Source organism: Amblyomma americanum, chromosome 3 (assembly GCF_052857255.1).
Source record: "Amblyomma americanum isolate KBUSLIRL-KWMA chromosome 3, ASM5285725v1, whole genome shotgun sequence".
Classification (NCBI taxonomy): domain Eukaryota; kingdom Metazoa; phylum Arthropoda; class Arachnida; order Ixodida; family Ixodidae; genus Amblyomma; species Amblyomma americanum.
The window spans coordinates 178,753,782-178,808,737 of NC_135499.1; the positions used below are offsets into that span (position 1 = coordinate 178,753,782).

Here is a 54,956-nt window from a genome sequence, read left to right on the forward strand (position 1 = left end):
GCGACACATTTGGCTCTTTGCTGCTATGCTGTTTGTTTGAAAGCAAAAGATGCATTATTGAAAAAAAAAGTGCATTTAAAAATGCAATTTTTTTTGCCGCCACACGATTTAAACTCGCGACATCAAGGCCAAAAAGGGCTCCCGTGAACCCCACAAGAAAGCGAATGGCAGCGCTGCCTAGGTTCAGAAATACGCCGACAAAAAAATCTGTGTTTAAATCATCGTTTGCTAGTGAAAACGGCCAATGGCAGCGACATGTATAGTTCCGCTGTTTGCAGTGCACGGGAAAACTTCTATGTCTTCACGGTCCCTTACCCTTATGGCTCTGGGCAAAATGCTGCGTAGTAGGCGCTCATGAGAGAGCACTACTTCACCCTCGTCCAGGTGTGAACGAGAGACTCCTACTGATGAACCAGCAATTTCGTCATGCGAGAGCAGCAGTAGCTTAAGGAGGCACACCAAGGCCCTGCACGCACACCTGCGGATGGCAGAAAGAGGAACCACACTCCAGAACTAGGCCACGGGAACCGCATTCTGCTTTGACAAAGGGAAGCGCAGCGGCACCTCTACCCCTTCTGTCTCGCTCCACTATTATAGGTGGAGCAGCCAACTTTTGACAGACGCTTCCCTCAATGGCTTTCCTGAATGGCAACTAGAGGAACCATGCCTCAACAGCCGTCTCCATGTTGGCGGAACATGGAGTCATGTCTCAACAGCCGCTTCTTCACTTGATGTTGGTGGAGGAAGCACAACACAACGGTGGATATAAGGGGAAGGTGAGTCACTCACCTCCCGTAAATCCACGCTTAGTGGTGTTGCACTTGGGTGCACTTGTTTGCACCTGGAGTAAAGTGATTCTGCGTGCACTGCTCAGCATTCCATGCACAGCCATAGAGGGGCCTGGGATCCCGCAGTGGTTAGTTGAACGAAGCGCACCTTTTTCAGTCAAGCAGCCAAAATACAGCACAGGAAAATGATGCATTTATTCCATGAAATCGATGACAAAAGAAACTGTACATGTAGGACTCTGAACAACTACAGCGGATATGAGAGCATGACGTCCTGTCGTGCAAGCTCCAGCAACATGGGGTCGTCGAAGAACTTGTTGATGCTGACATCTTCACTTAGTCCCTGTAGTGGAATAATGGGCATTTGTATCACAGCAAACAAAGCAAGAAAAATAGTTTGTACTATTAAGAAAAAAGTTTGCAAGACCAAGGCAAGAAATAACTATTGCATGCTATTTAAAACCTAATGCTTTACACAGCCATGACGTGCAAGCTTACAATGAATGAAACAACAGAACTTGTACAGAGTGCATATGTGAGTGCTACTATGCCAGGACACAAAAAACCTTGCCAGCTGGCAGGTAGCCTTTATTTCATGGTACAGTCACTTCCACCTTTGCACCATTAAAGTACCATTCACTTCACCTTAGATACCACACCATTTAAGCCAAAACATCATCAGATCTTGCCATTCCTATTGCTGATCGTCACAACAACAACAACAACAATAACAAAAAGACCTGATCCAAAAAGCCTAGGCAAGGCTCACCTTCCTTCTTCGCGTCTTGATCATGAATTCCCTGGCAAGGTGAGGAGCTGGCTGAGGCTCAAGTGGCCGAATTACTATACTTTTGTCCAAAGGATCACCAGGCACAATCTGGGAAGAAAAAGAAAACAACTTCAGAAACAATGCCTTGCACAAAAGGCCCCGGGTCTTGTAGTGTGAAGTAGTCTGTAACCGTTGTCGTCCTAACATCCCTGTGGTTTCATTGAGACAGCTTCGCAACAGCATGGCTCTCACTGATGTTTTGCAGGGCTTTATAATGTATTACAATGAGGGGTCCCCTTCCTTAGTCATTTGATATGCTTCGGAGGAATGACAGCCGAAAATACTGTGACTCTCGAAGATATGCAAAATTCCTGGATGTGCTGAAATATTGACAGCGTTTGATGCATTCTTTATGAACAAAAAAAAAGTAATGGAAGAAAAAATCTCAGTAATGAAAGGCGCTTGTGAAGTGCCGAATGGGAGTCAAAAAGATAATACAATGTAAGCTCAGAAGTCCAAGATAAAGGATCCCTCTCACCTGCCAGTGGTGGAACATAGAGAGGCAGAATGCCTGGCCCTGGGTGTGTGTCCTGAGGTCAGTCTCAAACCCAAATGAGTCAATGGCCGGAATGAATGCCTTAATGGTGTACAGGGGGGACCCGGGGACCGGTGCATCCTGTGTCACGTGACCTCTGCAAGTCACACAAACAAACAAATGAAGGGCACGGGGTTAGACTGAACTCCACAGAGCGAGGTAAATTATATGGCCATTACCTCGCTATAAAATGGTGGGTCTATCCTTCGCAAACAAAAACGCATATCCCAGTCCGTGTGCTGGGATCTTTATTACTGAGAGCTATACATACTAGCTGAAAAAAAAAAATGCTTTCCTACTAACTCATCAGATGCTATCTCAGTGGCAATATAAATGGCCCCATTTCGATGTCATTAAGGCTGTTTTATGCAACAAGGTCAAAACTGATTTAATACTAACTGATGTCGTTACTTATAAGCCCCAGTAAACTGTTTATGCAATCAATGGCATGCAGTTGGACATGCAATGTCACATGCACAAGTAACATGACTGCTAAGATAATACGACCGATAATGACTCAACACAATACTAGGCTAGGTCACGGTATTCCCGTGAAGCATTTTTTTAATACCACACATCCATGCGCTTAGAAACAGGGGTGCCAGCTCTTTTGTAAATCTACCGAGCATTCTGCAAATGATCCTTTCGCGGTTACTGCTGCTTCCAGTCAAGAAATGCAATTTGCATGAAGCTTATAATGACCACAGCTTTAACACAACTACAAAGAAGAGCCAGGAACAGTGAAAACGAAGGAATGAAGCACTATGCAGTGCCCAAGCAATGTGCAGGGTGAGTGGGGAAAGCAACAAAGCGGCAAAAACCGATTTATAAGGCAAAGCTGCGTAATTCAGTGAGGATAAGTTCGTTCTTGCTGTAATGAGAAGAAGAACTCAGAATGAAGCGCATCACTAAGGTGTGAGAACAAAATGGCATACAAGATATGTCACTAAGGCACATAATGAGTCAAGACAACTGAAAGCGGGAATTAAGGCCTGCCCAGATTAGAAATTTTGCAGTGAAGTGTATGAACTGAAGATGCCAAGACAAGCAGCAAGTTGAGACTTCCTGGCTAACATGAGAGTAATAAATGGTATGCAGAGCTCCTGCATGACAAATGATTTTTGGATGTGGAATCAATGTGCACATGGGAGGGATAAAAAATAAAATGCGAAGGCAGTGCCTCGTGCCAAACTGCAATGTGAAGTATTGACTGCTTAAAACACAGAAAGCACAGAGTGCAGAAAAGGAAGTGCTGAGATGAAATATAGAACTTAGACCTTGAGACTAAGCTTCAAGGCCAGGCATTAATTTTTTTTCAGCCATAGTAAGAAAGCAGAGAACGTCAGCATTAAGATAAAAGTGCAAAGATGAGGCCTCAAAGCTAGATCTTTCAAACACAGACATCCTGAAGCACAGGCGAGGAGCACAGACAGCAAGCAATAGAAAGCATACTTCGATGTGCAGCAAAGACTGTTGGCAATGGAATAGTGCAGAGAGGGTAGGGTGGCTGTGGCTTTTTTTAATTTGAATCTGATTTTGTTGCCTTGAAACCATATAAAGTGCTTTCTCAACTTATGCATATGCATAGGGAGCGCCACTGTCATGGCAGCCTTACATGCTGCATGCTGCGTAAGCATGACACATTCATAGTGAAGGTAGTGCGAAAAATGAGGATGCTATGCATCCGATTCAACTCGCCCAGCTTTCCATCTTACTGGTAGGATGACAGCCCAATAACGATAAAGCGTCATATAAGGTTACACTTTAAAACACTAACGCTGCATGTGGTGCACACAGATGCAGTGTCCCCATATTGTACGTGTAAAATTAAGGCAGACACACACCTTCTACGAGCAAGAACTGTGTAGACGGCTGAGACACAGTCTGCTGGGGCTTGCACTTCCACAAAGTAGTATGGCTCCATGAGACGTGGAGTAGCCATCAAGAATGCAGAATAGGCCACACGACGAGCAGTGGGGATGATCTGGCCTCCACCGCGATGGATGGGCTCGTTTGCTATCACAGCGTCCAGGATCTTGAACTTGCAGTTACGAATAGCTATAAAAAGAGCATTGGCCTATTAATACCCTGAATTCCAAGAAATAATTATAAACACAGCTGTAGATCTAACAAAACCCATTAACAAGCCCGTAAGCTAAACATTTTGCTGACCCCGGTTAGTCTGTCAACGTTTCCAACAGACTCCAAAATTTTCAGAAAGATTATTCTTTACCGCCCGAAATGTGGACAACAGCAAGCGATCAACTTTATCCTTTTGCTATACTAACGTGCATGCCAAGACACCTATCAAAACATCTACCATTCTGTCTAGCAGCGCTTTCAAATATAGCCAGCATATCTGACTTCATGCAAATACTTGTAGGCCACTCCAAAAAAGATTTTAGAAGTCACGTGCACAATTGTGTGCTATGCCGCTGACATCGCACAGCAAAGGGAATTTGTGTATTTTTCTTCCATTGAAATAAAGCCACTGCTGCTAGGGTCAAGCCCAGGTCCTTGGGATCGGCAACCGAACACCAAAGACACAGCCACCGCAATACAGGATACATGTTTTTCCTCACTGAAAAGAACCACTTTAAGGCAATTTCTAATGCATCCTCCAGATACAGAAAAAGCCTTCATAATGTCACTTGCAGTGTGATTTTTGTTTCAAACTAATCAGTGCCTTCAAAAAGAGTTGCACGCACTATAAGTAAGCAGCAAGTGTGAATGGACACTATTTGTTCAAGCAACAGGAAAGAAGGAAACTATCAAACAGGTGTTCAGACACAAAAGTACAAACTCACGTTCTTCACAGAGAGGTCCTTCACGAGTGGCCCACTGGAATCCTTGGACAATGCTGTCCTTTACCATGCTGAGCAGCCCTTTGTCCACCTTGGGAAGGCAGACAGGAGAGGCTCAAAGATTACAGCGCAACAACGTTACCATAAAGGTCACTCTCGATAATTCGAGCTCAAAGGAGACTGAAAAATTTTGTTTAAGAATGTGGAGTTCAAGCTGAGTGGAGCCTTTTTATAACTTCATCTTGACGGGACCACAGCATCAGTTCAAATTAAGCCAGTTAGAATTAATGACATCCTACAGTAATACTAATAAAGGTGGTAAAAAAACAAAACTGAGCACTCTGGCAACATTAACATTAAAAAATGAACAACTGTATCGTCACATTAAGTGCCTTGCCTATATATAAGAAACCACATGAAAAAAAATGCATGTCATACAGATGCAGCTTTGAACCAGTTTTGCAGAGATTTGCACTAGAGCTACGCAAATGGCGTACACAAGCTGAACCACAAAAAGATGTGCAAACACTGCATAATGTTCGGTTTCGTGCTCCATGTTGATATTACGGTTTCAGCATTGTACTCATGCTACTGATCCCATACAAAGGCAAAAAATTACACGCCAGACTAGAAAACTAGATGTGAATGCACTACTACCAGAAAAGTGATAGAAAAAAAATAGGCAATTTTGATGCAGAAAAACTCTTAAGGCCTGCATCTGTACACACTGAGAAATGTAAATTTGTAGAGGAAATGCAGTCTACATGATCCAGGTAACTGAATTCTGGATAAGTAAAATGTAGTGCAGTATGACACCAACACACATTTGCCTCTCGTTTTTTGGAAGCCGAAACCTTGGGCAAGTTTGATTTTCAGGACTTTTGAGTGGGACCCTCATGCATCTCAACTCATTGCTTGATTTTTGAGATGCCACTCACACTAATTGGAGCATTGCCATCAATTGCCAAGCTGCCATTTTGTTTGTACTGTAAGCCCTCTTCAGTTTGAATTGGAAACAGCTTGAACACTTCTTCGAAAAAAAAATCTGTACTAGTTGCACTTGCGCATTACCACTGCAGCATGTCCTTCACCATGAGAATTTGAACAGCAACCTTTATCAGCAAATGTGTACACAAGTCACGGAGAAGGAGGTTACTATAAAAAGAAAACTGCAGCCACTGTTCCACTTTGTATGGATGTCTCAGTTGTGTTGTTAAGGGACAAAGGTGGTGAAAGTGGAGAGAGGGAAAGAAAAGCAGACAAGTTCCACACATGGCCTAGGGTGTGTATGGTTGAAAAAGAATTGATGTACATTGTTGGGTTTAATGTCCCAAAGCAACAAACGGGCCATGAGGAAGGGTTCCGGATTAATTTAGACCACCTGGGATTCTTTAACATGCCTTGCCATCACACAGCCCACAGGCACTTTTTGCATTTCACCTCCATCCAAAAGTAGCAGCTGTGGTCGGGACAAGCCTGACCCACATGTCCTCACGTCAATGATGTCGCAACACACTACCCGACTACACATGGCAGGCAAGTACGTGGCCTTGGGAGGAGGGAGGAGGGGACACCCATATCCAGTTCCCCTGCTACTAAAATTTGCCCCCCCCCCCCCCCCCTGGCGGCAGTGATTCGCATGAGAGCCATGCGCTATTCCAAGTCTGCAAGCAGAACAAAATGGCAGTGCTCTTTGAAGTGAGGACTGTTACTTACGGCATAAAGCTTTGTGGTTTATTTTTCACTGGCATATCACACTGCCTCGCATCGCACCTCTTATCTGGGCCACAAAGTGTGAGCAGGTCTCCGGCTATAGCTGAATGCCAGCCTTCATATATTGCAACATATTTTGTACATGCATGAAGAAAGTATACATTCATCCATTTCGCCAAAAAAGTGTCAAATCGAAATATCCAGAGAACCCAACTAGAAATATGGCACCACGATGCCAGGCCAGAGCACTCGGATGCTTGCAAAAAATGATAGTTACCTCAGAGGGCAAGGTGTCATCCACAAGAATGTTGGGGCCTGTTGCGTCAGGTCCAAACGCCCAGATGGATCGAGCTGCGAGCAGATCCCAGTCATACTTGGTCTGGAAGAACTCTCCCAGGCGCTTCCGGTTCCATGTAATCTGCACCACCTCATTCTCAATGTCCTCGGCCAGACCTTTCTCCAGCGGCTCAGCAATCATGGTGATCTTGTTCCTGGGAAGAAAGCAAAGGACTGCTCTTCAATCTGAATGCATATGGCCCCAGCCATCCTTTATTTTTCAGTGAGAATGACATGCATTTGTTTCCGGGGATAACCTAAGCACTTTTATGAACTTCAAAGGGACATTATACAGTAAGAGCTCGTTAATTCGAACTCGGTTAATTCGAACTGACGCCCGGGTCCCGGCAGAGCCCTGTGTATTTCATTGAGGAAAAACTCCCAATAATTTCAACAAGGAGGCATCCACTACGGTTCATTCGAACTAGGAGCCCCTTGCTGACACCATTCCTGTAGATAGAAGTTGACCCATAGCAAGTACAACGAGCTGCGAATTTTTTTAGAGACGTCAAATAATGGAAAGAAAAAAAAAGCCGAGCACACCAGGCTGGCGGAGCCCGCGCTCCTGTGCATGCCGAAGCAGCTTTTCGTTGCTGAAGCACTCTCCCGCACCGCCGATGCTTCGGCGCAAGCTGTACCAGGTTTTCTTTGTGCCGCGGCGGTCGCTGGGTTGCGATCATATGGTGTACACAACGCAGTATGGCAGTTCGCATGCCAGTGTGATGCGTTTTGTTGGTGCCGCGAGCTACATGGACAGCAGTGTGGAGACGGAGCCCTTGAGTGACGCCGATATAATTGAGACTACATGCTGTCAGCAGAGCCGACAGTGATCAGTCTGACTGCGGCGATGAGCCTATGCCACTGCCAAGAGCATGTGAAGTAGCATCGGCGCTCGATGTTGCAGCACACTACTTCTCTGCCGATGAGAACTTCGAAGCTGCGTTGGAGCTCTTGAACAAACTGCAGATGATGCTGATGGAGTCTCGGCAGAAGAAATGCAAGCGAATGCGCACCACTGATTACTTTTAATTTTGACAACCCTACCCCGTAAATAAACATGTTTTGGAGTATAAATAGCATCCTATATTCCAGCACTAAAGCTCATTGCTCACGCAAATGCCTTCTTGTACTTGCTTCTGGCGCATAATTGGCTGATCAATTTATTTCATTTGCCAATAGAACCGCATGAATTTAATTCTTGGAATCGCCCGCCACAAACATGCAGTAACGCCTAGCTCGCGATAACTGGTCTAGGTGTGACTGCTTTGGATTTTGCCCGCACAGCGGGGCGCACTGACCGCTCATTCTAGCGCCCATTCAATAATTCGAACTTCGCTTAATTTGAACAATTTTCCGGCCCGTTCAAGTTCGAATTAATGAGGTTTTACTGCAGTCAATTTCAGATTAGACCACATGCTAAGAAGGTCTATGAGATTCTCCTTAGACCACCTCGAACTTCTGTTTGTTCACAGAATTCCAAAATTAAGAAGGCTCCAGAATGTTATTTCTACTTAAATGGAGCGTTAATAGACGCATGTCGGTTTTGCCACGTTGGAATGAACATGCTGCCGAAACGAGCAAGAAGCCAGTGCCATTAACTAAGCCAACATAACCAAGCCAAACATAGACGGTTTCAATACGAAATAAACAGTCACCCAAAACTCACCCACCACAGGTGTTTATTAGGCATGTGCAAATAGTGAATTTCAGTTCGAAGCAAATGCAAAGCAAATAGTTATTTTGTTTGAATAGTTTGAAGCGAAATGAGTATTTTCGAATCAAAGTGAATAGTCTGCGACTTCAAAAATAATGGTGAAAAAAAGAGGAAATTAATTAGAGCTCAATAGCATATGTCAGAAGACATGGTTTCCAGAATTCACTAAAGCAACTGAATTAAATATAAAACAAAATAACAAAAATCGATTTCAAACTTGCTAGACACAAGTTCAAGCAGCAGCAAGCCAAAGTGCACTAAGCATTATATTCTGAATCCCTTACCATGCGATTCTTTGCATGCTCCTAATTAAATACACAGGTCGATGACAGATTTATTGGATGCTGAAATTTCGGACTTATACTCCAGACTTGCCTGGCACAAAGTCACGCATCCCACAGAGTGCAGCGTATAACTGTGGGTGAAATTTCAGACGTGTTGCATCTGACGTGAAATTTCTCTGACGTCATTAGCACAGCACAGAGTCATGCAACTGCACTGCGCTCGCATGAACGTGCGCTGAAACATAGCACAGACACCACACATGCACCAGAAGCAGCACACGGGATGGTGCCCACCGCAGTGCCTGGCACGGGTCAGCACGAGGCACGAGGAGATGCGAGCACACCCTCTTGCACAATCAGGTGTGCCATAGCGCAAATGCCACACGGTGCAGCCATCCAAGGAGAGCAGTATTGTGTCAAATTGTAATTTTTCAGGATTTACCCTTTAGATTGTTGTGATGGCAGCTACTTTGTCTGATGCTTTGATGTCTATTTCCTGTGTACTCCTGGAACTTGAGCTTAAGGGTATAACAAATGATGATGATGAATAAATCCAACTTACTTCTTGTTCGGTGTTTCTGCAAAACACTTGAGTGATGAAGTTTCCACGACAGTCTCGCAGAAGCAGACAACTGGGTCAGCAACCTTGATGTCTAAAAGTAGAAGCAGGAAGTAGGAGAGTTACCAGAGTACAGACAATATATACTTAAAAAAGTACATTAACGATGTACCACTACAGTATTTACCAGTGAAATTAAGTAATAAAAAGGGTAACGTGCCACATATTTCAGTAATACAGTTGAGCCCACTTATAACGATACTGGTTTTAACAATATATCGGTTACAACAATGAAAAGCTGCTGCATCGTCCACTTTTGTATGTTTTCTATGGTAAAATAATCCGCTTACTAGAAGTCTGGCTCCTGAGTGCTCGTGCCAAAAGGTAGTGGAATGTGAAATCCTTGAAAAGAAAAAAAAAGAAAGAAATTCCAGCCGCTGCCCCCTCCCCGTCGCGCGCTCATACAATAGAACCTGTTTTCCGGACTTCTCCGCATCACCAGCCTCGTGCGCCTCACTACCGCTGCCCTTCCACCCCTCCGAACACAAATGGGCTGCGCCCATAGCTCTATGCCGCGCCACCCTCCGAAACACGAACAGACCTCGCCAATGCACCGAAAGCGCTGATCTACTCGCTCACCCCTCATTCCACGCAGTTCTGCCGACGGATTTGGTTGTTTGTGTTAGTTGATTGCGTTGAAGTCGTTCCTGGCCACGTGGTTTCTCCGTCTCATTTGAATCACCGCCGAAACAGAAGATGGCTGATGCGCCCGCTGATTATCGGACGACGTTGCCAGTGAAAAGAAAGCACACGACTATCGATTTGGAGACTAAGTGCAGTATCGTGAAGGACTACAAAGACGGTAAGAAAGTTTGTGACTTGGTTAAGATGTAGGCACTATCGCAACCGATGGTGTCGACGATCATCCACTTCGCTGAAAAGTTCGACAAACAAAAGTGCTCGTTTGGCAGTGGGCGCAAACACGCTCGACAAGGTGCCTATAAGGAGGTGGAGGAGGCCCTCTACGAGTGGTTTCATGGTGCCCGTGCCCAGAACTTGCCTACCACTGGGCCGATTCTGGCCACAAAGGCGAAGCAGTTTGCCCTGCTAATTAACAATGTGAACTTCCAGCCAGGCGGCGGCTAGATACAGCGTTTCAAAGAGAGGCCATGGAGAAGGATGTCAGCAAGCTTCACGTGAGGCAAGCAACGCTGATGGACATGGGGTTTTCTCGTGCAAGCCAGTGAGACGTACATTGCAAGATGCTTGTGGCGATTTCACCCCAGCGTTTCTTCGGGATTTCTCAAGCTGAGAGGCAGCCGCGGCAACCTTCTCGTATTTTTTACAAGGCCCCTTTCGGGGCCACCAAAACGATGCCACGGCAGAGCTCGCATGTCACTTGCAGTCCGTGACCCCTCTTTGCAGTTGTTATGCTTTTTTTCATGTAACCCGTTTATAACAATCATCGGTTGTAACAATGAAATTTTTGTGGCACTTGAATATGGTTATAAGTGGACACGACTGTGTCCACAACCTCACAACTGTTCCGTGCTATGAACATTTCATATCTAAAAAAAACAGGCAACGCATTTTCAGGCAGAAATTGCTGAACATTTAGCACACTACAATAGGAGCCCTAGATTCTGCAGAAGTGAAATCTGCAGGAAAAGCAAAGCAGCATACCGATTTCCGAATACATCTTTCTCAGGTCGTGCATCACACAGTCGAGGTACAGCTCTCCTGTTCCAAAGATGACATGCTCTCCAGATTCTTCCACCTGCAAACAAAATAAATGCCAGGTTTAGAACAAAACAAAACCTTAGTTTAGCAGCAGAAGCACCCGCAAGTCAAGAAAAACCAGCACAAGAACAGGACTAAACAGAAAAAGTGCAAATGCAGAAGATGGAAGGCCCCGAGTGCCACTTTTTAAACAAAGCTCACTTGCCTTTGTGTTCACGAGAGGGTAAGACTTGTTGACTTTTCGCAAACCGTCCAGCATTTTGGGCAGCTCAGAAGGGTTCACAGGCTCCACAGCAATCTTGATGACAGAGTGTGTGCAGAAGCGAAGGGGATGAAAGATGAAGAGTTCCTCCTGGACACCAACGTCCACTATGGTTGATGTCTTCACTACGGGCTGGTCAATGCCCTCCATAAGCACCCAATTGCCTGCTGGAACTCGGTTCACTTCAACTTTGTATCTAAACAGATGCCAGACAGAACATGGAGCAGTGAAGACGTTTGTGCCATCAGTGCGCTGGCTGAGCTAAGGTCAAGCATGATGCTTCACTTCATAGAAAGAACTGGTGCTTTTGCAATGTGTGGAAAACATGAATTTGTGAAGAATCAGAGCAGTTCTTTAAAAATGCAAAACTCGGTAAGCTGACTGCAAGACAGCTGGCAACACATTCTTGTCAAAACTGCAGTCTAAGGCTTGTTCTACATTAATATCAACTTAAGAAACAAGCATCAAGGTGAGACACTGCTCTGTCCAAGGTAAGTTAACTAAAATGACACATCTGAAACTCGTACTACTGCTCTGAAAACACGAAATGCTGCAAGCCTACTATGAAAGACTGAAGTACATTTCTCTACCTCAGGGTGCTTGAAAATCCAAATCTCAGCCTCATCACATAGGATGATGCACACAATAACTCTTTCTGATTATTGTGTGAAGTAATTGTGATGAAATGATAACATAGTGGCTTAAAAAATCATCTTCATCCCCCTTTAAACCAAGGATGGGGAAACCGCAAAAAGTGTATCTAAGCTAAAGCATGATGCGGGTGCTGCTGATGTGTTATGCCTCGAATGAGTCTTATTAATAAATTCCACACAAGTCTGTTAGAATCCTGTAAACTCAGGTGCAGTGGGCAGTAAAAACCTTCTGCTATGCTACAAAAAGTATGGTCTTCAAGAATTAGTTCTCGAGTCTCATTTCGCAAGCGTGCAGCATATCAACGCTTGATACATTATATATATGGAACCTAATTTTCGATTCACTGTTCATGTGTACAATTTATAAATTAAATTGCAAGGAATGTGTACTGCATGCAAACGTCAAGGATTCCAAGAGCATATGACCATGAAAGTCAGGGCTAATGCTGCTTATGCCATGTTGCCCTTCTGGCTGGAATGTGATGGGAGTTTTGTGGTGAAGAAATGGGGCAGGCAATAACAGCCCTGAAGAAAGTGGACAAACACAAGCCAAGCTACAATAGTACCACAACCATACTACAAATTTTATGAAGCCATCCAAAGAGTGCAGCAAGGACATGCTGCCCAGCACTAAATTCATCGAGCAGTACAGGTTCTTACCTTGACTCATGGACCCAGAGTCGGCCAACTGCTAATACACGGGAGTCCTCTTCATCTGTAGACGTATAGTTCTCACCAAGAATGCGCACATCTTGGTTGGCATGGAGTGTGCCACTCATCACACGTCCAAACACATGGAAGCTTGTCGCATCCTGGGTTGAATACTGCTTTGTTGTGTGCACAATAAGGGGGCCCTAGTGACAAAAAGAAAGAAAAGTAGGCACTCTCATCACGTTCATGACTTCACAATAACGAACTACACCCGTCCTGGCTACAAATGTCAAAAAGGAAGAGAGTGACACAAGCGATGCTACTGCTTAAAGCCGTGTCCTCTGACCGCCTTCAAGCTGTCACAAAGTACAGCAGTAGCTACCAGTGTTACTGCGCAAAGGGTTCAACCGTTCCGCTTTTCAAGAAAGCCGCACAAAAGGTCCTGAGATAAGGCCATTGGTTTTCATTGGTCAAAGTTACCCATTATCAAGAAAATGCGATCCATAGAGGTGCGGACGCTCAGTACCTGACCATCGTAGGTTGCGTTTTCGTGATGACAGTAACTTTCAAAGAAGAAAACTAAAGCTCTACCAAGTGCAGCAAAAAGAAATTTTGCATACTTAACGAAATATGCACTAGCCACAAAAGTGCCAAATATGCCTGCATTTCATCAATTAGACCGAAAGCTACTGAGCCTCTAATATGCATCATTTTTGTCATTCTTTGTCTTTTCAGATCTCCAGTTCTAAATAACTATCCACTGGAGCCACCAAAAGTGGTCACTATTTACCGATATTAACATATCATTTAAACACTACAGAAGCATCTTTCTTTTTGCTGCAGAAGTTTTTTCAAGAAACTGCATGTCAACAGGCCAGTCGAACAAAATAATAGCTTTATGCAGGCCTTTTTTTAAAATAAAGTTTAATATCCAAAAGCGACTCAGGCTACGAGGGACGCCATAGTGAAGGGCTTCGGATAATTTCGAGCACCTGGTGTTCTTCAACATGCACTGACATCACACAGTGCACGGGCCTCTACACTTCACCTTCATCAAAATGCGATCGCTGCGGCCAGGATCAAACCCACGTCCTTCGGACCAGCAGCTAAGCACAATAAAAACACTGAGCCACCGCAGCGGCTTACAGTTCATTTTTTGCTCACTCTACTTGCGCCAACAATACAGTAGAATCTCGATAAACGGAAGTTCGTTAAACGGAATCAACGCTTATATGGAACAAATGCCTCGCAGTTGGTTGGTTTCGTATTAAGGCAATGTAAAAAGAATCTCGTTAATCGGAGCTCGAATTTTCCGACCACCGTATAACGGAACTGAAAATAGACTCGAAACCGCAACTTGACGTGCATGTGCAGCCCCATCGCGGTACGCATCACTATCCCCCCCCCCCCCCCCCTTCTTCCCAGTTTCTGTCTATGGACGTTTCCGGTTTTTCTCGCATTCTGCAACCACGTCGCTTGCTTTCTGTCACAGTGTGCTTGCAGTTGTGTTCAGCTAGGCTTAGGCGGCTTAAGCCTTAGATCCGCCGTTCAGCGTTGTCTGGGACATTTCGTCGCGAAGTCAGCATCCGATGGCAGCACAGAAGCGACCTCACAATGCCCTTACGTTGGAAAGGAAGATGCAGATAATCAACGACTTGGAGAGTGGTCGCTTTACAAAAATAGCGCTTGCGACGAAGTACGCCGTCCCCAAGAGCAGCCTCACAAGGATACTTCAGGACAAGGATAAGCTGCGGCAGGCTTTCGAGACGTCACGCTTTGGTCCTCAAAGAAAACGACTGCGGGTGGCCAACCACGAAGCTCTGGAGAAGTGCCTAGTGGTTTGGCTGCGGAGAGCCCGCAGTGAAAACATTCCGATCAGTGGGCACAAGAATTTGTTCTGCAGCTCGGCATTGACGGTTTCTCATGCAGCGAACGGTGGTTGACGACATTTAAAGATTGGAATGGCATAGTGTGTCGTGCCATTTCAGGGGAGGCTGCCGCTGCAGACATGACGGCATGCGGGGATTGGCGAGCAAGACGGCTACTCAAAATTCTGCAGGAGTACGATCCAGAGAACATCTACAGTGTAGATGAGACAGCACTGTTCTTCAAATTACTACCCTCAAAATCCTTGTCATTCAAAGGAGAGAAATGCACCGGGGGGAAGCTGAGTAAGGACAGGTTCACTCTCCTGATCGGGACCAACATGATGGGAAGCGACAAACTGAAGCCGCTAGTGATCGGGAAATCGAAGCGCCCTCACTGCTTCAAAAATGTTGCAACCTTGCCCGTTTCTTATCAGGCCAACAGCAAGGCGTGGATGACGCAGTCCATTTTCAGGGAATGGATTTATCGCGAGAGAAGAGGAAAGTTTTATTCCTCATCGACAACTGCCCTGGACACGGAACTGTGCCGGGTCTGAAGTCCATACAGTTGGAATTTCTGCCAGCGAACACCACAGCGCAGCTCCAGCCTATGGATCAGGGTGAAATCTAAATGCTCCAGTCGCGCTTCCGCAAAAACCTTCTCTGGAGGATGCTGTTATGCATGGACAAGGGGAAGGACTACAGGGTCGATGTACTGCACACCGTTTACCTCCTTGATGATGCTTGGCGGCAGGCGAGTGCAACGACTATTGCCAGCTGTTTTCAGACATGCAGGGTTTGGCTCAGCTACAGAAGAAGACTGCACACAGGATGAGCTTGATGTCCAAGATGCAGCCGAAGAAGAGCTGCTACTGCAGAATTGTGCTGCGATGGGCATACAATTTGATGAGTATGTTCAAACTGACAGTGACGTGGCAACATGCCCGGAAAACACCGTGGAGCACACTGTAGCCGATGTTTGTCCCGCGATGAAAGCGAAGACGAGGAGGAAGAAGTCGAAAACGAGACTGCCGACTCTGATCCTGTGGTGACACCTGCGCAGGTGGAATCGGCAGTCCAAATGCTGAACAGTTTCTTCCGACGAGAAGAAGGTTCTTAGCTGTTTTTGAGCAGCCTGTCTAGTATGGGTGGTGCCATTCAAAGAAAACGGTTGCAAGAGCTAAAACAAGCAAACATAAAGTCCTTTTTCACAAGCCAATAAATCTCAGTTCCCACTGATTTCCGCAGAATAAGTGGACTATTCACATCCTTTTTACAAATCTCATTAGTGCTTTGAAAAAAAAAAAAAAAGTTCGCTGCTTACTGCTTTTGTGCAATAAAGTTTGTGCCCATAGTGTAACGTTCTCTTTATTATCTAGATTTTGCATTTGAGATCAGCTTCTGCGGAGACTGCCAACTGCGCGTACACCTGCCTCGTCGGGACCAAGCAGCGCGGAACAGATTGTGAAATCCTGAAGCTTCTCTCTCCAAATGAAACTCCTGATAAAAGGAACATATTTTCCTGGTCCCTTGAGGTTCCATTTAACGAGACTACACTGTAATTGCTATTAATAATGCATACTGTTGAAAAGTAAATATGTTCCTCTTCTAAGGAGCTAAAACTTGTTTTTTTTTTTTGTCTTAGCGATCATACAAACACTGTGACAGCATGGCACCTCCGCCTTAACTGCAATGTACAACGAATCCTTTCCACACTCACTTCAGGATCACATTTAAGCATGGCTTCCCCGAGCTCAGATTCCAGTGGGCCTGTATAGATGCACTCAATCTTCTCCCGAGTCACGTGAGCAGGCGATGGCACATGGTTGACGCACATGTCAACAAAGCCTGTAACAAAAAGCGTAATGTACATCCGGTTCATACCATGCGTGATTGTTACCAAGCTTTCGGAAGCTGCTACCCAATGTGTTAAAATCAAAACCAACCCTACAATGTCTGCCAGCAGATGTGCAATTGTCTTCAGAAAAAGAAAAGAGGAAAGTGCCACTGGCAGTTGCACACAGCAACAAGCACAAGCGAGAGAGAACGAAAAAGAAAGGGCACACAGGATGCTAGCAAATTAACCAACCGGTAAATTCTCCCACAAAGCGGGAGCAGATGAGACGCAACAGAGGCCTAACATTCAGCTTTGTCTCCGTCTTGGACAGCTTGACTCCTAATTCGTCCAGCAGCTTCGGCAGGCATTCGTCCACATCCCCAACCACCTAAGGAGAGCGAAACATTAGTAGAGAGAAGGGGGTTAACTACAGAATCATTCCACTTACAAGGAAGAACTCAAGTTCTTCCTTACCTGTGCAAAGAGTTTGTACAAGGGCTCAAGAATGAACTCCACAAAGCTTCTCTGAGCTGAACTGTGTGGAGGCTTCTTGGTGAACTTCCGTCTGAATGATGGCAGTAGATAAACATAAAGGACAAAATTAGTGCAGGAATATCTCAGTCAAAAGATGGAACAAATGACGTCACATGCAAGCTATATTACGATACAGTGCCCAAGACATCAACATATTAAGGAAAGCTGTGGACCTACTAGCAGTGAAAACTTCATCTTACGTTTTGTTGCTGAAGTAAATGTCTCCCCAAAGACGCCTTGAAAATTCAGCGACATTCACCCCACCAAAGGTTTGTGAGTACATGGAAGCAAAGGAACGCAGGGTGAAGCACAGGCTGTAGAGGGAGCTGGCGAAGCACACGTTGCCCAACAAAGGTGAGACCTGCTGCTGCTCAGGGTCCTCAGAGTAGAGCCTGTAAAAAGCAAATGTTAACCACATTTAATGAGCATTTTTCTTCTTCGCTTTCATTTCATCCTTGAACTCAGTCAGCAAAGCTGTAGCAAATGTTTACATCACCCCTGCATTTTTAAAGTCCACAGTGGAAATGGCTACTCTGTCTTGCAATGACTGCACCATTACCTATAATACTGTCACGGGCTAGAAGACAACAAAGTGGGCAGTGGCACGGTACGGAGCGTTCAAGCTAGGCCCACCGCCATTAAAGCATTCCACCACCATCTCTCATGTAGTCCTGTCTTCACCGGCTTGCCGTCACATAACATTTGGTGTGAGGTGCTGAGGTCCCTTCATTGCCATCATGGTCCCGGAGCTTCGGCGTCCCGAGCCTGCCATGGTCATCGGCCGTGTGTAGCTGGTCCACCCCGCCCGGCTGTGTCCCAACCCGCTAGACCAGAACCAACTTCACCGCTTACCCTAGCCCCGTCCCCCGCACCGACCACAAGGCACGAAGAACTGACGATATTGCTGTGACCAGAATGAGCCGACTGACCCGAGATGCTGCCCACACGAGGACACTGTTCCCCTGCCCCTGCCATTCGGTGAGTCCAAGAATCTCGGCCGATGGCTCCTGGCACCCTGCAGACCAGATGCTTCGTGGGCCGTGACTCATTCGCCAATCGTCTCATCTACCATGGCGGCAAGGCTTTCACCTCCTACTATATTCAATCATTGCCCATCGTCATATACAGCATTTCATCTTCAGTGCCAATATTCTAGTTTGCGCGATCGGGACAATCGCTCGGCAGCCCCGGGTAGTGTCACGGACTAGAAGACGACAAAGTGGGCAGTGGTGCGGCACAGACCGCTCGTGCTAGGCCTACCGCCATTAAAGGGAAGCTGAAGCACTTTTCGAAAACAATGAGTTCTCTACGTCATTTTGTAGCTTTTAGTCTGCTGAAACAGGATATCTTATTCAAAAAGAGCGGAAATAAACGCAAAAAGCTGTTTTTTGGAAGAAAACGCACCCCGTCGCCTCAGGGCACTGAGCGAACGTCGCTCTTGCCAGCGATTGATCGGGACCGTTGTGACGTCATCCACTGGGATCTCCGGCCGGCACCGACGGCATTGCGGTGTAGTGCGTTGCTTCAGCGGGCTTTTAAGGGCTACATTTTGAAAATTATGGATAATTCAAGCAGTGTTGAACAGTTTGGACTTTCACCATGCTTGTTCGAGCCATCAGCAGCTTCAGAAAACGGCGGAACCAACGACGACGCGGAGTGCGCCAGCAGCGAAAGTGAAGTCGCGACATTTTCACGTGTTGGAAATCTCAACTGGATGGATGGGTGGATGACAGCTTTTATTCCCAGCGGAAATGGAGACCTCTTACTACTCACCGACCCCCGCACGCAGGCCTGGAGGGCGGGGGCCGGAGCCTCCGTGACTAAAGGCTAACAAAGAGATTTTGTCTCTTCGCAGCATCAGCCGCCAGGCGGATTGGCTTGTTTCTACCAAGCCGGTTCTCCGCTGCGCAGCAGGACTTCCCAGCTTTCTCTGCTATCAATATCTTCGTTGACTCCGGGGTAGTCGGCGCATTCCCATATTCTCTGCTTCCGGGTAACCGTGGAACCGCCGGACTGTCGGAACCTGGACGAGCGCGCGCAAACCTATCCCGAAATTGTTGAGAACTACAGACAAACAGAAAACTGCTGCCACCGCCTGATAAGAAGCCAAGTAATAGAGAAGCGACCGCATGGCGGCGCCTGCAAGCCGGAAATTTCGTTAACTCAGTATGGGCCTTTCACGTCCTACCAGGGTAACATGAAAACCAAATCTCAACTGATACGTATGTTTTGCGTAGGTGCATGCGCGTGCATATGTTTTCTGTAGGTGCAAGTGGCAATAAAAAAAAAAGTAAATTGCGCCAAAACGTTTTTGTGTACCGCTGATGCATAAAAGCCTGGCCACCATCTTCTTGTAACGCCTGTAAACGTGATCTAATTCAGATCACCGGTACGCTTACATGAGTCACGCGAGGTAAAGCATTTGTTTGTTCATTTATTTATAGTTACTTGCCTAATTATCCCCGAAGGCCTTTTAGAACTACAAAAGAATGCCAAACTTGATGAGTTGGAGTGGGTGCACTGCTGTACTGCAGCGCGAAGAGACTAGGCGACCGGGAGGAAGCTCCCGTGTGCGCTTTCCTTCTGTCGCATGTTCAGGCTACTGTTCAACCATGAAGCTTCTGCACTTACCCCCGTACGTTGTTTTTTTTTTTTTTCCATGCCAAACACGCTTTTGAACAATAATTATGGCTGCGTTTCGTAGCTCGCAGTGCTGCTCATCAAAACTAGTGTGCAGCGAGATATAGCTGCTGCTGTTGCGTATCGATATAACGAGCAGAATTACTTGTGGCAGATATATGCGTACCGCTGCTCGATCACTTTGCTGTACTGACTCAAGGACAAATTTGTATGAATTCTGGTGCCATTGTCGATCGTCAGCCATGACCAAGAGCTCATGAATGCAAATGTTTGCTTTGCTCAAGTATACTAGGCTTATATATTCAGTTTTTTGTTCAGTTAGGTGCAGCTGCATGTGCTGCGCGCTGATGAAAGATTAAGAGAATTGCATGTGCTTCCATGAGGTGCAAGCAATCAGGAAAAAGCAAAAAAGGCACACAGTGTGTAACGAGCTCAAAAAAGTTCAAGACTGTGTGCCTTCAAGACAGTGCTGGAAGTGGCCTTAGCTCAGCATGGATGTGAACCAGCTGAAAAAGGCAAAGAGCTTACAAACAGGTAAGAAAGTAATATAACGAGAAGAGAAATACTGATGCACATATTTTGTGCACGCAGTTTCGGCATGCTGCTTACCACCGATTGTCTGGTTAACGTGGAAGAGGCGGGGGAGAACAACTGACGGATTCTACCAAGCTGTGTGCTGAGCGCTGTTCGAAAGGAGTACCATACCAAAACTGGTACAGGCTTCAAGCATTACACAGAACACCCAAACGAGAGAAAGTAAACGGCACTGGCAGTTGATCTGTGGTTCGCCAAAGCGCGGCCGCAGCGAAGCAAGCGCAGCCGGACGGCCGGCCGACTCTCCGTGAATGGCGTCAATTCCGCCAGTTCTCCCTCTCTGCCATCCCCCCACCCGGCGCTTCCGGAAGTGACGAGGGAGTGCCGGCGGCGGGTTTTTAAGAAGCGATTGCAGCTCTGTTTTCGAATAGAATCGGGAAAAAATTTACACACACGGTTTTCAAGGTTTTTTCTTCCCCACCACAGCGTTTCATGCGATTTGAAAACCATTTCAGCTTCCCTTTAAATCATTCTACCACCATCTCTCATGCAGTCCTGCCTTCACCGGCTTGCCGTCACGTAACAATATTGTATACAGTACAGTTAGGCAGTGGTAGCACCAATGCTGTGTCAGCCCCTTCCTGCGCCACATATCTGCACTGTTTCAACTAGGCAGACAGATTAGCTGCAAAACAAGAGCTGACGTGCTTTTCCAGTCAGCTTCCCTTTCTGGGTTGTTAAAGTAACTATGAAACAATATTTACCAAGATTAAGAAAAGCGGAGAAGCAATAGGTATTCCATCACTCGTCACCACGCCACAAAAATTTCTGAGCTAGTTTCATTAACAGCGAAAATATTACTGACTAATAATGACGCTCCTCCTCTCCCCCCTCAACATATACATTCTGGGGTGCCTAAAAAAAATAAAGAAAACAGGTTAGGAGTGTGCCTCGCCTGTGTCAGCACTCTGTTTACTTCAGGTGGCCATGCCCGCTTACCCCCCTATCAGTTGTGCACCTTTTACCACTGTCATTGGGAGCGCATCATGGACCTTCTGCAAGGGACCGCTTGGATGGGCTTTGACCCCTACAAGCATGCCCTGTGTAGAAACCTGCTGCTGACGAACGCTCGTGACAGCAGCAATGACTCATCGGAAGGCTCATCCGACTACATTCCCCTGGCACACCCACCCCACGCCTCCTTCCCCTCCCCTTCAGTCTGCCATGCCCGGTTGCAGCAGGAACGACTACAGATGACTGTCCCCTTATGGGAAGTGTGTTTATGACGTTGTGGTTGCAGCGAATGGCAGCGTCTGGTGGCCTCTTGCTCAGCATGACATCATCAGTGCTTGTGGCTTATGCATTCCAGAAAAAATAGTTCCAGACAACGCCACAAAGTGATAAATTGGCCCACGAATTGTAAACATCTTGGTATTTAAAAACTGATAACAAACTGCTGGCTTCATTCCAAGGACTAACACCTAGCGTGAATGCCCAAATGCTTTCGTTCTACGCATTGGACACATTTGCCGGCAATCTTTGAAACCGTTCATAGTCCCTTTAAGGCCCACATGAAACAAACTGTTTAATACTAGTCCCTTTAAGGCCCACATGAAACATGACACGCTAATCACCCGACAGTACCAACATGAAAGTGGCATCACCATCCCATGGCATGTCGAAAGTGCAGCAGCTGGCATGAACACCTCACCAGACCAATGCCATCACATCTGACTTGCCTGAAGAAAAGTGCCACACAGACCACCACTCGCACTTCACTTTCGAATTTTTGACCTAGTTGCTACTTATTACAGGGTACTTGAGTGACTGCATTTTTCTGTACATGCTGCACACTTGTTATTAAAGTAAACCATGGAGCCCACTTTGTGTGGAAAGAAAGCCTGGTGCAAAGAAGCAGTTTCATACCAATCCCATTTTGCAAAGTGATTCTTTGCTCCCAGACTGCAGACCCTTTAGAGGTACTTCAATGAGCTAGTTCCCAGAATACTGGTTTCTTTTCAGAACTCAAGAGTGTTCAGTTTAACTATACTAGAATTACAATGCATTACAGCATTTCCTCACCACAGCTACACTGGTGTCCAGTCAGTGTAAACATGCTAAACAGCACCCTATCAAAAACCAATATAGCAGCAAAGCAAATAACTTACGTGATCAATGAATTGATCTCATCAATGATGTTCCTCAACTTGTAATAAGCATCTTGAGGTGGCAACTTCAGCTCTAGCATGAGCCTGTCAATTTTGTTAATGCAAATGCAGATGGCCAGCTTCTCTTGGACAGCATGTTTAAGCAGCTGCTCTGTGTTCAGACAGACCTAATGAAAAGAACATCAAGACCCATTATTCCCAGGACAAGGCTACACGGTATGTACTCTAAAATGTACATTGTGCATGAAAAAACACTATGTGGCAAACCCAGGCATCATATCTGATTGCATCCAAATACATTTAGAATGTTAAGCGCAAGAATACAGCTGATTTTGGAAGACTGATAGAGACCTAAATAAAAGAAACAAACTTTTCAGTACAACTGTTGCACTTCAAAATAATTATGACCAAATTTTTCACTGATTGCACTTACTCCTTCTGCGGCATCAACGAAGAGCACAATCCCATCACAAAGCCTGATGGCAGCGGTCACTTCATCGGAAAAGTTCACATGACCTGAAATGCAAGTGAGGTCAAGCATAACTGAGAAGCTGCACACACCTAAAAGATGTCTTGAAGGGTTATAAGTATGCTACTAGTACTACTACAAAAACATCATCATCATTAGCCTGACTACACCCACTGCAGGGTAAAAGGCCTCTTCCATGTCTCTCCAATTAACCCTGTCCTTTGCCAGCTGCGCCCACCCTATGTCTGCAAACTTCTTAATCTGTTCCGCCCACCTAACCTTCTGCTACGCTTGCCTTTTCTTGGAATCCACTCCGTTACCCCCAAGGACCAGCGGTTATCTTACCTTAGAATTACATGCCCTGCCCAAGCCCATATCTTCCTCTTGATTTCGAACAGGATGTCATTAACCCACTCTGCCCGCTTCTGGTTTCTTAATGTTACACCTATCATTTTTCTTTCCATGGCTCGCTGCGTTGTCCTCAACTTAAGCTGAACCCCTTTTGTTAGCCTCAACGTTTCTGCCCCGTAGGTGAGTACCGGTAAGATACAGCAGCAATGGTGCAGCAATGATGTAGAGGTAGAGAGTCCGCCTCGCATGCAAGAAGACCGGGGTTCGAATCCCGGTGCAGCGCAATTCTCCACCGGGTTTTAAAATAATAAAATAAAACTCTGCTTGTCGATGGAATTGCATAACCAGGCCTGGGGTGCGGCCTGATCTCGGTGACCAGAACCGACAACGCACTCCCTCACCAGAACAGGATTTGGCCACCCTGGTGTAGTACTTGGCCACAGCATTCTATGAACAAACCAATATATCCCTCAAGAGAAAAGTGTACAACAGCTGTATCTTAGCGGTAATCACTACAAAAACAGCAAATGATAAAAAAAGGGTTTTGCTAAGACATTATGTGAACCTAACATAGTAAACAATGGCCAAATCAACAGCTCTTTAAGCTCTACTGACAAATGTGCTTGCTGGTAAATGTGTATGGGCAAGTCAGAAGTATGTTCATTCCAACAAAAAAATTCCTTGCTTCTTGCAACAGCAAAGGCCACAACAGCACTCAAGTATGGAATCGACAAGTGAATGCCACACCTGGTGTGTCAAAGACGTTCAAAATGAAGGATTTCTGCTTCAGGTCTTGCAGCAGAAGAGTGACGGGGCTTGCCTTGATGCTCACTCCTCTCTGCATGAAAAAAAAATATGAATGAGGCAACCAGTCAAGCCAAAGCTTTTGCTCTAAAGAAGGCAAGACATGTTGTGTCACAAGCAAAAAGGCATAAAACAATACAAAATGAAAACTTGCCTCCTGCTCAGTGTAGAGCGTGTCAGTGTACCTTAACTGCAAAATAATAATCAATACATTAGTGAACTACAGAAGAATCGCATGCTTAAGCAAATCTACTATGAATGATAAATTAATCAAACTTACATTCTTGCACTCCTTTGCACGCAGGTGTGGATGGGTTTGCTCAATCAGACAGTCAACAAAAGAAGTCTGCAAAAGAGCAAAGTGCAGTTGCTTGTTGGCTCTCTTCACCATATGCCTTTGTTACCAGACACTGCAACGTAGCTGTGAATGCCCCCACCATTCAGACTCATTCACAATGACAAGTGGCTGTTACAACAGGCATGGGTGATGTCATGGACAACAGAAGGGCTTGCTGGCAAGACCCTCAAATGAACGCTTCACTGGAGAAACTTGTGGCCACAAAGAACAGAACTACTCGTCAGTGGCAACAGAAGCAAGTGAACTTTGTGGTCACTGAAGCTCAAATTGCCGCTGCGCCAGTCCATACTAAATTTACAGAAACTTGCAAGAAACATCTGAGAAAAGCGCTTAAAACGCAACAACAACCTCGAATGTTGCAGAAGCTGTCATCTGTGACCCCAGCCATTCCACAGTGATTTGTCCATGCACTAAACAAAAGCTGGTAAAACGGTGTGCTGGCGGCAATAAACCAAGAACATAAGTAAACTAACATTACGAAGTTTTGAGCCAATACGTCTTTCTTGCACTCTTTAAGCTCAAGCAATAAAGAAACATACCCTCTCTATAAAGCAGCTCTGAATAAAAAGGAGAACGAAGAGGATGAGAGTGACTGAGATACAAGTGCTTAGGGAGATGTGCGGTCTGAAATGATCACATAAGGGGCACAGTTAATGTGGCAAGCATAGGAGCAAAGCTGCAGGAGGAGCCGTTCGCTTGGTCATGTGATGAGGGGTCTGTCAGAAGAAGTGTGTTAGAGATGGACATCGAAGGGAAGAGGACTCAAGTACGACCAAGGAGAAGGTGGAGAGAACTCTTTGGGAGAAATTGCAATCGGAAATGGGGGGGGGGGGGGGGGGGGGGCAGCCCGAGACAGAAGAAGTGGGGGAAAGTGATTGGAAACAGCCACCCCGCAGATTCAAAAGAGATAAGCTGAAGGAAGAGCAACTATAAAAGAAACATTATTTCATTAGCGACCTACATAAAGCCATCATGCGTAAAGTGCTCTTTTTATATTAACAATAATGCACATCCATACTTGTTTGCATCAGTTAACGAGTTTGTAAAAGAGAAGACAAAAAAAAAAAAGAAACGAGACGAACAGCAATCGTTGCCAATACTTTCAACCCACGAGAAGTCAAAACCGAGGAAAGTTGTTTAAAAAGTGAAACTCACGTAACACATCTGAAACATAAGTGGGAGTTGGGCTTTTCAGTTTTTATTTTTGGAAAATTTGGCAGACTTTCTTTCGGTGTTTACTTCATCATTCAGAATGCAGTTCTTGGTTTTGTTCGCTGATAAAATGTGGTACTCCTGTGCAGTCAAAAATTGCTTAGAGATTGTATAGAACTTTGTTGTGCATGAGCAGTCAATTTATCAGTAATTAACACAAAAAAGATCATGCACAGATCTGTGATTGCAAAAGGAAATGCTATCGTTATTATAAAGTAAGTAAATTTAAATGATGGAACCATCAGACAAAAATGCAAGTGCAATTTTAGTTTTAAATATTTAGTTGTCATGTTAGTGTTGTGTTAACGCAGTGCAGTATGGAAAGGAAAATGATAGCTGCAACGTTAAGGAACAGGAAGAGAGCAGAATGGATGAAGGAACAGATACGAGTTAATGATACTATAGTCGAAATCAAGAAGAAGAAATGGGCACGGGATGTAAGGTGAACAAAAGACAACTGATGATTCCTTAGAGTAATGGAGTGGATTCCAAGGGAGGGTAAGCACAGCAGGGGGCGGCAGCGAGTCAGATAGGTGGATAAGATTAGGAAGCTTGCATGGGGTAAAGCAGTCGCAACTGACAAGGGAAAGGGTTAATTGGAGGTGTATGGGAGCAGCCTTTGTGATGATGCCAAGCTATCGTTGGGCCGTTGGGCTGGGCTGATCGAGAGGGTGAAGTATTATGTGGTCTCAGTGTTGATGGCAGCAATGAAACTGCTGTTGAACCGGTAGCCAGAACATCACACTTTTTTGTGATGCTTATGCATTGTTTCATATCAGTGTCCTTACATGTCCTTATATGCAGAGAAGAAACCTACTTAAACAAGCAACTGCCCTAAGTGGGTGATGACCAGAAACGGGCAGCGTTAGCCTGGCAGATGACGTTTGGCGAGTAGGTGAAGCCTCCTGTTCTGAACAGGCACGTAAAGTAGCAGGGCAATGCCTCTAAACACACAACCTCTCTACTTAATCTGATGGCCCCACTGTCTCAGCATGCCCCTGGCTTCCATACTTTGTAAATTTTCTCCTTTCACCATGTGCAACTCCTACTCCATAGCCAGTTAGTTCTGGCTGACTTTTTTCAGTAAAGACCGATTTTGGAAACTGAATTTGGCACACTTTCATTGTTTTTTTTTTTCAATTAAAATTAAAAAAAGTCCGACCTCTAAACATAACCTAGTGTCATGTAAAAACACTGTCTGAACCTTACAGCAGGCTAGTTGGTGCATGCTTGGCAAGTGAGAACAGTAAAAGTAGAGGAAAGGAAGAGAGAATGCACTGCACCCCAACGCAAGTTATGTTTCTACCCATGGAAGGGCACTGCTTTATGAATACAATAACAAAACACTAATCAATATTGTGAAAATGGATCCCACCTCACCTTTCCGGCACCTACTCACACAACCATATGACTGGCATCAACAGCTGTTTTCTGCCCCAATCATAACAACAAGTGCCATGTGCACATTTGTCAAACGAGGTTCACACTGATTACTGCCAACACATCTTGTGCCAGTCCGAGTGTTAGGCACACATGGGGACTAAACTGTACCAGCACACCCCAAGTAATAGACTGAAATCAGGTGGCTGGTAACATGACTACATGCATGAGCCAATTTAAGAAAGGTGGCAGCCAGGGTATCAAAGAGGAAAGAGCTATATCATGGCTCGGTTTACCCTATGCTTTGCTGTTTAAAGTCTAGCCCCTGTGTTCTGTATTTGTTGTTCATGATAAGAATTTTGTCCACTTGTGGTAACATGTGCTTTAAGATAATGCAATCCTTGGTCATACCTTGCCATGATGCAGATGGCCTACAAGAGCCACGTTACGTATAAGCTCAGAGTTGTCCATCAGATCAGTCAGGAACCTGTATGGAAAAAATGGATTTGTTATGACTGAGCGAGCCTGTCATACATGAGAAAGGGCTCTTACTCAAGATCATATGTTGTTAGAGGCAAGTCTTGTTCCACAAAGGAGAACTTCCGGTGCTTTATGGGGGCAATGATAGGCTCTGCAGAAAAAAAAAAAGACATCTAATTTTCATGCACTGTTTTCCATAAGGCAAAAATAAGCCAATGTCTAGCACCTTCACTCTGACCGACAGTGCTTTGCCTCTGCTGTACCTTGATGCACTGAACCTCTAGCCCAACCAATGTGTGCAAGACAACTTAACGCTTTGTTGCATTGCTTAATATACTTGGCCTTTTAATCCATCATCTAAGAGAGCTTGCTTTTTGGGACAGATGATACCACACTAGTGGCTTAGTTCTTTGACTGACAGTGCTCCGCCTCTGCCATACTTTGATCCACAGAGTGATGTGAATACCTTGCCCAAACAGTGTGCACAACACAACGCTTTGCTGCTTGGGTTCTTTATCCATCAACTAGGGGAACCTGCTTTTTTGGGACAGACATTTCCACACTTGCTGCAATCCCTATTTGAGCTGGAAGTAGGTTCAAACAAATGAATAAATAAATCAATAAAAGTACCTTAGCATATACTGCTTGTTTGTTTCTACACACTAGCAATATGTGAGCTCTATTTTACAGCACATTTATCATTGGCAGTTGCCTGGTTCATTCAAGATTTAAGCGAGAAACCACTGCAGTGTGTAAATTAGCTATGTAAGATTGAACAGCGACGTCTCCATTTGCCAACACAAAAACTGAGCAAATCATATGAATGGTGATGGCCGACTTACCCCTTTTCTTTCTTTCCACATGATGGCCGCTAAGCATCATTACTTTGACTAGTCAGGCTTTCCCATAGCTAGGTAAGTACAAAATAGCAGATTTTCCCTCTGATAAACCGAAGAAGAGTTAAGCTTAATGCTTAAATAAACAAAGCAGATTGCGAAATGCTCCTTTCTATATGACACTTGGACACGTATAAGCCAAGAGATAACACAAAAAAATGTTCAGTGCATTCTACCTCAATATTCAGGTCTCTACATGGCTGCTTCCTGTAAAAAACTTGCAGCAGCGAATCTTAAGTGTGAACATCAGATAAGGCAAGGGCCGCAAAATTCATGGTTTCAGATAAATCTACCTAAACAAGGTACTGTGCTACGCCATGAGGCACCAAATAAAGCTTATTACTTCAAATAACATTCGTCGCTGATGTAGTGCACAATTCATAATAAAACCAAAATAACAGTACAAACTAGTACTACAGTCCTTCAATAGCTTCTGCTTGTACTTTCATAGGCATTTCTTGTCTCTAGTTAGCAAATGTGCCCTTTCCTGCACTTTCTTCAGTTTTGCTAAATTTTACTATCCAAAACAGTAAGCATGTACCTGGAAAGATTCAATGAGACAGACTGTTAGTAAACTAGAAGGCAACAGACAGAATGGAGACAGTGACCAGGCAAGACCTCAGTAGTCACCGTCAATTATCAAACGGTTGGCATTCTTTCGAAGACCTGCATTCTAACATTAATCTTGTGGATGTTCTTACTATGCAGCCTAGAACTTGCAAAACAGACATCTGTTTGCCACCAGTAAGTAGATTTTAAAGCTTTGGTTACTAAGTTTTTGTACAGCATGTCTTTTACAACCTTTGCATCACCAAAATCTTACGTGTTTTGAGCTTTGCAATCTCAGCTGTGCAGTATGTACTAGAAAAATGAACTTTCCTCCCTTGTCTTGATTTGATTTTTAGCAATTGCAAACACAAGGTCTTACCAACCCCTGAAGTGGCTTCCCATGAGGTAAAGCAAAGCCAACTGGTGCATACTACAATCAAGCGAATGCTACCCTGTAGATATGCCATCTCAAGATAGAATGGTCACGTTTGGCATTTGGTGAGTGGAAAGTATTATGTGAAAAAAAAAAAACGGCAATTATGTTCAAGTTAGCCCTGTCGTGAACTTGGTTGTATCAAGTTCCCTGATGTATCAGCACTACACTTCTGATAAAGCAACAACAGAGCTTATTTTCTATTACACAACTCATGTCCCCTCTGAGCAGAAATCCATTGTCTCCTACTAATATACATGAGCAATGCTTGAAGCTTGAATGCTGTGTTAAAGGTTGTATGATCTGAGTGTGGCTTGACTGAGATGGTATGGGACATCTCACAATGACAGAGAAGTCAGGATCGCAACAGACATTGCAGTTTTCCAGATGTTTCTGTAGAATTTTAGTCAGTCTGTATGCTGAACTTATGATGCACATTATATTAACAGCGTGCCTATGGCACATGAGCAAGGCAATTCCTCATGTTCATTCTGCCAGACTAGTCCTAAATGCATAACACATGGTCACTCACAAGAAGGTAGGATCACTTGTGTAAAACCTCCCAGCAGGAAACAATACCATGAGTTTCAAAGGCTGACTTGCATTGGCCGCAACAGCTCGATAGCAGCCAGGAACAAAAGATAAAATGGTTCCACACACAAACAAGTGCTGGCAAGCTCTTATGTCGCTTGAGTAATTTCCACATGAACAGCTGGTCTGTCAACATGAGAGGCGTTATGACAGTGCTCTGTTGGAAACTATTTCAAGTACCAGAGAGCAAGCACTGTGTTTGCAATATTCCAGGGTACAAGACAAAAGCAGTAACAACGAAATCACCAGTGAGGGGTTGAGCGTCTTCCTCTTGTACAATTGTCTCGACATCTGGTCCGTACACCTCAACTGCAGAAGGGTAGTACTTTTTGTCCTCGTGTAACACAACCTGCATGTCTCCCATGTCGTCGTCATCCCTGCCGCCATCCATGTCGTCATCCTGTCGCAAAAAGCAATCTTGTACATCAATACAAACTCGTAGCTTTCAGGCGCGCAATCTTCCTAGTTACCTCTTGCATCTCTTGAGCGTCAGCATCTTGGCGGTCGTACCGATCTGCGTCTTCGTCATCTGAATCACTCTCAAGTTCGGGTCCTATGTAGTTGCCGAACTCGTCATATAAGTCGGCATCCATGCTTCCTAAGCAAAACAGAAAGCACGAATAGGTGACTGCCTGCTTCAGAACAAACGAAATCATCCTGCGCTACTTAACCATGAGGTATTGTCTCTCTTCTTAAGAAAAACAGAGAAATGGACGACGACACAAAACGAAGAGACCGCAGCAACAAGGTCCGTCTCTCTTGTTGGTTTTAGATCAAAGCCTCGCGTCAACTAGGACAACTTTCTAGGATCTGAAACTTTCTAGTATAGCTTTCTTAGTTTCCTTCTGCGATCGCAAAGCCGCCAAAAATAAAATGTTTACTATTCTACCGAGCAGATCGCATCATGCGAAGCACCGGACTATCTCCGCTCAGAAAGTAGGCGTCGCGCTAGCGAGTACCAAACTACACTAAGTAATTTGACCATCAAATACTTTCAGCAGAATTCTATGGAGAGTTTATGCACCAAGAACTCACGCTACGAATTTTCGGCGACTGTTGCCGAATGACAATCACCACTTCACTCCACGAACCAGAAAACCGACAAGCGTGCGTTTCCCAGTGTTGTCCTGCTCAATCGGTTATTCGGTGATGCCGTCGAAATATGTGAAACTACGCTTCCTCCAAGAGTTTTGAAGTTAGAAAGTACAAAACAGACTGCAAAGATTGCTATATTATTAGAGTTATAATTCCTAGCTTTATGTAGGTTGACTTTTCAAATCATTAGAGAGGAATCCGGACTATGCAAAAACTCAGCCGACATACCACGTTCGGCAACAGATGGCTGGCAGCGGCAGCGAGTGGATCTTCAGGCCACGCCAAGCCAAATGCAAAGCCATGTCTTTCGAGCGCGCGCGGGCTGCGCGGGCGTAACAGGCTTGCTTGATCGCAGGCATGGGTGATGCTAGTGTAGATAGTGACGTGTAATTGGTACTGTGGTAATGCGTTCTTTTACCTCGCGCTCAGGGTCGAGCTAAAGAGCGTTCTTAGTGACGAGTCTAGACCCTTTTGCGGCTTGGGCAACTATAAGACCCAGCATTGCGATTCCATATTTTGGAACTCATTGGCGCGAAACTGCCATATCAGACGATGAACGTGAGGTGGCTTGTGTGGTCGCTATAAAATGGATTATCCTTGACCTCGAGAGATAGTGGCTCATATATGAGAATCAATATATGAAACCTCTGCTATCTGCAGCCGTCTACAAGCTTATACTGTCGCGAAGTAGAAGCTGACGGAGCCTGTGAGTCTTCTTTTTTCTTTCTCTTGATCACTGGCTCTTTGCAGTCTGCAGTGGTCACCTGGGAGCTCTGCAGCACGCAGTCAGATAATTCACAGGATTCTTGTTGTGTTTCGCAGTGCGATGAGCAAGAAAAATATCGATGGTCATCGTCAGCGCAAACCACTGGAGAACATGAAATTCTATCTTCATTTCAAGAGTCGCCGCCCTCAAACCCAGCTCATCCAAGACCTCACGAGCCTTGGTGCTGTGAGTTGCCCATTCGCATCACAGTATTAGCGGGACATCAGGATTTGCCTCCTTATCTGATAATGTCGGACACGTCTTTTTCAGAAAGTGGAGCCTTTCTTTGGAAGAGAGATTTCGTGCGTGATCACGGATATAAGGGACTGTAATTTCAAAGTTGCCTCGACGCCTCAACAGCTCAACTCTGTAGATTCCAGTGGTCCTTCAACAAGTCCGTCATGTTCCAACGGGTACATAACAAGCAGGTAAGCGACGCCTTTTTCGAAACCACGTCATCTCAGTACATATTCATGTATACCTATTCGTAATCTACGAGTGTTCACTCCTCTCGTAATCTATGAGTGCCTTGCTCCTCTCCAGACGTTCATCAGGTGCGTCGTCTGCCTCTACACGCCGTTCAGTTGATACAAAGAGCAGTGTTCACATGGTAAGAATGAAGCTGAAGTGTGACATTCATAATTCTACGCCATCTGAATTGGCGCAGTTATGTTTCGCTAGTGAAAGCTGGGTAATAAAGGACACAATTTATTTCTTTTTTTCTCTTATTTAGGCGAGAGGACAAGCTCTCGTTCAAAAGGCAATACGAAACGTGGTGAGTATTCCTCTGCCTTGTGCATTTTGAATTTGAACTGCCATAATATCTTGACACATATGTGTGCTTTTGTTATGCGTTACAGTCAGGCCCAGTGGATGTTTTGGAGTTGTGTCAGCAGTGGCAAATCGAGGTGCGAGGTATTAAAGGCGTCCTTCGGTGGGTGCAAGAACTCAAGCAGAAAGAGAAAGCCCGTCAAGGAGCTGAGAAGAGCGGGAAGGAGAATCTAAAGGTGAAACAAAAGTCTGACCTTCCCCAAAAACTTGTGCCACCTTTCATCAAGATAGAAGACGAAAAGTGGTAGGTACCCTTGTTGCTTTGATTTCTGAAAATAGTTTTAAAATACTGCCATTATGTTTTCGGATGCTGCTTCCCATTTCCATTACCTTGTTTTAAAGTAAAATGTTCACTGGCGATTCTTTACATTCGTGTACAAATGTCATGGCACTGCTTGGTGGAAAGCACAGACTCTTCTTCAGCCAGGAAGCTTTGCGCATGATTGGGATAATGCAGAAATTGCCAAGCCAATTGCCAATGTTACCTCTTGGTTTTACCAGCCAGATGCTTTCAAATAGGTGCCCTGAGGATCGTGAAGTCTGTTATTTTCTAGATCTATGCTTAATGTGAAAAATCCCATACAAAAAAAATCATCCTAAGTGTCTCTGTTGAAGTATGTTCTGGCATGCCAACTGATTTAATAAATATTGCTCACTGTGTTCTTTGGATGACATAAAACAGTACCGCAGTTATGGTATGAATAGCGCTGAATCCTGAGGCTGGAAATGATGGGCAGGTTTAGTACATTCTGCAATCTTAAGCTATGAACACAAATGTGTGCATAGACATCACAAATGTGTGCACGGTGGCTGAGTAGCTACGGCATTTGGCTACCGAGTTTAAAATCATGGGATAAATTTTGGCAACGGTGGTTTCATCTTGAGCGAGGCATAACAAAAAAAATTCCATGTACTGTGTGATGTTTGTACATATTGAAGAACTCTGGTTCATCAAAAATAATCCGGAGCCCTCCATCCGAACAAGCATCCTGGCACCGTCTCTGGCACCAGGAGATGCTGATAGTGACCTTTTATGGACTTGCCGGGCTCGTTTGGCTGACATCTTCATGACTAAAGATCCTTTTTAAGAAAAAAAATTTTTTTTATTGTACACAGAGTACTCATTATTTTCCTTTTTTCAAGCAAACTGACACCGCTAGAAATTACCGAAATGATTTTGGGTTCTGTGTGTGAGCGTTATTCACTCCTTTACAGCATGTTCAGACCATTTTTTCGGACATTCAAACAATGGCCAGATGTCAACCTAGAACAATTTCAAGAAAATATACCGATGCCTGCTACACCTGTGCCAAAGGAACCTTCCGTTGATAGTCACCTGAAAGGAGTTCCACTAAGGTAAATTTATTTTCTTTATGCTACAAATAAGCTGTCCCGCTGAAGAAAGAAAAATTCTCTTCAGTTTAGGGCATATTAAACCTGCCATTGTGAAAGAAGCAGTACAGTTATTGCTTGTGTGCATTCAACCATGGACCTTCATTATTTCTGCATTGACGCTAAAAAAACTTTAAGGGGAGGATGCCGTAAATAGAAGCGCCAGTTTGGTCATAATTTTAGATTTTTCAATTTATATATATATTTTTTGTGATCCTAGAGTCTTCACCTATCTCAGAGGAAGGAATTGCAACGAATTATGCAGTAGAGTTTTAGAAAAAAACCTTTTTGTGTGTGGTCATTGAAAATTGTCAGCAAATCGCACCTGTGATGGCCCTGCACATACATAGCAGATTCCACAGCTTTCCGGCGACGGCATACTGCCATCTTAGTATCACTGTGTGCCACCATGAAGGGGACCAATCAGAGCTTTCGCTGGTCACAACGCCTCACTGCTCTGACCAAAAGCAAACAGCAAACATGATGATTAACAAGATAATTAACTTTAAAGTTTATTTTCTGACCGTTCACTTTTTCTACGTTTGCTATCACTCATCCCTTTGGTAGTTCGTAATGATTGGCAGTGGAATGCTTGTGTTTTCTTGTGCATGAATCCCGAAATGTTGAGGAGTGCAATAAAGCTCTCGATTTTATTTACGTATGCATGCAACGGTTCTTTAGTTATTTTTGTAATAAGCATCCTTATAAAATAAAATCAACTTTTATATTTATGAGTATTGGGCACTGAAAACAAAGAATTAATAGCTTTTGTGCTTAGAACAGGGCTGTCCGAACATGCTGGCATAAAAACCTGTGCACTTTATATAATATTTAACACCCCTGCGATCACGATTATTGAGCAACTATAGTAGCTAGCTTAAAACCAAATTCAGTTCCCAAACTTGCAAATGTAGTTACATGGCTGTACTAAATTTTGTTACTTTTTGTGTCCCCACTTAAAGGTACTCAAGGACAAATTAAAGTTGTCGTAGATAAATGAATCACCACTTCTTAATGATGAAGAGACAGAGGTATCTGAAGGCAGAACTCTTACAAGCTAGGAAAGAACAAAATATCAAATACATGTGTTGCCACCACTGGTCGTTTTCAGGACTAAACTGGAATGAAGTCATGGCAAGTTTTTTGTTGCATAAAAAAAAAGGAAAGATTGCATGCTAGAATATTTGTGCTACTTTTTCTTCACAGCTGCTAGTGCATATTAATTGCACAAGGAGGGTGAACAGAAAAACAAAGCATGGGACATCAAGCAGAGCGAAGCCGTTTCCCCCAGTGTCACGAGTTAGAATAAAATTTTGGGGAGAAAATACTTCAGCTCCAAATTTCCGTGCAGTGAAAGTGTCTTTTGGTGCTGCACAGACATAAACAGAGACTTGCTGGGGTGGCTCAGTGCCTTTGGTGTTCGGCTGCTGTTTCTAGGGTCAGGGGGTCGAATCTTAGCTGCAGCAGCCGCACTTCGATTGAGGCGAGAGAAAAATGTCCGTGTGCTGCACAATGTTTGTGCACGTTAGGGAGTCCCATGTGATCAAAATTGCATTGAAGCCCCCCACTGCAGTGTCTTGTAGCCCATGGGCAGCTTCAGGACATTAAAACTCGCATACCATAAACATCAACATAGTCACGAAGGGCCCAAATATGAGATTTCACAAAGGACAAAAACACAGTGTAGTTGTCCTCATTACCCTTTGAGGAAACACTGCAGCACATAATTTTTGTCAGATATGTACACAGGTTTGTTCTTGGTCCAGTTTTGTGAAGTTAAGCATAGTTCTCACCATATCTCAAGTTACAAGGTGCTTCATGACACTGTGGTAGCCATGACCTTGAGCATACATTCCCGCTTGCATGCAAGGTGCGACAAGCGATGCTCACTGTGATGTGGATTATCTGTTCTTATGACTTACGTCTGTGCAGTAATGACTTACGTCTGTGCAGTATCATGAAAAGTCTACACAGATGTGCACTGTTTTCTAGCGAAGACTACAACATTTATAAGCCACATCGAGTCTATTCAACTCGAAGGGGATCGCGAAATAAAATAGTTTGATATACCGATTATTCTACATATCAAACATCGCAACAGCTAGGCTCATCTATAATATGGGAGCAAGAATCCGGTGCACGCTAGCAACGCACTGTGCAGCAACATGCCGATGTGTTGGCAGCGCGCCTGTTGTTTTGGTCGTATTGCACCCGCCTTTCGCCTTTGTCGACCGCCTTGAACGCGCAGGCCGGGCGAGCGACCGCGTATGGTGTCCGCGAATGGAGTGCGGAAAATACACCGCCCCACACTGACTGCAAAACCGGCCGCCGCCGACCTCAAGCCAGTCGGCCACCGATGCGGTTTCCCTTTCCTCCTTTGTTGTCTTTCGCACCCAGTCACTCCCCATGCATGCTTCCCTCGTCACGCGGTTTAACGCAGCGTGGATAGCCCACGAGGGAGAGCTTGGCCAGCAGGTGTCCGGTGTTCCAAGGCCACGGTGCGGGTCTTCCTAATTTCCAGGCAACGTGGCTTCGTAGTGGGAGAGCTGCTTTTTGAAAATGCTGGCTCGAAGGGTTGCAGGCGCACAGCACAGTTCGATATATATAGGGTGATTTGTTTTGATATTTGCACATTTTTATTTTCAAAACTGTGAGATGTGTATTAGCGACTTCTGCTGGTAGTGTACAGCAAGGTGCACATTTGTACATCAGTTTTCTACATTTTGATCTCTAGGTACAGGATTGCGTTGCGAAATTGAAGAATCGAAAGTGAGGCCAGCTTTTTAATTGTTTTTAATCGCCAACGTCAAAAATGCGCATTTGAAAGCTCGTTTAGTGTGCTTTCCCGCGTTGCACATTTGCAAATTGGTGCCGCTCGCATTTCCAATGCGGCAATTACAGACGCCGTTTGTGTATCTTATCACGTAGAAGCAGTTAACGTGATTTCGGCGACGATTCTATGCGCAGCGGCGCCATTTTACAAACGTGCAACGCGGGAAAGCCAGCTCAGCGAAATTTGAAATGCGTAATTTTAACGTTCGATATTTCGAACCACATTGGCTATAACGGAACTTTAAAAAGTTATGCTCACCTTCGATGTTGACGGGCTTCAATTTTGCAATATAATCTCTCCCTCTAAAAATTCATAAGTTAATTTTAAACAGTCGTCAAATTATTAAGCTGTATCACGTACATAATGTCCGTCTTGCTGTGCAATCCACCTGCACAAACTGCACCGGCGTATCTCTCACGGCGTTTAAAATAAAAATGTAAAATCGAACATTCCCCTGAACGGAAGTTCGATGTACGCTCACAATAGTGCTGTACTGCGCGAGATTTTTTAAGCACTTGTCTGTGTCTCCTCTGGCCTTCGTCATTTCCGTCTTCTGCGCGCTTTGTGTATAGAATGGATTACCGACCAGCCCAAAACCACACCTTATAAAATTAATGTTTTGACTATTCAATATAGACACGCAAAATCAGTGCAGTTTAGTCAGCGAAGAGAAAGCAACGCAGCGACATTTACTAGAGAGTACGGGGAGACCTATTTCGAAGTTTTAGCGCCGTTCCGAAAGCGTCAGCGGTGATTGCGCAAGCCGCAAAAAAATCAAGCGCCAGACGGCAGTTAACTTGGCTTCCCGGCACAACATCGTCAGCACGCAGTGGTGCTTGGCCAAACGCCAGCTTCCGTGGCTTCCCCGCATTACAGCCTTGTGTAGTAAACGGTACGCCGGATTGAAATCCGTCGCCTTTTCCACAACCTCCGTTCCACGACAGCTGACGTGAGCGTAGGCGGTAGGGCTGTTACTGCAGGGCTACAGCGGTCCAGGCCGCTGCTTCCGGTGCGCTGTTGATGGGTGCGGGACACGCGAACGCTTTCCCACCGCCTGCCTAGAGAGAGAGAGGTTAAGTATTGTTTGAAAATAAAATGACTCAGCGCGTTCTACTGCCTCTGCCGAGGTCACTTTCGGCTGGCCTGGCTACTAGTGCTACCAGCCCTCCATGCTGCTGTCTTCCGCGGCGGTGTTGGCGAGTCTGATATAAAGGCGCGAACCATGGTGCGAAAGTTTACCGCTTCACCGCCAATCAATAGAGTAGTGCGGTGAAGCCTGCCGCCTGGCATTCGAACGGGCACCGCTTGTAGCTGGGTGGTTCGTTCGCCGCCATTCACTAGAGTGGCGCGGTGAAGCCTGCCGCCTGGCATTCGAACTGGCACCGCTCGTCGCCGGGGGGTTCGGTATATGCGTTTTATGGCCAACCGTGTTCGGTATATAAGGTATAAATTGCATGTGCTCGTTGAAATTTTTAGGTAGGGAGTTCGATATAGCCAATAATTCGTAATATGTGTTTGGTATATTGAAGTTTGACTGTACTAAAAAGGCTGAAAACTGTCTAAAATTGCTGCTATCAATTATTAGTGTAAGCTGCCATACATTCTTCAGAACGACTGCAATGATAGTTCATTTGTATGCTGTTCGGCCGCAGGCTGAATGCAAAGGAAGCTTGAGAGTAGGTTTTTGCTCAGTGCTTGGTCAATATGTGTCAATGAAAGTTGTCCTGCATTTTATACAATAGCATGGCATACAAGCATGAATACTACATGACTTGGGACTGCTAAAAATCTATTTTTCACATACGTTGTGACCCGCCGCGGTGGCTCAGTGGATAGGGCGCTCGGCTACTGATCAGGAGTTCCCGGGTTCGAACCTGACCGCTGCGGCTGTGTTTTTATGGAGGAAAAACGCAAAGGCGCCCGAGTGCTGTGGGATGCCAGTGCATGTTAAAGATCCCCAGGTGGTCGAAATTATTCCGGAGCCCTCCACTACCGCACCTCTTTCTTCCTTTTTTTTCTTTTACTCCCTCCTTTATCCCTTCCCTTACAGCGCAGTTCAGGTGTCCAATGATGTATGAGACAGATACTGCGCCATTTCCTTTCCCAAAAACCAATTATTATTATTTTTATTATTTTACATATGTTGTGCCTAATTTTATTTAATTTGTGAAAAACTAAATTATAGTATTTCTTTTCAGCATCACAGTGTTCTACACATTGTCCATATGCAAAAATGCCTTGCCCAGTGAAGTGTTTGTTTTATGCCGGATCATTAAGCTATCAGCTCTTGAGTACTGTATAGGGAGTATTCCCATCACAACACCCATTACGTTGTAGCACTATTCCCATTTGGTTGGTTGGACCTATATTCTAAATGGTTTGGGTGCTGGACTTGGCTCGTGCATATTTTATGCCTGAGCATGCAGTCATCGCAAACATTGAGTGCTGCGCTGTTGTTTGCAGCATTAGCGACAAGCTTCTTGAACATCCCCTAAAGTGCACTTGAATGAGTGCACATGGTCATACATTCTCTTGCAGTTGCTATGTTGAAGGTGCCACATGTGCTGGCCTGTGCATCACAATATGGTGCTCAATAAAGATGAGTGACATCATGAGAATACCTCCTGTACAGCAACTGACTGTGTGAGAGTAATGTGGCAGGCAGTGCAAGCACTTTTAAGAGACGCAGGTCTTGAAATTTAAAAAAAATGCAAAACAAAAATTTTGATTTTCAAGAATAGCACATTCAGATTAAATGCAGGTAGATACTTTATTGTATCTACCTTCAAAGTTTCAAGGTCTCATACAACCTCAAACTACCAAAAAATTCATATATCTGATGCCTCCGCAGCGCCAAAATGGCGAGTTCAGAGCAGAATGCAGAGTACTTTGCTTCCTTCGCTTCCCACAACCGCGTCCCCGATGGCCGCCATCTTTTTTTTATTCGAAAGCTGACACCCTTCCCTGGATACAGGTATTACCCAGTATTGTGAAATCCTCTTGAAACATCCTCGCCGTTTTCTGAGGCCTGTACAACGACCTCCGAACAGCTGGCATGCACACTTGAAAAATGCCATTTTCCCAGCTTCGTGTTTTTTACCAACGTGACTAGCCTTACGGAAGTTTTAATTATGTTTTTATGGTGCAATTTGAATTAATCTTAAACCATTGAATCCAGAAAGAACTGAACTTTGGAGCTCTGCTTTTTTTTAATGGCCGATTCGAACATATCAAATTTTCTGAATGTCACTTAATCATATTTGGTAATTATGAAGCTTTGCCATAATTTAACATATTTGTAAGGCGATGCATCTCAGTAACAATATAAATAGCATAGCTCTGCATTGCAGTCTTTGGCTGCAGCTCCACTTCAATTGGAAGCAAAAAATATTAACTGAAAGTATCTTATCAACCCATAAGAAGATACGTAACTAGGCTTGTTATTTTCCCAAATTATGAGAACTAATTGAGATATGCCAAATTTAATCATATTTTTGAAAACGGGACGAAAAATCATATAGGGTATGCACCTAATTTCATTATGATATCTCATGAGTAAAAATTATTCATTTTAAGACCGATGTCTCCCCTCAGTGGAAGTGCAACATCATGTTGAAGAGCATTTAAGGGGCTCAACATTAATTATGACACAGCAGCAGCAAAAAAAAAGGGGATCCTCTTTCATATTGTCACGGTGTTGGTGACAAGAGAGGACCTGTTAGAAGGCAGGGCTCGGCAGCATGTCCTTCAGTTGGCGAGACGGCGAACTTCAACGTCTTTCAAAACGAGAGCACCACGAGCGTCGTCTTCTTTCCGAGCGCCACGAACGCCACCTGGCATTCCTCCCCTCTTAAAAAAAAAAAAACACGCGCAGAAGAGCGCGCGAACACAAGCACACACACAAGCACACACAAGCACAATTAATCACACAAGAGAGGCACGAAGATTCTGGGTGGGTCCCCGTGCCAAATACGGCTTCAGGCGCAAAACATGGACGATCTCTGGACGGGGCTTTCGACGGGTTCTCTGCTGGGAAAGTTCAGCGTCCGGTTCTACCTCGTAATTAACGTCGCTGACGCGCCGCAAGACTTTGTAGGGACCGAAATAGCGGCAAATGAGTTTTTCGGACAAGCCGCGTCGTCGAACAGGTATCCATACCCAAACCTGGTCGCCGGGATGGTAGGAGACTTGTCTGTGCCGGAGGTTGTATCGCCGCGAGTCTTTGTCTTGTTGCTGGGTGATGTGAATACGGGCTAGCTGACGAGCCTGCTCGGCTTCGTGGGTAAACTCCTCAGCGTCAGCAGAAAGATGGTCATCGGTTGCGCAAGGGAGCATTGCGTCGAGCATCGTCTGAACTTCCCTGCCGTAGAGGAGGCGGAACGGTGTGAAACGGGTCGTCTCTTGAACTGCTGTGTTGTAGGCGAATGTCACGTACGGTACGATCGTATCCCAATTCCTGTGTTGTACATCGACGTACATCGCCAGCATGTCCGCCATAGTCTTATTAAGCCGCTCTGTCAGCCCATTTGCCTGCGGGTGGTAAGCAGTAGTTTTCCGGTGGGTCGTCCCGCTTAGCTGAAAAATTTCGGCCATCATCTGGGAAGTAAATGAGGTTCCTCGGTCGGTAATGACGTAGGTCGGGGCGCCGTGCCGAAGTACGATCTGATGCACGAAGAAATCCGCAACCTCGGACGCTGTGCCACGGGGTAAGGCTTTGGCCTCGGCGTATCGAGTGAGGTAGTCTGTGGCAATGATGATGTACCGGTTGCCACCCGAGGACAAAGGGAACGGACCGAGAAGGTCAATGCCGACCTGATCGAATGGGGCGCGTGGTGGTGCAATAGGTTGGAGGAGTCCCGGAGGCTTGGCGGTCGGGGCCTTACGGCGCTGACATTGCCGACAGCTCTGCACATAGCGTTTGACAACAGTGGCGAGTTTGGGCCAGTAGAACAGCTGGCGGATTCTGGAAAGCGTGCGAGAGTATCCTAAATGGCCAGAGGTTGGTTCGTCATGGCACGCAGAAAGTATTTCCTCCTGAAGTGTTGTCGGCACGACAAGGAGATACGCGCGCGAACTGGAACCAGGGTTCTTCTTATAGAGCACGCCTCGTTGCAGGGAAAACGACGACAGGTGTCGAGAAAAACATTTAGGAACGGTGGCTGGCTGGCCTTCCAAATAATCGATGAGGGGTCGTAGCACTGGATCGGCGCGTTGTTGGGTTGAGAAATCAGAAGAATTGATAGCCCCAAGGAAACTGATGTCGTCGTCCGTGTCGGGGGTTGCGAGTTCGACAGGCGCACGAGAGAGGGTGTCGGCGTCTTCATGCTTATGTCCGGACTTATAAACAATGGTGAGGTCAAACTCCTGCAGGCGAAGGCTCCATCGCGCCAGGCGTCCAGACGGGTCACGCAGGTTGGTCAACCAACACAAGGAGTGGTGGTCAGTGACCACTTTGAAAGGGCGTCCATAAAGATAGGGGCGAAATTTCGCAGCAGCCCAAATAATGGCGAGGCATTCTTTTTCTGTCGTCGAATAGTTCATCTCTGCGCGTGACAGAGCGCGGCTTGCATAAGCGATGACTCGTTCAACGCCATCCTGGCGTTGCACGAGAACCGCGCCGAGGCCGATGTTGCTGGCGTCGGTGTGTATCTCAGTGTCACCTCGCTCATCAAAATGGGCAAGAACATGCGACGTTTGAAGTCGCAGGCGGAGCTCGGCGAAAGCCATTTCTTGCTCGTGGGACCAAACAAAAGGTGTGGTGTCACGGGTGAGGCGAGTCAGCGGTTCTGCGAGGTCAGCGAAATTTTCGATAAAACGCCGATAGTAACTGCAGAGCCCTAGGAAGCGCCGAACAGCTTTCTTGTCACGTGGCAGTCGAAATTCCGCAACCGCGGCCAGCTTGTCGGGGTCGGGCTTCACGCCGGCGGCGCTGACGACATGGCCGAGAAATTTCAGCTCCTGGTAACCGAAGTGGCATTTTTGGGGTTTCAATGTCAGGTTAGCTGAACGAAGGGCTTCGAGGACCGTCCGCAGGCGATCAAGGTGTTGACTAAATGAGTCGGCGAAAACCACCACGTCGTCGAGATAGACTAGGCAACACTGCCATTTAAGACCAGAAAGGACAGTGTCCATCATCCGCTGAAATGTGGCAGGCGCAGAACAAAGACCGAAAGGTAGAACTTTAAATTCATAAAGGCCGTCGGGAGTGACAAAGGCCGTCTTCTCACGATCCCGCTCATCGACCTCAATTTGCCAGTAGCCACTTTTTAGGTCGATGGACGAAAAATAACGAGCGCGCCGAAGGCGGTCGAGAGAGTCGTCAATACGTGGCAATGGGTAAACGTCCTTCTTCGTGACTGCATTCAGCTTCCGGTAATCGACGCAGAAATGGAGGGTGCCGTCTTTCTTTTTAACGAGGACGACCGGCGAGGACCATGGGCTGTTGGAAGGCTGAATAACGTCATCTTCGAGCATCTCCTTAACTTGGGACTTAATGACTTCGCGCTCTGTAGACGATACCCGATAGGGGTGTTGACGGATCGGGTGTACGTCATCGTACGTCACGATGTGGTGCTTGGCTATGGTAGTTTGACGCACTTTCAACGAGGAGGCGAAACACTGTCTGAATTCGAGCAATAGTGCACACAGCTGCTCCCGTTGGCTGGTTGACAGCGCGGAGTTGACATCGAGGCTCTCGAGGGGAAAAGGAGGCTGCACTGGTTCTGAGGAGAAGCACTCGGAAACATCGGAGATGCGTTCGATAAAGGCTACGGAAGTGCCGCGAAAAAGATGCCGATGCTCGTGCGAAAAATTGGTAGCAAGTACCTGTGACTGGCCACTGTGAAGATGGATCAGACTGCGGGCCACGCACACGCCTTGCGTCAACAGTAATGACAGGTTGGTTTCGGCGATGGCGTCACCGTCTTGAAATGATTCGCACTCAACCGTAATGAAGGCGCTGGTTCGGGGCGGCAGGGTGACTGTGTCCGTAGAAACTCGAAGTGTCTGGCTTGGTCGCGGCGCGTTGGGGAGGGCGACAGCACTCTCAGTTGAAAACGTGACCTTGTTATCGCGTAGGTCAATAATCGCCCCATATTCACGCAGAAAGTCGACACCTAAGATGAGGTCGCGCGAACAGTTATTCAGAACAAGACAGCAGACGACAAATGTGGACTCCCGGATTTGAACTCGGGCGGTGCACATGCCGAGAGGTGCAATCAAATGACCGCCCGCAGTGCGAACGTGTGTGCCAGCCCATGGCGTGAGAACCTTTTTGAGGACGGCGGCGAGCTGGCTGCTTAAAATCGAATAATCAGCACCAGTATCTAATAACGCTCGAACGTGGCGACCATCCAGCATCACAGGTATGTCTAAGGAAAGCCGCTCACGAGATGCAGGCTCCGGAGAGGATGATCGGGCACAGGCGTCGTTGTCTGCAGGCTGTGCCACCGGTAGTTCGTCGGCGTGGCGTGTGCTTTCTAATGGGGTCAGTGCGTCGGAAGTATCGGAGAATGCGGGCGTCTGAATCGGTGAGGCGCCGTCATGTGTCAGTGTCGATGTGTCGAAGCGAACGGGTACTGCGGACCTCGGAACCGTCGAAGCGTCGTTATGTCGAGGGAGTGTCGCTGTGTCGGAGTGAATGGTGACCGCGGACTTCGGAACCCGCGAGGCGTCGGCATGTCGTGCCCGCGGCGATGGGGGGTCCCCCTCAGAACGACGTCCAGCGAGCCCACCCCCTAAGGTCGCTGGTTGCAGTTTTCCCGCCGTGGGCTGGGCGACCGGCCTTGCGCCGCCCGGGAAAAACTCGCGGTAGAAGGTGAAGGACGACTCCCGGGCGATGGGGATCGAGCCCGCTGGCGACGAGACTGTTGCCAACGTTGGTCTTCAAGAAAATCCGCGACGGCCCTGGGTCGTTCGCCATAGCGGGGTCGAGGAGAATCGGGGGGAAACCCTTCGAGGCCCAGACGGCGGTAGGGGCAGTGCCGATACAGGTGACCTGGTTCCCCGCAGTGAAAGCATAGGGGGCGTCTGTCGGATGTGCGCCACACGTCGGCTTTGCGCGCGGACGGTCGGGGAGCTTCCACGTACTGCAGCACGGGTGCAGACGGCCCCGGCACTTCAGCAGGAGCCGGAACGAAGGACGCCGGTGCTGGAGCAGGGGACTGCAGGGCTGCGGCGTAGGTGAGAGGACGGTCAGGCGCGAAAGGAGGAGGGGATGGACGAGCCTCACCGGCAGGTAAGGACGGCCGGAGCACTTGCTGCACCTCCTCGCGGACAAAGGTCGCCATGGAGCTTTGAGCTGTGGTAGGGGCCCCGTACAGCTGCCGGATTTCTTCGTGCACAATCGACCGTATGAGATCGCGTATCCGGGAGCCATCGGTGCCGTGGAACGGTAACTCGCTGGAAACGGAGGCGGCGGATACGGGTCGATCGTACGCGGATGCTCTTTGCTGAAGCACCCTCTCGATCGTGGAAGACTCAGTGAGGAACTCGGCGACAGTCTTCGGAGGGCTGCGGACAAGGCCGGCAAAAAGTTGCTCCTTGACGCCACGCATGAGATGGCGCAGTTTTTTGTCCTCGGGCATTGCAGGGTCCGCGCGTCTGAAAAGGCGCGTCATGTCCTCGACATACGCTGCAACATTTTCATTGGGCAGCTGAACGCGAGATTGCAGAGCGCGTTCTGCCCGTTCGCGACGATCCGAGCTGCCGTATGTGTCTAGGAGCCGACGCCGGAACTCACTCCAAGAGACCAGCTGATCTTCGCGGTTCTCGAACCAAATCCGAGCGCCGTCCTCCAGGCTAAAGTAGACGTTCCGGAGCTGGGCGGCGTCATCCCACTGGTTGAATGCGGCAACGCGCTCGTAGTGCTGCAACCAGTCTTCCACGTCTTCAAAGATGTCGCCGTGGAAGGACTTCGGGATGCGGGGGTTCTGGAGCGTGAAGTAGGGTGTCGACGCCCCAGGCATTGGGATGCTCAAGGCAGGTTGCTCCGTGGACATACCGGATGGAACAGGCTCGGGGGGTAAGCCTCGAATCCGGCGGCGAGTACGGTGAACAGGCGTCGTGACGGGAATTGGACTGGAGCTCCGACTAACGGTTGGGGTACGGGACATGAGATCGATCCGACCTCCACCAGATTTGTCACGGTGTTGGTGACAAGAGAGGACCTGTTAGAAGGCAGGGCTCGGCAGCACGTCCTTCAGTTGGCGAGACGGCGAACTTCAACGTCTTTCAAAACGAGAGCACCACGAGCGTCGTCTTCTTTCCGAGCGCCACGAACGCCACCTGGCAATATCTGGCGTTAGATGCATTAACCTGAAATGCTTCTTTGGGGCTTTTACATCGCCACCCCAACATATTTTTATTTCGCTTTGTCTCGTGCTTTCACATAAATGCTCTGCCATAGCATACAGTAGATCATTGAGAGTGGGTTTTTCTGCATGCTTGATAGACTTGCCAGTCAGTATATGCAATGCACTACCAGGAACAAAGGTAAGTGACCCCACCTCCCCCTCCAAGTTCCGAACCATGCCACGCTAGACACCAGTAGTGCATCATTAGGTGGTGCTCACATGCAGTGCAGCATTTTTCGGAACTTGAAGGGGGTGGTGGGGGTCACTTACTTTTGTCCCCAATAGTACCTACAGCACAAATGCCTCTCACATCAATATGTTCGATTTGTGGATGCCATTTGAGTCTACTCTGATCAATTACCTGTAGGTACGTATATTTATTGCCATAGCAAAGGATTGATAATGATGTTTTAAAGAGAAGTATATGGAATTTTTTAGTCAGAAGGAAGGGAAAGCATGCTTAAATAAAGTCGAGGGAAAGGTGAAGTCACTACACCCAATATTCATAAGCATATAGATATGCATATAGATAGCAGAATTTCAGGCACAGACGTGAAAAAATGTCGACGAATGCCCTCATAATATAGTGCAGAGCTGAATAGGGTATTAACACTGTAGACAGGTCCTTGTTGAATGCTCCTTTTCGTTTGGTATCTCATCAGCTATGTTTGCACCTTTGCTGCTTTATGTGGGGCTTTTCTGCCAAGAGCCCTACATATTTTTACTGGTTACATCTGTGCTTCATCTCCCTGCCTTCATTAACCTAATTAATTTTTTAAATCTATTTTTGTTAACTATTCTACAGCATTTTTTCCATAGCTTTTATCTAATGATGTCTAGCACGTCATTTCTTGTTCTCCTGCATTTAGTCATCACCAATCTTTGGCCTGTTCTGGAGCTCAGATAGATCTAAGCTTACACTGGCTTGAGCTTAGTCATATCATTTTTCTTGCTGTGACGTGTGCACCTCTTTACTTTTTATTTATTAATTTTTCAACATGCAGTACATAGACTGCTGGCAGTAGCAGTTACCTGTTTCACATGCTGGACACGTGGTTCGATCAGTAGTCAGTAGTCTGCGAATTTGGAGGTTGATGGTTTAAATCATTTCTCTGCCAGAAGTGCACGTATTACCTTTATTACCAGATGATGCGAGCAGTGCATAAGCACAGAAGTGTACATATTACCTTTATTACCAGATGATGTGACCATTGCACAAGCACTCACTAGGACTCTGTGCAAACTGCCCATTATGGAGCAAAAGAGCATACAATGCCTAAAAGCCTTTGATCATGATGTGCTAACTGCTGGGAAGGGTGACAACAATAAGTTCAGTTAACGTTGCTGAAAGCTAATGGCAGTTGGAAAGTGCTCATGTGCAAGTGCATGCTTGATGATGATTTTGTGGAAATAATGCTCAAGACTTATTTTTAATATCTTTACCATGTCATGTCTCCTTAATGCTTACTTGGTGAGCACATTACAGTTCCTGATATCGCCTGCAACTTATTTCTGTCTTGAATTGTGATCGCACTATTATTGAACCATTGCTTGTGCTGTCTGTTTGCAATCTGTAGGTTGGACACAGCAATGGCAACACCCCGAGTCAAGATCACGGAGCAGAAAAAGTTAAATTGTGAAATTTGTGGTTTTACCTACAGCTGTCTGGAAGAGGTAAGCTTTTTGTTTTCTCCATCACTTGGGTAAAACCTTGAAATGTTGTATTTGCATTGCAGCACTTGGAATCTGAGAGCCACCAGAAGTTTATGAGCAATCCGAACAATTTCAGAGCTGTCAGCAGCCTTATTTCATCACTGCCGTGTGCACTGCCAAGTCGTCTAGCTCGCCCTCTTTCAGAAATAAATGGTCAGGACTGGCCAAGATCGGGTGCTTCTACTTGTGAGGAAGAAAGTGCACACATTCCAGCCAAGACCTGTCGTCCGAAAGCTTCCCCTCAAGTCATGCCAATCGAAAAGGAGCGTCCTGGCATAGTAATGAAGTCCGTGTTTTCTGGGACACTCTCTGCTATCAGGCATCTAAAAGTTGTGCGTAAAGAAGCTGCCCCCGCTGCAGAAAGGCCGGACCAGGTGCTACCACGCAATGTTTTAGGTCTAAGAAAAAGGCCGGCAACCTTCTCAGATTTTGAGACGCAGGCTGTCATCAAGAGAGACACCCAAGTGAAAATGTGTTATAGTGAAGTGTGCAATGGTGAAGAAGACTGTGTACCTCCTAGCTTCTCATCCGACCCTATTGGAATGGAGGAGGGCCTCCTGGCTGGTATCAGCATCTTTAAGGATACTTCGGTGCTTATGCCACTCAAGAGTGCTGGTTGTCTTGTGCTTGGTACTAGCAATTTTTTCAACAAAAATGCAGCAGCAGTTTGCAGCAGCAGCAGCAGCAGTTCTACATTGCAGTATTCATGGACTGATGTTGTGAGTGGAGTTGTTCCTGAGTCGAGCATGTTGAGGAGACAGTGTGACGAGGTTGCAGGCACAGACAGTGAAGACAGTTTTTTGCAATTTGCATCTCTTGCTAACACCAAAGAGCCACTGAAAAACCATGCAGGAGTGGATAAGATTAGCACATCATGTGTAGTGGATGAGAATGCCTTCTGTGTGGAAACTGGTGCACCAGAGATAGCTATATCATCTTGTTTTTGAGACGTGGTATGTATACTATGTTATATTGTATAGTATGTTATATAAGTGCTAATTCAGGTTTAGCTCTAAGCCAGTAGCTAGGGTGCAGTTTGGTTGAGGTAATGACATTTACACCGAGTGTGTTATAGTGAGTTGTTATGAGTTAGTGATGTATGTGCCGACTGGTGGCTTTCTTAGCACTTCATCCTTCATTATAATCACTTTCTTTCACTCAGCCATCATACCATAATTCATTTGTAGCTTATTTATTACTTGGATGAAGTATGAAAGCGCCGTTGTATGCAAGCTTGGCAATAAAACATGCATGGATTGGAGTGGTGCATATCATGGAGTGTGAAGTTTTTAAGAACTTTTGCACAACTTAATGAGCTAGCGTTTCATGATCATTGCTTGCTCATGTTGTGGACCTTTATTTTTTGGGGGGTTTGTGGGTAGACGTGGCAGTAGTAATGTGCACATATAGCGAGGGTCCTCAACCATACAGATGCATAGCTCCTCACAAAACAAAGGCCAAATTCAGTTAATGATTGGCTGTATGGTGAAAATGGCTGCTATAGGTAATACAGCATTGTTAGTCCTAACAAAAATGGACGAAGGAAAGGCGGAATTGAGGCATGCACAGATTTATGCGCAGAGGACGCAAAAAGTGCATTAAGGAACACAACGGTTCTGAGGTACCCAATTTGAGGAGCTTTGATATATAGCAAATGTGCCCCTAGAGAGTACAAAAAGCTTTGCCATAACTGAGTACTCTAGTGTTCAGCAGCTGGCCAGTGAATGTGTTATCTAGATGGGCCTGGGCCACCGTGGCCTGTACCAAGGGCATGGTACACACTACAGATACATACACTGTGCCTCCATGGCGTCTGAAGCAGTCACTGAAAAGTTAGGTTGCATTAGCAAAGATGAAAAGGCTCGCACGCGGCCTACAGGACCCAGCTCGCCATCTACCCATGCACACCTTCTCGCCTGCGGTTATTCGTCACAATGAACGATGTGCTGCGCAGAACTGGCATGCGCTGTGCGATGTCAGCGCATGTCCCCAGGTGGTCGGAATTATTTCCGAGCCCACCTCTATGGCACCTCTTTCTCATTCTTTTTTCACTCCCTCCATCTTTTCCCTCACAACGTGGTTGAGGTATCCACCGAGAGGCCATACAGTTACTGCACTATTTCCTTTACTCAAAACCAACCAACCGAATGCCGTAAATAGCCAGACCTTGCTATTAGGAATCTGTCTATAACAAATGGATTGCCATTCCACTTGTAAGCTCCCATAGAAGCCCATGTATTTGATATTTCGTTCCTACAAAGTAAAATTTTCTTACACCGCGATATAACGAACCCCACTGGCCGTTTCGCGGTATGTATGCTTGTAATGGTGTCCAAAACTTCCGTGCCGATTCGACCTGGCAGATTGAGCACCGCATAAAACACGTGGTAAACTGGACAGTTCTTCAGCTTGGTTTGACCATGATGCTCCCTGCTTCGCTGAAAATTTGTCGTGCGGCTCGCTGCACAATGCCATGCGCTGCGCGGTGCGCACGGTACCTGGCGCTATGCTGCTCTTTGACAGAGTTGCCAAGGTCATGTTTCCCTCCGCTCCAACCTTGATGCACACTACTTACTGCAAGTGTGCTCTGCTTCTATCATACTCAGCTTGGCGCATGGTTTGACCATGATGCTCCCTGCTTCACCGAAAATCGGTCGTGCGGCTCGCTGCACAATGCCATGCGTTGCGCGGTGTGCACGGTACCTGGCGCTATGCTGCACTTTGACAGAGTTGCCAAGGTCATGTTTCCCTCCGCTCCAACCTTGGTGCACACTACCCACTGCGAGTGTGCTCTGCTTCTATCATACTCAGCTTGGTCTGTTTTCGCAGCATGGTCGCACGATTGAAGCATATTATGAAAGGGTGCGCTTGGTTTTGTAACCCTGCGGGGTCTGTTAATAACTCTGTGTATACATTAACCCCATGTCACAGCCCTACGTGCAGTTCTCCCCCTATTTTACGTCTTATGCATCGTCAGCCTGGAAAGAGAGATTTCGCATAGCAGAGACGTACACCGGATTACAGTATGCCAGCTGTTCCGTGGAAGGTGCATGGCCGGCTGGCAGCAATGGTCACAGTCGTATGCATGCTATATACATTTCCACTAGTATGTCTCCGCTGTGCTAAATCTAATGTTTCAGAGGGGGTTGCACCTATGCTGCGTGTTAACTTTGACATTGACGATATGGTGGCATACTGATAACTCCATCCAATGATTTTTTTCGGTAGATAGAAATTGATTCTCTGACTCTTTTTGGCTATGTTGACGTTTGTCTGGTAGCAAACGACGCATTTTTCGGCGAGAAAATTGATTCTTAAAATGTTCCAGTCAGTAGATTCGAACCTGTGACATCCTTACCGAAAAGGACGGGTTGCGCCTTCATTGTGTCGATGCACGCATTTGAAAGTGGCCTGTTATGGCGACACCCGTATGTTGTTTCTTGTGCGTGTGTGATGACGAATTTTTATGGCGCAAGGGCATCTGTGGCCGAAGAGCGCCATGGCAGAAGGTACTTTTCGTCTACAGGGTGGTGTCAGACCCATTTCCCAAGCATTTCACCCTGAAGCAGCCGAGCACCAGGCCATGGTAAAAATTGTACCCATTGTATGTATCACCGGTAGGTACCCGGCGTCACTGGGGATCGAACCCTGCACCTACTGCGTGCAAAGCGTATGTGCAAACCACTAGGCAACTGATGCACTTTTTTTTGGTCTTTTCTACCTATGAAAGCTCTGCTTTTGGTAATGGTGGTCTGTGATAAGGACATGGTATCCTGTCTATGCAGGTCTTTTGATGGTCATGTTCTAATGCGACATATCTGTGCAGGTGGTCATTGTGAGTACTCAAGTCAAATTTAAATTTTTTGCGTGGGCTCTATAATTTGCAAATATTTTTTTAAATTGCTGCTCACAACTGATTAGGGCGACACCTCACTGCACGTTCTTAGCCGCCCCTGCCTCTATGACTAGAATGGGCAATCTGGTAAAGCCTTCTCATTGAGTGTGCACAACTGACATGGGCGTGGCAGCATGCAGTAGCTACCTGTTTGCTTAACATTTTTTTTTTCTGGTGTGTCAGTGTGTATGTGTTGAAAAGGAGCTTCATTTTTAATTGCCAATATCTTACACTCTAAACTGAAAGCAAAAAAAGAGTAAACTGTCCTCTAGCACATTTATAAAAGAATGTGTGCTAGAGGACAGTTTACTCCCTTTTTACATTTATGTAGGCGTATTCGTGTTCAGAGTGTGGGTGTTATTGAAGTGACCATACAAATTGTTGCGGCGTGGTGACGAGTGATAGACTACCGATCGCTCGTGCGTTTTCCTTAACCTCGGTAAATGCTGTTTCAAGGTCTCTTTAAGGCGTGGAGTTTTGTAGCCACAGTGCCAGAACGCCATGCTTCCAGCTGGTTTTCGAAGTTTCGGCGCCGACCGGGCCTCTTGCCGACGCCGCAACGCGTTCAACCCTAGCAGCCCACCACTATTTTTGAGATTCGTATTTCTTCGCCGGGGGCGTCTATAACGCCAGACTAGAGTCGTCTTACGGGCCTCCATTGCTGGCCCTTCTCTCCAGTAAATCTGAAAACAAAAGGCCGCTGCTTGGCGTCTACCTACGGACAGCCTGCACACACGGTACTCGTGTCTGTGTGGCATGCATGACATCACGCAGGCGGCGAGTCCCGCCTCGTGCACATACGCACTTTTGGGCTCTTGGAGTTCGCAGGTGAGAGAGGAACGTGCACACTGGCCGGTGCAGCTCTTCCAAGTTGAGTTGTTCCCGCCAATATAATTTCAGGACTGATCAAACCGTGTCGGCGTTGCCCGATATAGTCGATCCTGTTCTGCACTCGTATAACTGATAACACCAGGTTCTGCCCTTTTCAACTTCAACCTATTACTATATACTCCGTAATTTGGTGCCCCGTAGCTTTGGACGCTTTCTGTCTGGTTAGCGTGCATCGTCCGATTTACTGAACGTGTTGGAGAGTGCGTCAGCGGTGACTCCCCTCACGACCGCTTCCACGCCGCCTGTCGAAGCACCCGGGGTCAACTGATTTGCAACCGTCGCGTCGCTACCGTTGCCTAGCTATAGTATAGTTTCCCAATCCTCTCTCGAAAGCAAACAATTCAGGCTCTCTTGGAGCTTATTCGTAAGGGCATCTGCCATCTGTGCCCATTGAGTGCTCTCAACTCTGAGCGTTTGCCGCCATAAGTTCATTGGTAGGCTGACCAGCGGTGCGTCCATTTTGGGGCCTAAAGGTGATGCTAACTATCTTTCCCGTGGGCTCGCGTTCATTACTGGGTACGATGCCCTCTGATAACGGTGATCTCTGTGTCGGCGCAGGGAAGAGCGGTGGTGGGTTCGCCCGCACACTCTATCCACCTGTCGCGGCATCGACAGCTGTACCTTGTCGTTCGTTGTCAGCACTTCAACAACGTGCCATCGCTGTGAACCGTGCGAGAGGTCTAGCTGCGTTCCATGCTCTCTGTAACCGCCCCTTGTGCGCTCGCTCTGCTGGCGGGATCGTTTTCAACGCTGTTGCGGACCGTTTCTAGCCGGAGGTAGAAGCCGGCGCGCTTTCCCGTGTCATATACTATTCTGTTATCTCCTCAGCTGGCGTCATCGGTTGTATTGATTCGACTGCCTTCACCGTTCTCGAACTTCTCCAGTGCACGGTACAGCTCCTCTGGCGGAGCCATGCAGTTTTCGCCACCGCGCAGACGAACGCACACCAGCTCCTTGGTTTCATGCGTGCAGTTACCGGGCGAAAGGACCTGTTCTTTCGTTTTCACGTAGTGCGGGGTTTAGTTGGGAGGCGTCTGGCTCCCGCCTCTTTTAGCGAGAAAATCGGCCACACCCATTTGGTTCTGAGTAGATAGGGTCAGTCTGCGCTCGCCAACTCCAGATCAACCTTGTGCAGTACGACACGCTCCTTATAGACGACTGTAATTTTCGAGCTTGAAGCCTCTTCTCTGACGCGGTCTGTATTTTTTTTTATTTTCTCTAACTCGATAGCTGCATCTGCTAAAACTAGTCAATAAGCTATAGCCGCATCAATGCAACTGCAATGTCTGGTGAAATTACGACTGCTCGACCAATTCGTAGTGCCTCCTTATCAAACATGCTTGCTATCCTACTACGTGTAAATATCAGGAACCTCTTCCTCCTCACGCTTCAGCCATGCAAACCTACGCAGGCAAGAAATCCCGCTCACCTCGTTCGCTGCTCGCTGTAGGGCCCTCGGGCCACTGCATCCTTTCCTGTCCTTGGGTCTCCTGCACGTGTCTAAAGAACCGCGTCCACTGTGATTTTCATTTATTTTATCTTGCCCACTCTAGCCAATGTAATCGACTGGCGGTTAGAATGAATGTCGGAAGTCGCAGCTTTGATATGTGCGTTACGATTTTGCTCTGTGTCGTTGGTCACCAGATCCTGTCGACTGCGCCAGTAAAAAAAAAAAAAAAGAGTTCATTTCCATTCCTTTTTTTTTACTCTTCGTGCGTAATTTTGCGCTGTACGCCGCAGCATATCGCTTCTCCTTCAACGCTGGCGGATGGACGACACACTGTCGTTGCGGAGAACATCTGTATTCTCTGTCCCTATTCCCATCACATTTCTCATAACCCATGCCTTAGTTATAACCCACTTCCCTTTACGCTACGTACCATCCCATTCATGCTTTTGCATGGGAGATCACAAAAGTCTCTCCGGGCGGTTTCATCAGCGATGGTTTACTCCTGTAGACTTTTTCTGGTTCATTAATTTTCACCTGCAAGTGCACAGGGCCGATTAAGAAAAATGGGGGCCCTGGGGTAATGCGCATGAGGCCCCCCTTTCCCTATACTGACCCCCCTGTCGCCTGCTACGCTACTGGAAATATGCCATGTTTCATTTTAATTCCGCCAAATTAAAAAGAACGAAGTGCGACCAAAGGGATTAATATTATTGTTATTATTATAAGGAAGACAACAAAACTTGCTTGAAACGCGGGCTGTTGTAAACA

The 54,956-nt window shown here is 46.2% G+C and overlaps 2 protein-coding genes across 2 annotated transcripts; one reads left to right on the plus strand and one right to left on the minus strand.

Annotated features, from left to right (window-relative positions):
• Window positions 1-959: 959 nt before the first annotated feature.
• Window positions 960-31,143, minus strand: LOC144125530 (116 kDa U5 small nuclear ribonucleoprotein component). The gene is made up of 24 exons (XM_077659013.1): window positions 31,005-31,143; window positions 30,440-30,567; window positions 30,216-30,369; window positions 27,573-27,651; window positions 27,432-27,507; window positions 24,351-24,416; window positions 24,225-24,260; window positions 24,014-24,104; window positions 22,880-22,962; window positions 22,447-22,613; window positions 17,305-17,496; window positions 17,045-17,135; window positions 16,823-16,958; window positions 16,454-16,581; window positions 12,878-13,071; window positions 11,508-11,760; window positions 11,246-11,339; window positions 9,566-9,656; window positions 6,947-7,160; window positions 4,960-5,047; window positions 3,997-4,210; window positions 2,096-2,249; window positions 1,558-1,665; window positions 960-1,131 (listed from the first exon to the last, which is right to left on the minus strand). Exons 2-24 carry the CDS (start codon window positions 30,560-30,562, stop codon window positions 1,036-1,038), a joined length of 2,928 nt encoding a protein of 975 aa, XP_077515139.1. The 5' UTR covers window positions 30,563-30,567; window positions 31,005-31,143; the 3' UTR covers window positions 960-1,035.
• A 221-nt stretch (window positions 31,144-31,364) lies between these two features.
• Window positions 31,365-49,220, plus strand: chif (DBF4-CDC7 kinase regulatory subunit chiffon). Its single transcript, XM_077659014.1, has 9 exons — window positions 31,365-31,770; window positions 31,887-32,016; window positions 32,101-32,258; window positions 32,374-32,440; window positions 32,564-32,605; window positions 32,691-32,905; window positions 33,877-34,017; window positions 47,817-47,913; window positions 47,976-49,220. Exons 2-9 carry the CDS (start codon window positions 31,891-31,893, stop codon window positions 48,897-48,899), a joined length of 1,770 nt encoding a protein of 589 aa, XP_077515140.1. The 5' UTR covers window positions 31,365-31,770; window positions 31,887-31,890; the 3' UTR covers window positions 48,900-49,220.
• The last annotated feature ends 5,736 nt before the right edge of the window (window positions 49,221-54,956 follow it).

Bases quoted from the DNA above. Each gene is read 5' to 3' on its own strand.
- LOC144125530 (XM_077659013.1), bottom strand. From the start codon at position 30,562: ATGGATGCCGACTTATATGACGAGTTCGGCAACTACATAGGACCCGAA. The intron at 11,761-12,877 runs GTAAGAACCTGT...GCATCTGTTTAG, and splicing joins CTCTGGGTCCATGAGTCAAG to ATACAAAGTTGAAGTGAACC. The intron at 11,340-11,507 runs GCAAGTGAGCTT...TTTTGTTTGCAG, and splicing joins ACCCTCTCGTGAACACAAAG to GTGGAAGAATCTGGAGAGCA.
- chif (XM_077659014.1), top strand. From the start codon at position 31,891: ATGAGCAAGAAAAATATCGATGGTCATCGTCAGCGCAAACCACTGGAG. The intron at 32,017-32,100 runs GTGAGTTGCCCA...CGTCTTTTTCAG, and splicing joins ACCTCACGAGCCTTGGTGCT to AAAGTGGAGCCTTTCTTTGG. The intron at 32,906-33,876 runs GTAGGTACCCTT...ACTCCTTTACAG, and splicing joins AAGATAGAAGACGAAAAGTG to CATGTTCAGACCATTTTTTC.